The sequence below is a fragment of the Cicer arietinum genome, chromosome 1 (genome assembly GCF_000331145.2).
Source record: "Cicer arietinum cultivar CDC Frontier isolate Library 1 chromosome 1, Cicar.CDCFrontier_v2.0, whole genome shotgun sequence".
Lineage (NCBI taxonomy): Eukaryota > Viridiplantae > Streptophyta > Magnoliopsida > Fabales > Fabaceae > Cicer > Cicer arietinum.
Genome location: NC_021160.2, coordinates 143,058 through 215,146, shown reverse-complemented (window position 1 = coordinate 215,146; position 72,089 = coordinate 143,058). Strand labels below are relative to the sequence as shown.

Genomic DNA, 72,089 nt, shown 5'->3' with positions numbered 1-72,089 from the left:
AGTTAATAGCTTGCCTTGTCCAACTTGTGAAAAGAGTCGGCTCTGCGAGGTATCCAACCGGAGATGGCTTCTCCGGCAACGGCGGTGAGCCAAGAAGGCCATCCAGCAACAACAAGAGAACTCTTAATTTGAAAACCTTTACTAATAACACCCACACTCACACTACTAGTAGTAGTAGTTGTTGTTGTTGTAGAAGTAGTAGTAATTATTCTCTTACTAACTACTTTTTCGGATGCATTATTTTCATTTTCATTTTCGTTTTCGTTTTCATCGGATGAATCACGATAGGTGTTGGATATGAGGTGTGTAGTCGCATCATTATTATTATTATTATTATTATTAACAATCAAATGCTTTGATGATGATGATGATCTCTTTGCCTTCAATTCTCTTCTGTGGTTTTCGGCGACGTATTCATTTGCTGATTTTCCTTTCGAGCATATACAACCCATTACATTAACTAATTAATCAGCGCAATCAATCAATGAATAATGAATAATGAATAATCAATGCACCTAATGAATCTAATACGGTATGATTATAATAATAATTGATGTTTGGGTTTAGGGGGGAAATGAGAGGAAACCTACCTATACCTATAGACAGATCCCCAAATGAAATAACAAATTGTTGCTGGAAAGAGAGGAATTCGGATCCAGGCGTAGACCAAATGTGGCTGGATTACAAAAACAAACTTAACTAACTAACAATCCAATTATTCAATCTAAATTCCAATTCCATCTAAAAGACAAACAGATATGAAACAGAATTAATTATTATTATTATTATTATTATTATTATTATATAGTTGGCATTAGGGTGAAGCAAGTATTGCATTTGCATTCAAGATCGCAGCAATCTTTGTTACAAACCAACCGTGTGCTGTGCTGGGCTATGCTGTACCATACCACACACGAACCCAACCACGCCACCCACGTCTCAACTCAACTACTAACTTATTTTCTCTTCCAAACTGTGGGTATCGATTAAATTATTTTACTAATTGCCAATTACATAATAAATTCTAACGTCTTCATCAAAATCATTCATCCGCTAATACAGATGGATCTAAAATATTATAAAACAACGATCAAATAAATTGGTTTCTTTTTCATATATATCATTTTTTTAAATTAATCAATATATCTTACAGTGAAATTTATATATAAAATATATTATTTTTTATTTTTATCTTCAAAAAGGTCGCATCTTCCTCGTACAATTATATGACATACATATAAACTTTTAATTTTCTTTTTAATTATTCTGCATTCCTAATGCGACCTCCAAAAAAAATTTCATTTTAAGTAAAGGTTAAGAAAGTAAGCATTTTAGTATATAAATATACAAACAATTAATTTTTTTTATCTGTATGAGAATTATATTTCTATTTTTATTAAAACTAAAATTAAATAATTAACCAAATTGTATATGTTTTTATAACATACAAGAAGAAATCGTTTATATAGATTACAATCAATTATCATAATATTTTGTAATAGTGCCTAAAATTTTGTTATACACTTCCTCTAAAATTAAACATATTTTAAAAAAATAGCTGTTCACATATAACTTGTGCAATCTTAATAAAAAAAAAAAAAAAGACTATTGCTTAAATTACCTCATTGACTAATAAATTGGCTCATTGAAAATATAAAAAAAAAATAAATTAAATAAAATATATTTTGAAAAATATCTTTTAGAAAATCAGTTGTTAAATACCACATAAATAGTTGAAGTTTTCAATTTATTTTTTTCAATTGCACAATTTATTTTTGTCTTGATAAATTTTTGTTATTTTTTATTTTCGAAAACTGTTTCAAATTCAATTTATGTCACCGAAGATATTATTGAGTTGAGTTGTAGATTAAGTCGTTTTCTGTAAGACGTTTGACAACATTGTTTAAATTGTGCAAGACAAACTATCAACCACGAAGTATTTAGGATAAAACAACTCAGATACACTACACCGGAGCCAAACACATGTACAAAATATCAATGAAAAAAAAATGCATGCATTTATTAAAAAAATAATTTTTTCAGATAATAAAAAATAATACACTACTTAGCCCAAGTTGAACCGGATGAACCGACAACGACAACGCGCGTGTGGTGGTCTATTTGTGTGCGTTTTCACCCATTCATAAAATTAGGATACTCACCCCTTGGGGTACACCCCAATTGTCATATATTCACCTTATAAGCACTACTAGTGTATGTCATCTCTTTTATAGGACTTCGTTATTTTTTCAATTCACATAAACTAGCTCTCATTAATATTATCGTCATTTCTAACAATTCTTATTAATATCATCATCATTTCCAACAATTCAATCATAATTAACTCAAACAACTAGGATAATACGTCAAATCTAGCCATATCGACATTTGTAAGTTAAGTTAGAACTTAATAATTTTTCAATTGTACCATTTAATTAATAATATTTGTATCATTTTCAATATAATATCTTCTACTATACATTTATGATGATAATACATTAATATCTAATAAAGATAATCTAGTTAAAATATTATTCTCAATTTCATTTATACAAATTTCTTAATACACGAGGATAATCAAATGATTCAATTATTATGAGATTGAAGAAGTAGATTCTAAATACAAAAAATGTTACTCAAAAAAGCTTAATGAGATAATTTGTAATCATATATTGTGTTTCAATTTAACCGTCGTGATACCCCAACATTAAAACTCTTACTAATTTTATTATCTACGGTAATTCTACCAGACTAAAATAATTAGTATTGATAATTGCATTCACCGCATTAGATACTTGATTGAGACAAAAGAAAATACAAGACTACAATATTCAATTTTGTTTTCCTTTTCAAAAAATAATAAATACATATTGAAATTGAATAATATCTATGTAGAGACTATACTGCAAAACACATTTAACTCAATTGAATAACACTTATTTTCGTGAAATAAGTTTCAACAATAACGATACTGCACTTCATGAAATTGGTTTCGCCCCTTCTAACAGGTTAAACAGGTCAATTCACCTCACTAGATTGAACCTATATTCCCACCCTAACTAACATAAACATCATCATATAAGCATATATCCTAAAAATAAAAAAGAAAAGATTCATGATTTTCACCCACCCTAACTAACTAACATAAACATTCATGATTTTCTCAAAATTTATTATAACTATAAAAGATACGTTTTATGTTAAAAATCATATAAAAAAACACATACAGCAATACATTTAATTTTTTTCTTAATTAAACGTTTTTCAGGGTGTACATAGGTGCAGGTCGACCCGCCAACACGATCATCCAAATCAACCTTATTTTTATCTGTATCTGATCACTTTCGAGCCCGATCCGACTTAACCCGTTGAAACTCCCTTATATTTGGTTCGGGTAATAGGTTCAACAATTTGAACCCGTAAACCCGACTCGGTAATTAGGTATAATTTGTTTTTAAAATTTTATTTGGCAGTCTAATAGAGTTCGGGTAATTAGTTATAATTTTGTTGTTTTATATATGCGTCCACCTTCTTCTTTTGTTGTATATCTTCGTCCATTTTCTTTTTCTGTTCAAACTTTCTGAAGTCGCGCCGCTGCCCGTCTTCTTCTTTTGTTCCGCATGTGCTCATAACTAATATTTATGTAAATGTTTTATTTTATTATAGTTTTGCATAATGAAGGTATGAACTGAAAGCTTATGCTTACGATGAATTTAGTTTAAATTTTTTTACATTTGTTAAATACAAAATTTTTGAGTTAAATATTATTTATGAGTAAAAAAAGATGTTTATGCAAGAGGTTATGCTTATGATGAATTTAATTTAATTTTTTTACATTTAAATCTATTAAACACTTTTTTTTAATATTGCATTTGAAAATAGTAAGTACTTTAAAAATAAACAAATGAAGCACTAAAATTAAAAATTATGGTAGCTTAGTAAACTAAAATGGTTGGTCAGTTATGTGTAATGATAAAAGTAATGTAGTGGACCAAGTAGCAGTGTTAGTTTATTTCTCTTACTTCTCCTTATACCTTTGAAATATTTTTAACTGTATTATTATTGCATATATTTGAGACAAATGGAACAAGTACAAGAAGCTCCTAATTAATTTGTTCCACAAGCACAACAAACTTCACAACAACACACCTCTTCTAGTGCTTGATTACATTTTAAAAAGAGAAATGATGTATATGTAAGTATTGTAGGAAAGTGTATGCAACCACGATATATTTTCCCGAAAAATAAAAAACATGTTATTATTTATGTATAACCCACCAACCCAACCCAACTCGTTCTTGATCAGATCGGTTTAGTTCAGGTTAAATAAAAAAATACAGATTTATAGCTTAACCTAATCCAAAAATAATCGATCAGTCGGATATCGAATTTTGTCAAAACTAGCACAACCCAACCCGCATACATCCCTACCTTCCAAAATAAAAAATATTATTCCAAAAGGTAGAATAAAAAATTAGTTTGATTTTATACCTTTATCTTTAATATACACGAGTACGTTTAACTATTGATTCTTTTAATTAATGATTGTCCATATACCGTATGAGAGAGCATCGCTCACATCAGAATAATCAAATACAATATCATATACAAACAGAACTAGACAAGAACGAACCTGCCGATCTCATACTTCTCAAAACTCAAAAGTAAACAGGAAAAAAACTATAAAAAAGAACACAGGACACGGCAATTCCTTTCAAAATACACAAACTTCTAAGATGGAAAACCTTGAATAAGAAGATGACGCGTTAAAATAATTTTCGAACAATCCCATTATGAAACATTATATCCAACGGCATCTATCATAGATACTAAATTAATCTGTCTGCAACTATATTCCAGTGTAATAGTCCCTTTTCATTAATATAGTTCTTTGGTTTATTAAAAAAAAAATAGTCCTTTCATAATCACCGCCTAACCAACTTTTATCATAATTAAGATCAAAACCAATATTCTCAGTATAATATGAGGTTTTGAATCTTCAGTACGTTATAAGTGATTGCAACTTTGCTTTTTTCATGTCTGTCCCCGCCTGGATTCTTGCTAGACAACTCTCCACTGCTCTCATGACTTACATTCTTAGTGTCTCCATAGGTTTTCGTCTGGTGTTATAATCTCTTCTTTTTGTGATGATGTGCTTGTGGATCACTCTCTCCCTGAGACCAATCTCCATCAACCTTGTCATTTTCATTATCACAGTCTTTACGGTAATCCTGAAGGCCAGATCTTTTGTGCCTTGACTTTTTCCTAGAGTAATTGTGTTGTGTTTCCATCTCTCTATCTTTGTCAGATTCAGATTCATCGGTTACATAACTGTTGTCCCTGCTCCGGTGTCTTGCTTCTTTCATTTGGCTCCTATAGTACCTTTTTCTGTGTCTATCCTCATCTGATTCAGTCTCATAAATTTGCGAGTTCCTTCCTTTTTCGTCATGCTGATTTTCATGGTGCCTGATTGTAGTATCCCAATCCACATCAGAATATTCTTCATGGGCTCTATCTTCATCAGATTCGGATTCATCAGTTCGATTTCTGTTGTCCCTGCTCTGATGTCTCGATCCTTTCCGTTGGCTGCTGTGGTGCCTTCTTCTAACTCTATCCTCATCAGATCCAGCCTCATAAATCCAGTCCCTACTGTCCTGGTTCCACTTTCGTGAGCTCCTTCCTTTTCTGTCATGCTGCTTTTCACTGTCCCTGTTTACCCAATTCACGTCAGAATACTCTTCATGCCTTCTGCTATCGTCGTCCCTGTTCCTATTAAACGAGCTTTCCCTAGTGTGTTCATGGTACTTTTCCCGATCTACCTCTTCTGACCATTCCGTATCAGTATCAGGAGTTCCGTTCCTGCATTTTCTTTTATGGTTGGTATTCCGCTCCTCATCAGGAGTTCTTTGCTTTTTTTCATCTTCCTGTATTCTTCTACCAGAGCGACCACCATTTAACTGACCCAGTTCTCTAGATCTTGATCTTCTAGAGTGATACCTTGCAAAATATTACAATATTATAAGAACAAGTACAAATTAGACATGCAAAAGTATACAGAAGACTAACATCATCATTAAACAAATTTAGTTTAAAAAAACACCATTAAACAAAAATATGACAACTTAAATCAAGAAAGATGGAATAACTTAAATTCAAATCAGAAGAAAGCTATTCCAAGTTATATTTTCTCGACATCCACAAATTTTATAACCAGTAAAACTAGATTTTTCCTTAATGCAGCAAGTGAAAAACAAAGCTGTATAGCATAGATGTCAAATTTTTTATTTGATTGGAATCTTCAGATGGTTTTTCAAATGGAGTTTTATTTCCTTTATGGAAACACTATAAACCATGTCAGGACAGTGAAGATCTAGGCAAAACCATGGCTGCCTGCAGAGATCACATCACAACACTATGCTGACAGTCTTCACCTTGATCCTTTGAATGGTCTATAAATACTACTACCTCCATTCCAAAATATAAACCCTCTTGAGAAATTTTTCAGTTCCTTTTTATAAGACCCTCTTTCAATTATCAACTGTATTAATAATTTCTTAACCAACATACTCCTAATTATTTTACATGTTTTTCTGCAACCAACAATAAATACTATGGTGAAACATAAACTAATTCTCTTTCTTGAAGGGTGAACTTGTACTACACTAAATAGATTTCTATACATAAAATAGAAGTTCACTAAGTCCACTAAATCCATTTCTACACTAAATCGGTGATTTAGTCGATGGATTTCTATATATAGGGACAGAGGGAGTACTACACTAAATAGAAGTTGCATATACGCTGATTTTCCTCCATCATGCAAAAAATTACAACAACTTCTCTAAGCTTACATTCATTTATATAGGTTCTCAAGCCCAGTAACCAATTGAATGCTCACCTGTCAGAATCTGTTTTTGAGACATTGCTGGAGGGGTTCAGTACACACAAATTTCCATGGACCCTTGAGATCTCATAATCATCAGAATGACCAAATAAAGCAGCCATCTGCTTAACCCAAAAATTTGGGGGTGGTTTGTCAGAATCTGCCCATTCATAGTCTCCACCAGGATTACGGAAACAGTGGATAAAATTGCAAGCTGTTCCATGGGAACAAGTCTGTTGAGATGTAAACGAAAAGAACAACATCAATCTATAGGCATGATTCATCGACTGATAACATTTTGCAGCAATATATTTATTGTAAAAAATTAAGTTGAAACCCACCCAAGAGCAAAAGGTCATGTGATTTGCACAAATGACCCGGGAGCACTTGGCTGGATCCAAAAGAAAAAATAAAGATAGTCGTTATATAATTCTATACCTTGTAACCTGATTTCATATACTCCCCACAAATGGCAACCTTCCATCTTGTTAAATTAACAAACTTACAACTCACCTGCCATAAACCATAGCCAGAGAAAAATTTGAACAATGTCACGAAATTTGAAGTATTTTGTACATTAACCCTAAAATCCTAAATTATTAACTTAAACATCAAATATTTCTTCAGACTTTCCTTAGATATAATATAACATAAGTTACAAGACATGAATACAAAATCAGGAAATTGATCAGTTATTGAACACAATAGAGATGAAGTCCTAAGCAAATTTTGGAAAAGACTTAGAGCTCTAATACATAGTAATCAATCCCAGATCACAACACAGAGCAACAGGCTCCAAAAAACACTATAGCAGGATGGCGGCTATTCTGAAAATCATAAATAATAAATAATTGAAATTATATATTATATAAATGTTCAGAACAATAAAATAACTCAAAATTAAATACTTATCTAATACTAAAAAATTATAGACCAAGAACAGAGATGAAAAAATCATTCACAATATGGACTTGTAGTGCGAAAGATGACATGAAATGTAAAACATAGACCCAAAAAACCAGACTGAGCTTGACATCAGCACAGTTGGAAAGAAAAGAACAGAGACCAATCAATGCGGTGATACGTGAAGTTAAGAGAGCAATGGATTGTAGGAAACCACCGGAGTTGAAAAGAAAAGAAAAGATGCGAGCAAGCACTTGGTCTGTAGGTGGAAATCAAATAGGCAAGGGTTTGTGTAAATTGAAATTCCTTGTTTGTTTTTTCTCGGACAGAAACAACACAACAAGAAGGTAAATATGGGTTTTTGCCCATATTTAAGATAGCGGCATCAACGGCTGTAACTGCTGCTACTGAAAATCACAACATAACCTATGGAAGCTTGCAGCGATCAAAGGCCGATCCATACTGCTCCGCCACTAATAGCGAGAAACTGACAAATATGCTTTCATGAAATTTATCCATTCATTCATACCGGCAACATTCAAGATATTCATCTGGCACAAACAAGACAAAGGAATGGAATACCTGTTTCCCAGCAAAGTAGCGACCATTAACTGAGTTATAAGCACGCAAAGCAGAATCCAACAGCTTATACTGCACGTAGACATTTCCTCGCAAGTGAAATGAACCATTTTTACACACCTGACAGATATATGTAGTTAACAGGTTTAATACCCTGAGATGCAAGTAATTAAGTAGGAGAGGCAGCAAAATAAGAGAAAAGGACAACAAACTTCTATTTGCTTCACAAAAAGAAAAAAAAAAGTGATATCTCCTCTTTGGCTCACTTCTAAATGCCCACGTAAATTTATCTTGTTTTACAAAAATATTGATTCTATATGGAAAACAAAAAAAGGGGTACAAGAACAAGGTAAAACATATATATATATATATATATATAGAAATGCCTGAGTAAGATCTCCATATAGCAAGATAGAAATACAAACCACCATTTATTAACGTTTGCTATGTTGCATGTAGAACATAAAAATTCTATTCATTGATATTGATATCTAGGTTAACTTAAACTAAAGCCAAAATTATTTCACAAATATGTAAATGTATATACATAAATTTATCGTAGTTAAAATGAACCTTGAAGTTCACAAGTTCTCCAAACTTCAGGAACTCTGTGTGAACATCGTCATAGAACTCTTTAAAACAGAACTCAACCTCCTCCTCTGTATACTGAAAAGGGGGCTAACAAGTCAAACAAGATTTTAAATATTTAAATATATTACAATAACTCATAAAATGTAATAGTCCAATCATACAAAGATACTGAGAGGCCAATGCTCCAAGCCACAGTAAAGGCTTTGTGAACCTGCCCCGAACTACTTAAGGAATGATAAATATTGTGTTATACTAATAGTGCATTAATACATTGTTTTGTGTGGTATGTTTTTAAAGTAATGATTTAAATAAAAAATGAGTAAGTTATTCAGTGTCGGAATTTGTAAATATTATTTCTTATTATATTTAATCTGTAATGAAAATACTACTATGAATTGACGAAAGCTAATATTGATGGGCACTAGTTAGCATCTTAACATAACAAGAAGATTCACTGACTAAGTGTTTTGTCTACTACAACTCCGGAATTTTATGGTTCATAAAGAAATGTGTCTTTAGATTGAAATAAAATGGTGAATATTATATATTAACCCTCAAAAAGTGTCATCTGATTTGAAATGCATCAAGAGATACACTTATTCTAAATGAGAATATAGGATGCATCCATACAATCATACTAGAACCAAAAAAAAATAAAAGCAGAATGCACGACATAAAATGGTGAATATTATATATTAACCCTCAAAAAGTGTCATCTGATTTGAAATGCATCAAGAGATACACTTATTCTAAATGAGAATATAGGATGCATCCATACAATCATACTAGAACCAAAAAAAAATAAAAGCAGAATGCACGACATAAAATGGTGAATATTATATATTAACCCTCAAAAAGTGTCATCTGATTTGAAATGCATCAAGAGATAAACTTATTCTAAATGAGAATATAGGATGCATTCATACAATCATACTAGAACCAACAAAAATTGAAAGCAGAATGCACGACATAATTTGAGAAACAGACTAATAGATTTTGTTAACTAATCAATTTTGGCACAGTAGACTCAAACAAGACACACAAATGTTGGTAAAGTCATGCGTAAAAACCCGCCTTCTCTCCCACAGAAAACTAAAAGTTTCATAGAAGCAACATATTTAAAGAATCACTAACAGCATATCCATGTTTTTTAGGTTTTGCTGCTGCAATCTCAAATCCTTTGAAGGTCGTGACTATTAGTCTGCATCATAGCGCCTCATGCCATGACTGTGATGCCTGACAACTACTTACGGTTAAGGAACTAGAACATGTAATTTTTGTAAGAATTTTTTTTTAAATGACATTGAATGTATATTTAAAATATCTAGTTTAAGATATTGTGTTGACACAATATTAATATGAATCCTTCATGAAACAATACATAAAAATGTTAGAAGTGTATGATGCTAATGGTATAGCCAAAAAAGGAGTCAGACATAGAATAAAAAACAAGGAAAAGGGGGAAATTAATAAAAGAAGTGAAATGCAGAAAATAGATTGACTAAGGGAGGGAAATCAATATTTGACATCTTAATCCGAAGCTCTGGAAGTAGGATACAATAGGTAATATGTTTAAGTTGAAGCAAGCAAAGCCAAAAATGAGGACCCTCCACGAAAATGCATCTGGCGATGAATTTTCTGATGATTGAATAGTCAAAGAATATCAGAAGTATTTAGTTACAAATGAGAGGAAGCAAGTGCATGAAGAAATTAGCAGTTAAGAAAAAAGAAAGCAATAATAATTAAAATGAGAAGAGTAAGCAGATGCTGTAATGATAGAGAGAGGAGGGAAGGATACGCAGGAATGAACGGACAGACCTCAAGGCCTTCATCTTGTTCCCAAGCAAGGCCAGGACCATTGTACATGTTTTTGATGAGAAGGGTGGAGGACTTATCAGGGTAAAAATGAACCCTGCTACAACGTTCACCAAAACGACATGCTCCTGTTTTAAGATGAAAAGGACAGTGAGCTTTATCCTGCCAAAACCAAAGAGGCATAGTGAGTTGAGTGAGTATTTCTATTGCTTTTCTACTAAAACTGAAGGAGAATAAATAGATGAATGAAATTATTACCAGTTCAGTTCCGAAATTAGGTAGTTGTTGAGCAACATTCTCCAGGGTGGGTGAATTGGAGTGAGGTTGAGAGGGAGATTCCGGTGGAAAGGGATTTGATGTAGGTCTATTATTACTATCACACTCATGATGCTCCTGCGAAACAATAATGACAATAATTGATTGAATTGAATAATGAATCCAGAGAATAGGGATAGTAATTAGATACCTGGTGGCGTTGGAGGAGGCTGTTCGCCTTTTTCTTTTTCTTCTTGATGATTATTTCGTTTCCTCGCCAAATAATCTCAGGAGGACCGTCATCTTCATCTTCTTCTTTTTCAGATTCTTCTTCTTCGACACCGTTGTTATTATTATTGTTATTATTATTATTATTATTATTATTATTGTTATCAGCGTCTTCTAGTTGCTGTTGAAGAAGTAGTTGGTGTTTGATCATCCAAGCCCTCTCACTCTCCTCGAAGGCGATCCTATCCCTTTGCATCCTTTCCGCCTCTTGCTGCTCCAATAGTAGCATCTTCCTCTGCTCTTCGGGATCGTTGAGCCGCGCTTCTTCCTCCAACCTCGCCATCTCTGCATTCTCCTGCCTTCTCTTCTTCCTCCTCATTTTCTTCGCTGCCTTCCTCTTCTCCTTTCGACTCCCCACCTCCCTTTTCCTCTCTGATTCCTCTTCCATTCCCATAATAACTGTCTTTCTCGCTCGCTAGCATTCATTCATGTGCATATTTGTAGCGCCTTATTTCAATTTAACTAATTGAGTCAATTTGCTTAGGGTTTAAATTCAACCAAATTAGGGATACCGAGATTGGGTACTGTACAATAATACTCAGCAGTTTAAAAAAGTACTTTTAAGTATTAACTTTAATACCCATACTCTTACCTTCTAGGTACTTAAGTCCGTACTCTTACTCGTTACCCACACTTTAACTAAAATAGATTGATAAATAAATATTATTTTGTGATTAAATTTAAAAATTATCTAAATATCATAAATCAAATCATAAAGTATTATAAACCAAAATATTTTCTAACTCAAAACATTTCAAATCAACACTCATTACAATACACATTCAAATATCCATAATAATATTTTATGAAGTTGCAACTCTTATGACAATATTATTTGAGATCAGTAAAAACAATTTATAAGAAATTGCAAGTATAATTATAAAGACACAATTAATAAGATATAATTCTTAGTTATAAAGTCACAATTATTTAATTAATCATCATAATCAAATTCTTAAAAAGTTTGCAAACGTTTATCTTTTCATTTGATTATAAATATTGTAATGGTTTAATGATATTAATAGATATTAAAATATAAAAGAAAACAATTAATTAAACTAAACATTAATATAATAACTAAATAAATAATATATTTATATAAGTGCGGGTGCGGGGCAGGATTAGTACTATACTACCCATACCTATACCGCTTAATTTTGCGTATAATTACTCGTCTCCGTGCTCATACCCATTATGCGGATTTTTACCCTATCTATTGCATGTTTTTTTTGCAGATACCCACTGCGTCTGGGTCTAATTGTCATCCCTAAACCAAGTTCATTCAATTTGACATCTACCAATTTCAACTTTTATTTCACCTCATTCTAAATACATATATTTTTTTTTTTTATTAAGAATCAAATCTATTGTTAAGTCTAATCACACTATAGTAGTATCTTGGTTGGCACAAGTTTCCAACTTTGCTTTCCTCATCATACCCAATCGTCCAACCGGTATGAATAGATCAAGCCGATCAACAAACTACTACAATTTTCTTTAATTAAAAATTAAAAAGAGTCTTTTATCATATTGAAGTATTTAAATAAATATAAGTAATACTTTTTTTTTATCATCATAATTATTATATTTTTGTTATATTTTTAATTATTAAATAAAAATGTATTGACTTTTGATTACGAATTTGAATGGGGTGGCTATAGTATCATAAGTTTGTTCAACATATCAAAGAAAATTTTAAATATGGAGTGGCTAAACACTTTTAGTTATGATATTGTATTTTTATCCGGATTTTACGGTGAAAGACATTATGATTATATTTTAGTATCTTAAATTAAGTTGATATTTCTATTTATATATTTTAAGCTGAATTTGGTCATTTTAATTTGCTAGCTAATATTGGAAGAGCTAGTGCGTCGTAACACTTGACTGATATAAATTAAATTAAATAAGTGAAAAATTAATTGATGTGGATAGAATTATCTAAGTGATGATGTTTTTTATTCTTTTGATAAGATTGCTTTTATTCCATTTCTCCATTTTAAATTATTATTTTAGTGATGATGCTCGTGTGCCACATAAGAGATCTTAATCTACATAATCTACTCTCTGTTCTGATTTATTTCAATAACAAAATGTAATAAAATATAAGATATTTTATTGTAACTAATTTTTCTTTTACTAAGTATAAGATATTTTATCTTAAGAGGCAGGTCTCACAACTAATAACAAATAAATAAATAAAAACATACAATAAATTCAAACCAAAAATCCTAACAAAAAAAAAAGATATTGACAATGGAAAATCATGATATATATTGTAAAAAAAATTTGATGAAAATTCATATGATGTCCATGCATTTTATTAAGTAATTGGGTGGCTTAATTAGTCACACATATCTCCTATTACTAGAACTACATACAATATGAAGTAAAGATCTTGATTGGTCTCTAGTAAAAAGGGTTTCCACAAAGCTTTATTATTGGTGATTCAAATGGGGGAATAGTCCCAAGATATACTCGGGCATGAAATCATGCCTTGTCAAGATCCCAACAATTGGAGGCCTCTGCAGGACATATAGAAATAATGTATAAATATAAAAGAAAAATAAAAACAAAAAGAAGAAGAAGAATTAAGAAGAGACTTACTCCTGGTGTCTTGGGCACAACGAGCAAGTGTCTAAGGCCAACCTCTCGAAAAAGAAGAGCAGCTTTTGCAAGAGACATTGTTTCAACGACAGTATATGGAGATGTATTAGTGATTGGATGAAGATCAACAAACATTTCCATCTCCTCTTTTGAAATGTCTAAATCATCCACCCTTATTCCTCTTCCTAAACCCGGTTTTGCAAAATCGTTCGCCTTAAACTTGTTCGTAACGGTAGAAGTTGTCATCACCTTTTCCCTAGTGAATAATGTCTTGTGCTTGAGAAGTAGTACCAGTAGGTGAGACCTCAATACCAATCCACACAACTGAGGAGCATATGTCAAAGGAGGCTCATCAATCACTGGAAACCCGTGATGGCTTGTCACTTTCAATGCATGCACAATATTCCCCACTTTCTCAACCCCACAAAATGTAAAGAGAGGACCAGAAACAACATCCCCTGCAACCAAATTTCTCATGTATGGTTCTGCATGTGCCTCCATATAAGGCAATCCTTTGAGGCGCATAATCTGATCATAAACACCTTTGTTGAAAGAATCAGCCACAGACTTAGAAATGAGGAGAACCAACATGACCAATGGGAGCATGAGAAGATTATTAGTAAGTTCAAGAAGTATGACACATAGAGAAACAGTCATTCTCATGGTGCCACCAAGGAATGATGCGGCTCCAAGGAGAGCAAATAAACCAGTATCAAGAACAGTGTATGGAGCCAACATAGTCCCTATAAGACGGCCATAAGAAGCTCCAGCAAGTATGACAGGAATGAAGAGGCCAGAGGGAATGGCAACACCGTAAGTCACAATTCCCAACAAGTATATCGACACAAAGAAAATGATGAGAGTTGAAAGTTGAAATCCTGTATTTTGGCCATCAATGAATAGGTTTCGGATGGCATCGTCGTTGGTAGTAAAAAAGAGAGAGCTGAGATCATTGTAGTGGTTGGGTGGACAGTCATGAAAATTTGCAGTTGGGGGAGCGGGGCATTCCCCCGGACATGGCACACACTTGGATAGTAATGGAAGCCCAAATCGAATACAAGATGTGAGAAAGGAGATAATCATGACAAGTAGGATTTTGAATATTGGACCTTTCCTGCAATTGAATTGAATTAGTGAATTGTAAATCATATAACTCATTTATAAATGATTGGGACGACGTACGTACTCATTTATAATGGAGTAAGTGCGAAGGAGCTTATCGATAAGATAATTGTAAAGGCTGCCCATAAGACCTCCAATAACACCCAAAAAAAGAATAACTGCCAAGAGGTCTGGTGTGGTGTAGGCAGGCTTTGCAGAATTAACATCAAACATAATGAGTCCTCCTTTGCCGAAAAGACCACATTGACCTCCCCCCTCTTCACAAAATTGTATAAGAGCCCTCAACACCACAGCCACAACGGCATTTGTAAAGAATGTGCGCCATAGAAGAGCACTCCTCCACCATGAAGTTGCTTCTTCCAGTGCGAAAAGGACACCACCAACAGGGGCACGAAAGGCAGCAGCAACACCTGCAGCTGCTCCGCACGTGATCAAATCCCTTCTATCTCTATCATTTTTGAAGTATCTCAGCCATTTCCAGGTCAGTCCATATTTTGTAGAACCACCTTGTCCTAGTAGATTAGCAATGCAAGCGCCTGTATGCACCATTGGTCCTTCTTTCCCCACAACAAATCCCGCACCAACACCTAAAATTGAACCAAATATCTGCCCCATTTTAAATTAATTAATTAATTCATTATATATAATTACAACAAACCTACCTTTACAAAGAGTGTAGATGGGGCCAATATAGAATGTGCATCTATCCCATTCAGGTATGCCTTCACCTCTGGTATGCCAGACCCTGCTGCTGCAGGGGCAATGTATGCACATAGTGCTGCAGCTCCAACTGCTAATATCATGTTACACCCAACGTACATTGCAAATGCTTCTTCATACCTGTTTTTTTTCATTATCCATGCTCAGAAATACCATCATACATACATACATACATACACATTCATTAATCATTATCCAAATAATTTAAATATCATCATACTTCTGCTGTTGCATCAGATTGTTGGTCAGTAAAACCTTCAAACCAGAAATATTCTCAACTCCAATGTTATTCAAGAATCCAACAATTCCTGTAATTAAACCAATAAGAAGTGCAAGTGTCCACTTTAGAACAACGTATTGGTAAATCTCAACTTTTCTTCTTGACCTCCAATCCTGCTTCAATAGATCATTCTCAATTATCCTGCGTGCCATCAAAATTAACATATATTCACTATTTTTTACACTTTATTAAATAACTCAAAAAAGCCTCATCATAACCAAAATATTGAATACTTGAAAAGCTGCGACTGAGGAAAATATGCACAAAATTAAACATTTACCTCGTCTCACTATTTTTTCCACAACACTTTACTCTCTCTCAAAATTTTGATTATAATTTATTTAAATTATAAATGTTTTGTTTGTAAAAGGTCTACTAACTCAACCAATTAAGCTAACTATCATGTTCTTATATAAGGCCTAATTAACTTGGAAGTGTGTCTCAAATTAGTAATAACTTGGAGTTAGTTAATTATAATTGAATCTAGTTAAGACAATGTTAATTATAGTTAATTAAGAAGTTTGTCTTTAAATACTATAGCCGTAAATGCATTGTGAAGGTTGTAATGTGTTGTTGCAATCATTAATTGTTTATTGAGAGAGAGAGACATATGCAATTTGAGATTCATAGAAATTTAGATAAAAAGATTAAGGGAGAGAAGAAAGATTGAGGTAAAATGCTAGTATTGATTGTTCATAAATAGTGATAGATACTAGGAGATCAATATTGATAAGGTATTAATCTTGTAAAAGTTCAATCATTAATAGTAGATTAATCTTGTTTGCTTGCTCGTGACGTATGTCTAATCAATTGAGACTGAACACATAAAGATATGAGTGTTATTCTTCTCTTATCTTTCTTTAATTTTCGTTTACTTTGATATTGAAAATTGATTTTCAAAACTGTAAAAAGGTGAACGTTAAATAATCTTCGTTTCTGGTTTGCAGTTCTGTTCAAAAATGTTCTCCGTTTTTAGCGGAAAACCAATAACATTCTCCATTTTCGTTTTTTCTCTACAATTATTTTTTCTTCTATTTTGTAAGTTAATTGTTGTTGCATATTCCAATATTGTTTTAACAGGTATAGAGGTATAGATATATTTTGTTTTTTCGTTTGGCATAATTTATTTTACATATACCTAGAGTTGAGATAACAACGTGTAAATGGAAAGGCACAATATCTAAGATGACAAATTATTAATTTATCACATTCCTTAATAGAAAAAGAAAACATAAGGCCTTGTACCATAAAAAAACATCTGGACTTAAAAATAATGATTCTACATCAATCGGTGACAGAATTTTATTGCTCTAATGAAAGTTAAAAATCCCAAGGATAAATCTTCACATCTTTCTCCTACTTCTAATAATGAAATTATCACATTGCTTAATAAAGTAGTAGTGAATGAGTCATATTCTATTTGATAGTCAATGTGTTGACTATTGGTAAAAAAAGGTTGATAAAGTTGGGGAGAATAATGTAGTTAAGAAAAATGGGAATAATAAATTAGTTTCCGAGTAAGTTTTGGAGGTTTTTCTTTTTTATTTTTAAAATAATAAGATGCGGTGTCAAATATTGAGTGATAGAGGATGAAAATGTAAATTTATTATATCATAAAAGGGTATAATTGTACTTTCGACTAAATTATAATTAGGTGCTAGTTAATTCTTGAGTTGTGTTATGGTGTATATTTATATATATATAATATACACACATTAAGTTATTTTTAAGATTGGTTTCACATTTTAATGCCCTTTTTTAATTTTAATAAAAGTTATATATATAAAATTAATCAAATATTATTTTTTGACTAAAATTAATTTTTTTTTGCAATCTTAAATATTTTATCTTTTAATTAAATTTTTAAGATACCAAATCAATTAATATCACATAATTTATTTATAAGTTTTAAATACTTCACTCTTAAATAATTTTTCCTTTAAATTTTACTTAATTTGATGAAACACACAGTAACTCAAAGCTTTATATTTTATTGGTAAAAAAAAATAATGACATTTTGGTTCATTTTACCCGTATTAAAAAATTACTATAATCAAAAGAATTTTCAACAACTCCTAAATGATCACATTATATTGATTATTTATCAAATGGTCAAATTATATTGATTATCTATTGGTGTATTTTTTATTATCTTAAATACAAAATGATATATAATGATTTGGAATAATGACCCTAAACTCTAAACAAATTTATCTCATTAAAGTAAATTTAGTCGTCCAACATATTTTGTTGCTCTTGCACCAGTTACACAACTACGACCATTGTAGAACTCTTATATTTAAGAGATAAAAATAAAATTGTAATAATTATGTAGCGATAGTGTAAAGTAATTTTACACCGTTGTTTGATAATGATAAATCATTATATAATGTATATACACATATATTGTAACCATTTTTTTATTAAAAACAATTATCTATTACTCAATTTTAATTAAACATCAATATAAAATTAATTTACAGTGTACTTTTCCTTTTTCACTAAATAATTTGACTATTTGAAATTTTGAACTAATTGTCTAATGGCTACTTTACTTTTCATAAATAAACTATGTAATGGCTACATTATTTAGTGTAGCCATCATAAATGATTTTTTTACTAAATCCAAAAGGAAATATAATGTTAAAAAAAAAAATCATATTTTGTCCATTCACTTAAGTTTAAACATATAGATTGAAGCTTCAATCTAGTGTACAATATATTACATAATTTATTTTACTTGTGTTAGATGCTTTAAATTTTATTAGATCGACTAGATACGAGTCTCAATTGTATAGATATTAATTGATAAAAATTATAATCATGTAGTAGCGTAATTAAATAAATGGCTGTGATTAATCAAGTGAGATATGATCATTTTGCTCGTATACTTTTATACATGATTATAGAAGACGAATTTTGGACAATACCCAAAGGAAAAAAAATGAAAATAGACTGTCTCTCAAAAGCTTTTTTTAATGTTTATTACAAATGTTTTTCAAGATTAAGATATTTTAAATGAATATATTTATTTTGAAAAAGGAATATATTAGTACAGACTTGACTTGTGATATGAAAGAGAAGGGAGTGAAAAAGAGAAGGAAGAATAGTAGTAGTTAGTACTAGTAGTTAGTACTTACTCGTAATCAAGACTCTGAATGGGGCAAATATTGGATCCAACGATGGCGAGTTGAGAAGAGGTGTTGTTGATGATCTTCCTTCTACCACTCAGTAACGCCTCTGACATTCCTCTCTCAATCCTTTCCTCTATATCCCCCTTCCTCTCCATTTTCTCCAATTCTACTTTAATAAACACCATATACTTATATTTATTCTCTTCTCTTTTTTCATTCTCTTTTTAAATATATATGCTAATTAATCTAAATCTAATACTACCGTCAATTGTGAATAAATAATAAAAACGGATACTTTTTATAAAAGAGTTTCATTGTTATTCATGGAAATTATTTTTAAATCATAATTATTTATAGAAATATTTTAGAAATACATTTGATAAAAATTAAATATATTTATTAATTTAGCGATTGTGATTGACTTACAATGTAAAAACTATATTTTTATTGTCGGTGTTTAAAAATTAAATCAAAAAGTAAAATGTTCTCTATTTTTTTTATTAAAATAGTATTAGTTATAAACTTTGGTAAGATTATTTTAAAAATATGTATTATGAAATTTGCAATGAAGAATAAAATGGTAAATTGAATAATTTAAATGGAAATAAAATTGGAAGAAGACAAATATTATATCATAATTTGGTACTATTTTATATATTTAGACATACATTTTTTTAAAATCATTCTTTAATTAAATAAAAAATATACGATCATAAAGAAGAAATATCTTATATGCATTATTAAAAAAATAGCATATACATTGTAAATTAATTTTACTTAGGCAACTAATAAAAGTTTAAGTGTTTTTTATTCTCACAGTTATTTTTAAAATAAGGTATATTAAACTTATGCGGCATTGATGGCATAGTGTTAATGAATATCATTATAAAATATAGTTTTATAAAGATAGAGGAGGATGTACTTTAATTATATTCTATAAATAAATAATTTAATAAAATATAAAAGTAAAAGAAAAAAGACACTAAAGTTCAGGAGTTTTGTATGTATTAGTGAAAATAATATTTTCTATAGATATAAATATGTATTTTATATTTTTTAATAGGTCAATAGCAAATATTTATTCTATGTTTATTTTTATTTATTAATAATAAATATTTGGTTCATGTCTTTTATGTCTCAGTAAAAATATTTGTGGTGTAATTTTAATATTTATCATTAACACAAATTTGTCTTATATTTTTTATATATTAATTATAAATATTTTTTTATATTTTATTATTATTTATCAATAATAAATATTTATTCTGCATGTTTTAATAATCAATGATTGATTGAAAGTGAAGAGGATCGTTTCAATTTTTCCCAAATATTCTTTATTTTTATATTATAGACTTATTTTAGATTATTTATGTTTTTTTGTTTTTTGTATTTGACTCATAAAAGACCATGAAAAATTTGAATCAAATAAATTATTTTTTTTATCCTTCAAATTTTAGCAATGGTTAAAAATAATAAGTACAACAGGCCGGCTCAACACGTTATGAGGCATAAAACGAAATTATTAGATAAAGCCTTTTCAAAATTTAATAAATAAATTATTAATATTTTATTTAATAATTATATAAATTTTATTTAACAAAATTAATGACATTTTCAAATCTATTTTCTCTATATTTTTCAAATAATGAAATAAGACGTTTCAACGGTTATACACAAGTAACTCATGTTAACAATATATTCACTATTTATCTCATGATCTCTCCATTTATAACTAGTATTTCTCATATTAATGATGTACTCATCTTTTATCTCATGATTATTCAATTTATAATTAATATTTCTCTCATCTCTACTATTTTAATTAACCAATTTAATTGTATTAAATAATTTGTAATAAAAACAAAATATTTTATTTAATTTATATAAAATTTTATCAAAATTAGTTTAAAAAATACTAAAATGTGAGACCTGATAAAAAAAATATTTGAGGCCTTTTTTTAAGTAAAAAATTTTATTTTTTAGGGAGGCCTAAGGCGCTTGCTTTGGCCTTAGCACCGAACGACTCTGAAGTACAATATTTATATTTTTTCAATTATAAATATTTATTTTACATCTTGTAATATCTATTTTTATAAATTATTACCTTATACTTTTTTAATATTCTAATAATTGAAACTGAAGAAGACAGTTGGGATTTTTTTCAATATTCTAATATTGAAATTTTAGTAGATTATTTATACTTTTTCTCTTTATAAAACTAAAACAAACAGAATCATTACTTTTCATTGATTAAAATTATTGAATATTTTGAAAGTTTAATTGATTACCCTTTTAAAATATATTTATGACGTTCATAACAAATGAGATATATATTTTTCTTATATTTTATTTATATTTTACACAGAGATAGTAATGGACAAGAAAGAATAATAAATGAAAGAATAATAAATGAGTGGAAAATAAAGTGGTTGAATGTCTTAATTTGTGTGTCTACTAATAAAGAGTAAGTAGTATTCGTTGAGCCGCGCCTCTTCCTCTAACCTCAGCCATCGCTGCCTTCTCTTCTTCCTCCTCATTTTCTTCGCTGCCTTCCTCTTCTCCTTTCGACTCCGCACCTCCCTTTTCCTCTCTGATTCCTCTTCCATTCCCATAATAAAGGATACCAATGCATAGGGATTATTAAAAAAATAGGATATACATTGTAAATTAATTAAGTGTTTTATTCTCGCAGTTATTTTTAAAATAACGTTTAATATATTAAACTTATGCGGCATGATAGCATAGTGTTAATGAATATCGTTATAAAATATAGTTTTATAGCGATGGAGGAGGTGTACTTTAATTATATTCTATAAATAAATAATTTAATCAAATATAAAAGTAAAAGAAAAAAGACACTAAAGCTTAGTAGTTTTGTATGTATTAGTGAAAATAATATTTTTTATAGATATAACTATGTATTTTGTATTTTTTAATATGCCAATAGCAAATATTTATTCCATGTTTATTTTTATTTTTATTTACTAATAATAAATATTTGTTTCGTATCTTTTATGTCTCAGTAATAATATTTGTGGTATAATTTTAATATTTATAATTAAAAAAAATTATTTTATATTTTTTATATATTAATTATAAATATTTGTTTATATTTTATTATTATTTATCAATAATAAATATTTATTTTGTATATTTTAATAATCAATGATTGATTGAAATTGAAGAAGATAGTTTCAATTTTTCTTAGATATTCTTTATTTCTATATTATAGACTTATTGTAGATTATTTATATTTTTTTGTTTGTTGTATTTGATTCATAAAAGACCATGTAAAATTTGAATCAAATAAATTATTTTTTTTATCCTTCAAATTTTAGCAATGGTTAAAAATGATAAGTACAATATTTGTATTTTTTCAATTATAAATATTTATTCTACATTTTGTAATATCTATTTTTATAAATTATTATCTTATATTTTTTTAATATTCTAATGATTGAAACTGAAGAGGACAGATGGGATTTTTTTCAATATTCTAATATTGAAATTTTAGTAGATTATTTATACTTTTTCTCTTTATAAAACCAAAACAAACAGAATCATTACTTTTTATTGATTAAAATTATTGAATATTTTTAAAGTTTAATTGATTACTTTTCTAAAATATATTTATGACGTTTATAACAAATGAGATATATATTTTTCTTATATTTCACCGGTAACAAAACAAATACATGTATTTAGATTAAATATTGTTCTACACGTATTTTTATTTATTTATATTTTACATAGAGATAGTAATGGACAAAAAAAATAATAAATGGTGGAAAATAAAGTGGTTGAATGTCTTAATTTGTGTGTCTAATAATAAAGAGTAGTATATGAAAAGTTGTGCAAAAATAAATTTGTTGTATTTGACTCATAAAAAACTGCAAATTTTATATGTAAATTATCATATATATTTTTTCCAAACTATAACAATAATTATTAATTAAAAATAAGGAGGGTAATGTTAGTGATTTTTAATGCTGATGTTACCCAGCTTTTTTCCATAATAATTGACTTATAAAATTATTTTATATATATTAAAAAATATATAAATAAAAAATAAGAGTAATATTTTTATAAAATTATTTTTATTAGATATTAATATTATTAATATCTTAAATAGATAGTAAAAAAATATTATATTTGAAGTGATATAAATAATATTTTATTAAAATTATATTAAATATTAAAAGAGTACTTTATTTTAGGATAGATATTTTTGAAAGTAAGTTATTTATTATAAAATAGAGGGAGTAAGTTTTTATATTGATAGTTCTTTTTGGATAAGATTGATTGATAGCTGACTAGTGATATGTGTTCCATTTAAATTACTGGCACATTTTTTTGGAGGGTACCGGCCGAACAACCCAATCCGTAGCAAACCGCGAGTGCTTTAGACAATTTCAATTAAGACCGTTTTCCTGCAAGACTAAATTCGTGTCTACCAAGAAATTTGTTTTGTGGAATGGGTGATCTATTATTGTTGATATTTTATATTTGTCCTTTTCTTATTTCAAATAAAAATCTCATTTTGTTACGTTACTTCCGTATGATTTATAAATATTTCTTTTATATTAATGAATGATAGATATATTTCTCTTGTTTTTGTGTGTTCAAGTAGAAAATTAATTATATATTTTTAAAAATATTTATCAATAATAAAATTTTGTACAATTTTATATTATTTATCGTTATAAATATTTATTCCGTGTTTTTATCTAGTGATTTTTTTTATATTTGGCATTAACAAATATTTATCTCATGTTTAATTTTATACATCACTCATCAATATGAATCATGTGTTTTTTAATATTTATAAATAATAAATATATTTGTCATGTGTTTTTTAATATATTACTGAAAAATATTTATCATGTGTTTCTCTTGTATCCCTAGATATATATATGTGATGGTCAGGATAAATGTGTTGAATGGTAGGTTCCAATATTTAGAAGAGTGCCTCAATTTACTTATGAATTTTACATAAGAATACAATCAAGATCTAACAATCTTGTCGTGCATAATCCTCAAGAAACCATTACGATTTGACTCATTTAGTTGTACTTTATTAATATCGTTAGACTTGCCAGTTCCTATTTATATAATCACAAGATAATCTACAAATCAAATATATTTGACATATAGTTTATACCCTCGTGTTAGCCTATGTTATTGTTATTCACCCCATTAAAAACATCATATTTAGCACAAATTGTAATCACTATTATTTTGTCAACTACGAGTTGACATCAATATACTCATCACAATTTCCTAACACCATGGTCTTCAATCATACATCATAATTGCATAAACGCACATCACACAATGCATCTAATTTTTATCATCAGATCATATAAACTCATTAAGTTTAAACACATATACAAAATTCGTTCAACGTCTAATATCACAGTCAATCAATATCTTATGAACGTTTTTTATTTCATATTTTAATATCGCAATTTTCATATTTGTACATTAATTAGTTTATCACTCATATAACTGCAACCATACATAGCAAACCTTAAATAAAATTATGAGAAATATAATTTTGTTTTTTTTTTTCACACCGTAGTCATTTTATACTCATAATTTGAAGTTAGTCTCACCCCATATATTATTGATTGAAGATTTAGTGTAATGTACAAAAACATAAATAATTTCACAACAGTAATAAACTCAAACATCTCATTAAACATATGTATTATCTTTATCAATTATTGTATCTAATAATAACCCACAAAGATAATCAAACAAAAACATCAAACAAATAAAAATAAATTATTTACCATCCGTATTATAGTCTCGAACATATGTTTTAATATAAACATTATATACATTCATATACAATTTAAATTATTATATATTTAAAATAAATACTAAAAATTGTTATAACAGTTTAATAATAAAAATATTATACCGGAAGTAGAATCGGGAATAATCAAAATAGAATTGTTTCCCACTTAACAATACATATTCTGAATAAATTGAATGGTATACATAATTTTAACTTATAAAATTGAACAACAAGATGATATTTATAATAGAATATAAAAGTCTTAATTTAAAACTAATTAATATTAAAATTTAAACTTTAGTTAATCAAAATTATTAGATGATATTTTGCTTTTATATTTTCTTTTTATATTTTTCTGCAATCACATAAAAGATAATTTTTTTTCTCCTAGATCGCATTTCAGAATGCAACCATTTATAGTATTTTATTTATTTATTTATAACAAATAAATAATTATTAATTTATGAATAAAAAAATAAAAAAAATTAACAATATTAAATAAAATACATTTAATAGAAAAAAATACATCAAAGTCAATGATGTATTATTTTAATAACTCCCTTCTATTTTTCTTTATAATATAATAAATAAACAAAAATAAATAAAAAATTATATTAATAAAATCAAACAAAATACATTAAATTAAAAAAAAATACATCAAATTTTAATTAACGATGTCCACATAAATATCATCCAGATCCATATTTAGATTGTCGTTGAATCGTCTAGTTCTGAACGAGTTGAGATTGTTCTCGTTGATTCTCATTTTGATCATTATCCTCATCTAATTTATACGTAGATTAAAACTACTACCACTTCCATATAATTTTGAGTCTTGGTGTTATACATAGAATAAAAAATAGCATAAACTGACTCACAACATTTAGGTGGACATGATTAGTTAAAATTTGATGTATTTTGTTTGATTTTATTAATATAATTTAGTTTTATTATTATTTTTTATTTATTAAATTTGAAAGAAAAATAAGTGCAATTTGTTAACGAAATAGAACGAAGTTGCTAGCAAAATAGAAGAAAACTGTTAAAATAATATAACATGTTATTTGTTTAGACATATCTACTCAACCGCATTAATTTTAATATATTTACTTTTTATTAATATAATTTTATTTTTAAAATTAAAAAAAATATATATTTTGAAAATTTCACATTAATCTAAAATTTTGAATTTTTTGTTATTTTTTTTTCTAAAAAATATTTCGACTTTTTTAAAACTTTTTGAAAAATTTCAAAAGTTTTACATTCATCTAAAATTTTAAATTTTTTTATTTTTTTAAAAATTTACATTTAAAAAGTGTTATATTTATTCAAATTTGTTTTAAATTTTTGATGTGTTTTGAGACTAGGGATAAGAGATAAAAGTGAGATGTACATATAAAGGTATAAAAGGTAGATTTGTGGTACTAGATAGATATTGCGAGAAGTGGAGTACGCTCGTAATATACACATTGTCCATACCGTAGAATGGTATCCCAAACCCAGCATCAAAGCATATTAAATACCTTTCTTCATCCCTCCAACATCACACACACCTTAGACGCAAATCCCTTTCTTACCCTTCCTAAAAACCCTAACACAACACCATTAATAGCTTTAATAGCTCTCACATTTTCTAAGCATAAAAAGACTTCTCCATTGACTTCATCCCAAACTATTTTTTATCATACTAAAGGAATTTATTCAACTACTTCTACCTTTATTGTTGAGGTCTCCTCTCTATTACAACATTTATTATTCATTTTTTCCGAAAATAAATTTTTGTTTTTCCAATATATTGCTAATTAAATTAAATGTACAAGAAAAATATTTATTTTTCTTTATTTTAAAAAATTAGTATAAATGTTTTTAAATTTAGTTCAAATGGCAAATACCAAAAGTTGTCATTTTGTTTCGGGTTTGAAGAAGAAAAATACTTATTTGAACACAATTTTGACACAATATATATCATTTAATTATTTAAAAAATACACATATAACTCTTTTATCTTTCTATCTTTTTCATTTTTGTGAATGTGTCCAAATATTAAGTCCAAAATCTTGTGATAAAAAATTTATCGCAAAAGTTTCTCTTAATAACAGGATTTCAACTGACCGAATAAGTCCAAGCCGAAGCAACAATAATAACACCATTTCAACCGAAATATTTAGAGCTGATAAAATTTTAATCATCTGAATCCAAATAATAACATTTGTTCAGCCATGTAACCAACCTATTTACATTGACCTTCAAAAGAAAACTAAACTAAGATCTAACCCTTTTCTGAGTCCTATTAACACCTCTATAGTATACCACCCTTATGTACACCAATATATAAGGGAATGAATGACTTGATCATAAAAAGAAGGTAATGTTCCAGTAAAATCATTGAGACATCAAATCAAAGTATCTGACTAAATCATATCATGCGTTTTATTCATCAAAATCTGATATGGTGTAGGAGACTTTGGTCACTAATTAATGACTAGTCTGATTTGCCTGTTGTTGATATGGATCAATCCAACATTGGTCCTTCTTTGCTGCATCTTTCCATCTTTTACCAAAAACCTGCATTTCAATGTATGACTGCATCCTCACCTGCATGCCATGTAGTGCATTTCTTTCTTAAATAAAATGGATGCAATGCAACAGGTGTATAAATCATAAACATACTATTACTTACTTTAGCTCTATCACTATCTCTATGGGAATTTGATGAATTCTGCAAAACAAACCCTTTGTTAATAATAGTGGTTATTCCTACTACTAATAGTAGTCTACTAGGATGGTAAATCTTCACTAAGATGAAGTTTAACTTTAGATGTTTGTGATTTCATTTTATATACTGACAAAGTAAAAGTTTCTGTCAATTAACATAAAAAAATGAAATCCCTTGCCTCATTGCCATTTGATGAAGATCCCCCAAGAGTGGGAAGACCAAGATGAACTATGTACTCAGAATCCACCACACCAACATTTCTCATACGATCACCCTGAAATATTGTTGAGAGATGAACAACCACACTGGAAAAATATTTTAGCATGCATGAATTTGATGTTATGGTACAAGCAAGTTACCTGTGCACAATAACCAAGCTGTCTATCTAGTCCCCATGCGTGGATTAAGTCATTCTGTAGAAAGAAAGATTAGACAATGCAGAATCAAAAGATTGGACAAGCATGTTTGTTAGCACTTACAATATAAGAAAAAGATATGATATAGAATTTTGTAAAAGTAATTTATGATTTTTAGTGTTTTTGGTAAAGCAAAAGCTATTTTGTGTTGGTTTACAACTATGAAAAAACACTTTTTGCTTTCCCTCTCATCTGTTGGAGAAAATTATTTAGCAAAGTTACTCATAAATAACTTCTACAATAAGCTGAAAATATATGGTTTCCAAGATTCTGCTGATATTTCAAAATAAAATAAATGAGGTGCATTTTCTAAAAAGTACTTTTTGTGTAATCATCCAAAACAAACATATTAAAAATACAAGTAGCTCACCAATCATATACAGAAACAATATTCTATCCCACCCTATGGTTGAACATACAAGTAATGTGATCAATAAAAAGTTAAAAACATTCTTCTCTGTAACTAGGTAATAACTTTCCTATCAATAAGCTGATATCAAACTTCAAATTATGAATAAAAATATCAAATTCAGACCACCTCAGATGGTGATGCAGAAGAAAATACGGTTATAAAAGAAATTAGAACCTTAACAGTAACATACCAAGAATAAAAACCTTCCACTTAGAAAAAATTGTTCATTTAATTTGATCTTACCATAGACAGTGGTTTCTTCTCAAGTACATAACATAAACAACCTTACTTCAGTAACCAAAAAAGGTTGACATTTTTTCAAATACAACACACACACAAACTGTTATACCATATCATATATGTTCTCAAACAGAAATTGTTTATCTTAATTTTCACATTTTTCTTATCCATACCTGGATCATATGCCACACGCATTGCCAAGATTTTTTAGAAAACACTGGTGCCATCATTTCCACCCACCTGCAAAACAAGTTCTATACATTTTAAATGGAAAATTCTGTTTGACATCACAAATGGTTTAATGATGGAGTTAAAAGAAAATCACACTGGACAGTGCAGCTGTTTACCCTAAGCAAGGAGGAGCAGTGCTACTGTCATCACACCTTCCACTACCTTTTAACTTATAATACCTTCTGCAAAGAGACATCATAATACCAACAGTAAATTTTAGCAATTGTTTGCAAACAAGAGATTAACTACTAAAAAATCCAAAGCAACATGAAAACTACTTAAGGGAACTGTAAATGATTTGAATGACTGATAAAAAAGCTCATCGCAGAAGTACACTTCAATAAATATGGAAAATTTTGGTGAATATACATGGAGAAAATAAATAATAAGGATAAATTTGTGAGCTGACATGTTCTTCAACACTTGCACACTTTACAGAGATGCTTCTTATGCCTGTGTGAGTGTGTGCAAGGAACATTGTAATAACCTAGTTCATTAGTAGAGTACTGTGTTGGTTATATCATAATAAGGATGTAGATCTACCAAATGAACACGGTTGCTAAACAGCTAGAGGTGGGAGGAAATGAGGTTAACCTGTGCACTTTTGATCCTGCTATATGTGCTGTCAGTGGATGATGAATTTCTGATTTACCACGATCCAGTGCAGGCTGTGATATCTCTAGTCCTTCTTCTTTAATAATAGATAAATACCTAACCACATAATGAACAAATCAAAACACAGGGCATAAAATAATCACCATTTGAAAAAAGAATTAACAAAAACATATCAAATGTAGTCAACTAAAAACTTTAATTTAGTATCATCCGACTCTCCTTGCCGCAACTGATTGCAAGTGAAAATTATCATGTTTTGGACAAAATTTTAAATTTAGTAAGACATGCACAAGTGCTTTACCTTTTCGGGTTAAAATTGTCGACAAGAAGGTCCTCATCCCAAAGAAATATATAATTGTAGTCGGCAACTATATCTGGATGCAAAAACCGTTTTGCGAACCACCTATGACATCATAGAGAGCATGAATTTGTGTAATAGTAACAGATGTAGGAATAGATGATTACAGATTAGGGGAAAAAAATTAACATTTGAGTTTATTATACCATTTTGTTTGATTTATAGCAGACACATGTATGGCACGATTACTCCAAGTTAAGTTCTTCCATCCATCCACAAAACCATCATAGTGAAAAAGCATGACAACAAAATCAGTTGACGGGAACTGCCAGAAATGATATGAGTCAGCAGATATGAGTTTTAAATAAAAGTGAGACTATATAATAAGTGAATGAAGAGACACCTTTTTGACGATTTTATCAACAACTTCTTTCTGCTTAACTCCAACTGCCATAGCCAACAAATTCAATGGGCGGGTTGAAATTCTCTGAAGCAAAAAGAAAATAAGAGCTTAGATGTGGTGAATAGATTGGGAAGATAATTTGAAGATAGAGAATAAAGGAATTACTAGATTATTATTTACAGGGGAGTCCCATAAGGGGCGTGTTTCCAAGTTAGAAGTTGTAGCAAGAATTCCTTGAGGCAGTGGTTGAGTACCAGAAGGACGGCATTGTACCTAGTAGAGAGGAAATTAGTCCAAGTCAAGTCAAGTCCAAGTCAGTCACCCCACCCCTAAAACAAACAAACAAACAAACCTTGCATGCATTAGAATTTGTATCCGGCGGCATTGAATAAATGAGTCCCCATCGTGCCAATCTCTGCAAGTAGTAGTAGTAAGTGAGAGATCAAAATTGAAATGAAATTAGAGAAAATGAAATAGAATAGAATAGAATACATACTTGTTTGTACTCCAGCTTTGCAGAGAATGCATTACCAAGGAAATAAGCAGCCGAAATCAAAGAAACTATAACTAGGAATGTCCAAAGGAACAACCTATTCTTTGGACCCGGAAACACAACACCCTGCATTGGAATTCATATCATACAATTGAAAGTACAAGAACAAAATAATACACTTTAATTTGTTTATGAGCATAAGAATAATTAAATAGAGAACTTACAGTTACAGAATCAAAAGGCTTCATTATATGTTCTCAGAAGAAAAAAAGAGAAAAGTTTGTGTGCGTAGGTATAAATGAAGTAAAGTAAAGTAAAGAATAATTGGAAAGGAAAGAATAGGGGGAAGAGAAAGTTGATTGGAGAAAGAAAGAGAAGTTTAGTAAAGAGAAGCAAGGTAGAGAGAGTTGCGCTATAACAACGGAGAACAATATCAAATACTCGAGTGGAATATGGAACATCTTCGTACGCGCACAACATGCTGCGGATAATTTTACTTTTTCTTCTTTATAAGAATAAATCAGTTTACTTCATGTTAATTATATTGGATTCAGTGGGTCGATAATTAAAATAAACATATTCATTTTCAGATGGTTTATATAATATATATATATATATTAAAACTATTTTACTTAAATTTAATCAATTCTATAATAAAACTCTAAAAGTTTATTCAACCGTAGCAAGAAAATTATTTATTGGTTCTAGAAAAATAATTGAATTAATAAATAAATTATTTCTTTCATCACACAATAAATAATTTTTGTATTATTACCTATAGGTGTATTTATAATTTATAATTAGTTCAAATTGAAAACTGGTAAATTATATGTGGTGTATGTAGTATTAATTATATATGCAATTGAAAAAATAATTAAATTAATATTAAAATTTGAAATGATCATCATGTCAAAACAAATTAAGTGTTTTTAGAATATTTGTTAAGAATCTAATATAAAATAAATTTTTGAAAGTTGTATAATTTAAACTTTAGAATTATAAGAATCAACGTATTCAACTCAAATTTGATTTTTTATATTTCTAACAAGTTCTCTTACAGCACTTCTTAGCATGCTCCATAATTAATTACTTATGAGATAATTTTAATTAAAATGAAGAAAATTTTACAATTTATTTGATGAGTCAACTTGTGCGGTCCTGTCACAAAGAAGACCAACCAACTTAATTTGTAATTTCCAATACCTTCCTTACCTTTCGCAGCTTAAAATAATAAGATACAATGGTTGGCCTAACAAACACGTTTTTGCCAAAAAAATATTTACAATAGTTAATCATTTGATAAAAGAAGAGGAATAAATTTCATAAAAAATAAAAAGAAGAAGATTAAAATGAAGTTTGTTGAAGCACTTTATTTTTTTCATAACAGAAGAGAGGACTAACCCCAAGACAAAACAAAACAGATTAAGTGCATCTTTACTATAGAGTGAGTTTGTTAGAATTAAGGGGAGTCGCTACAAAACAGTTTTATGGGATATAAAACATTTAACAACAACAATTTGGAACCACATCAAAAATTTGTATACTAACATCTGATCAAAACAGGAATACAAGATACAGATATTAAATGATTTTTAATAATTTTTTATTTTTCGCCGAAAAAAGGTCTACAAAAAAAGTACCAATTATTATATATATAAATAAAAATATAAACAATCTTTGTACACAAACCATGTTTGCTTGCTGTCTTGAGCGAGTCACGCGGCGGAGCTCGTGTTCACTTCCAGATCGTGGCATGTGTTTTGTGACTTTGTGTGCAACTCATTCTAGTCTTAAATATAAAGGTCTAAGATGTACTCTAAAGACTCGTCGTTGTCAATTATTCCACAAGTAGTTAGTAATTATATTTTTAAAAAATAAAATGTATAATTTTTAAAAAATAAAATGCACAATTTTTAATATAATATTTTCAAATATTTTGAAAATCATTTTTATTACTTTAAAAGATAGATATCTAATAAAAACAAATATAAAAAAAATCAAAAATTCAAATTATTTTATTGAAATTGTAATATCTCAATACAACATAAAGTTAATATTAACATTTTAGTTACTTCAAAAAAAATTATTTTTTCTAACATTTTTTATATAGAAATTTTTTTTGAATGTGATTAAAAAAGTTGGAGCCCATCAAAATTTGAGGCTATGTGCAGTTAGACCGAAAGTTAGAGTATTTATGTGCAGTTGAACCACATTAAAAGCTTGTTTCAATTATTGAAAGTCATTCTCAAATAAAGTTTACCGTAGTTTTGATTTGATTTAAAACTAGTTTAATATTTTGAACAAATTTTTAGTTAAAATCAATTTCAAAATAGTTATTATAAAAAAGAATTTTGATAAAAAAAATATCAATTTATTTTTTAAAAAATAAATGTAAAATATTTCTTTTATTTTTTTCGAAAGAAAAAATTTCGATGTTTCCTATATTTTTTTTAGAAAAATAAATTTAAAAAATTTTATAAGAAAAGAATCTGAATTGAAGTTAAAAAAAATTAAAATTGTTAAACTAATTTTTTAATTAAGTTTGGTTAAGTGAATTGTTTTGAACATGTGGTTCAATTCATTAAACATTCAAATGGTTTTGTTTTTTGTTGTATAGCGCAATTCAATTTATCGTTATGATTCAATAAACCATATTTTTACACACCTTAACTGAGGGTCTAATTCATGATCAACCATTAATATTTATATATTTAATATACTAACAAGTATATTAAGGATATATATTAATATTTTTTTAAAATATAAATAAGAATAAAGATGTATTTTAGTGTCAGAAAAAATGATAAAACCAATTTAGTTTGTGATAAAAATAAAGATAATTTTTAATATTTGAAAAAATTAATCTGGACAATTTGAATTCTACCTTTATTATATTTGTTTGCTTGATAAAGGAAAGACGGAGAAAAAAAGTGAAAAGACAATAAAATAAATAAAATAAATAAATTGATTATTAAATAGCTTGGTATAAGATAAAATGAAAACTAATTACGGTAGAAAAATAACATGTCTTTATAAAATAACATAATTTTTCTTTAAAAAAATTAGACACGGTAAAAAATTTAAATTTTTTATTATAATCAATAAAAATTATAAAATAAAAAATAGAGGAAATAAATATATAAAATAGATTTTATAACAATCAAATAAAATATTTCAATTTAATATACTATAATATTATATTATTATTTCTTCATATTTCAAATTATTTGTTAATTTTTTAATCATGTCTTAATTTTTTACTTAAGTACATACATGTTATTATATAAATATTATTATTTGTATTTTTCTAAATTTAATTCCATCAACATATTAGAATAAAAATGACATATATTCTATAAGAAAAAAAAGAAGTAGATAAGATTAAAATAAAAATTAATGAAAATATAAAGAGAACAAAAAAAACATTTTATTGAAATGTTTTCTATTATAGTTATATATATTTTGCAATATATTTAATCCCTTTATTTTTTATCGTAGTAAAATATTTATTTTTATTTTTTTTACCGTATCTATTTTTTTTAATAAGATTTTTGTTATTTATAAAGTTATATATTTTTATCATAATATATTTTTTTATAATTTTTTTATTTCATCCGTTTACCAAACAAAATATGAAGAAGAAAATGACTCAATTGTTCTGATTTAATTTTCTCATGAATTAAAAGTTATCTTTATTTATTTGACAAATTAAATTGAATTTAACAATTTTTTTCATGGACTAAAATAGATACCTACTTTTATAAATAAAAGCATTCACATAAAGTTAATGTATTTATTCTATACTTTAAATTTAATATATCAATTTTATTCGACTTTATTTATATTTATATTTGAGACAAAAATAAATATATGTATTTTTATCAATTAACAAAGTATATCTTTTCTGTTCTAGTATATTTTTGAAAATATATGTGTAAAGCGAAAAAAAAAGTTACTAATTGTTATAACAAATTTATTAATTTATTATGATATTAGGGAGATATACACATTTGATTTATTTATTTTTTGGTTATAAAAATATTTGATTATTAATAAATAACTAAAAAAAATGTTAACAGGTGTCTCAAGAAAAATTCAATTAAACTTACTTATTTTATAATAGAAAAAAAGTTATATACTATATATTATATATTCTAAAGTTAATTATTTATTTTGGGGAAGTTGGATTCTATGTTTATATATATTTAATCTCAATTATTAACTCTACACATGGAGCTATAATTAGGGATAAAATAGGTTAAAAGTATAAGGTATAAGCTACTTATGGTCAGACTTGTTTAATAAAAAGAATGAGCTCATATTATTTATAAAATATATTTATTTAAATAGATTATACTCAGATTTATAAAAAAACCTGTAGGTACGACGAACACATATATATATATATATATATATATATATATATATATTTAATATTTATTAATATTATTATTTATTAATAATATTATTTTATATTTTAAAGCCTATTAATTAGGCTATCATTCAAGATTTTTTTTATTTGTAGGTTTATATTCTCTCCGTTCTTTTTATTTTTCCGTTCTTTTCATGTTGAATCGTTTTATTATATAATTATTACTTCAATATTTACTACTTTAATTTTTTTTTCTTTTATCTTTGTATTCTCTTAGTAAAGTTAACCTTTATAAAATCTATTAAAAATTTTCTAAAAACTCAATTAAAGTTGTTACAATTTTATGTTTTATGAATAAAAATAAATCTTAAATCAAAACAACGAATTTGTAAAAAATAAAAAAATAAAAAAAATAAGTACAGTCCATTTAAAAGTATTTCAAAATTGATAATAATATTAATTATATGATTACCGAATATGTCCGACTTTGTTTGAGAGATAATAATGGTTGCGATTGTTTGAGGAAAATAATATATTATTTGAAACCAAAAATCATTTTTTATAGTTTAAAAGGTGTTTATTTCATATTTTTTAAATATATTATATTTGATTATAATTTTATTAGTTTTTATTGTATATAAAGACATGCTTTAGCCTATTTATAAAAAAATGTAAAATATAACATTTAAATATTTTAATGGGAATAAAACTTTTAAATATACATTCAGATAATTTTTTTAAAAAGGTCAAGTAAGACCGGAAAAAAAAAAACCTAATAGACCGTATGCCGAATTTAGACCTAAAAAATTAATTATATACGAGATTTATACCTTTCAAAATCTTGCGTGACCTATATCCACTTCTATTTATAATGTCGGAACATTGCAAATATTTTTTTTTTGAGAAAACCCTTCTATCTTTTAAGTGAAAAACCACTATTTTAGAAATAAAAAATATAGGTAAGATTGTAACATATATGATAGTCGAAGGGTAAAAAATTTGATTCAAAGGAATGAAATTAATTTTACGAATATGATAAAATAAAAGGAGGTATATTTTTATTAATTAACATTTAATCTTATAGAATAGTTCAGTTGATACCATGAAAGTAAAATAAAAGTACTTAATAACAATTTAGATAGAAAATGTAAAAGAGAGAAGATCGAAATTGGCACCATTTTTAGTTTATGATGATTGGCGAGGAAGAAGTTGGAATGTTAGGAGGAAAAACAAAAGTGGATGGAAACAAAACGGTGCGTTTAAGGTGGATGAATGGAAAAGCAAAACTAAAACCGAATACAATGTTATACTCGTGCGAATAGATTGATTGGTATCTCGTGCGAATAGGTTAGGGTTTCCCTCCATTTCCTCAAATTTTCACAGTGTCGTGCGATACGGTACAATATTTTCTTCCTTCATTTTCTACTTAATCAATCTTCACATATCACCATATTATTAATTATAATATTTGTTGCTGGATCGTTGATTGCCTTACCTCTAGTTACACTACTTGTTTTTGTTGTTTGGAGCTGTTTTTAATAATGATAAATAAATTTAGACAATTGCGATTAGGCCTGTACATGCTAATTGTCCAGTGAATGATCAATTTATTATTCCATGGTTGTTGCATCACATTTATCTCTTGTGTGTTACTTATACTTTACTTCTTGTTTTGCTTTGTGACTGCTGATCAACTTAGATGTTGATTTATTTTGTGGCAGCCAATTGTTCTTCACTCTGCTTTCCTCCTTCAATATTGGGCATATGATACCTTAAGCTGGTCACTTGAATAAAATATATATGATGTCTGAAGAGGCTGGATCCATGTTGGTAGTCTACGATGATCCCTCTGACCAACACTCGCTGTCTTTGGGCGAAACAAGCAGCACAGAGGAGTCCCCTGGTGAAACCAGACACTCCATGGAATCAACTAACGATGCCATTCCGTACACTGGTCAAAGGTTTGCCACTCATGATGCAGCTTATGAATTCTATAGTGATTTTGCCAAGAGGTGTGGCTTCTCAATTAGACGTCACCGTACAGAGGGAAAAGATGGTGTTGGAAAAGGACTTACTAGGCGCTACTTTGTTTGTCACCGAGCTGGCAACACTCCTGTCAAATCATCAACTGAAAGTAAACCTCAAAGAAATAGAAAATCTTCTCGGTGCGGTTGTCAGGCCTACATGCGGATAAGCAAAACAACAGAATTTGGAGCTCCAGAATGGCGTGTGACTGGTTTTGCTAACCACCATAATCATGAACTTTTGGAACCAAACCAAGTTCGATTCCTTCCAGCATACAGAACTATCTCAGATGCTGACAAAAACCGAATCCTTATGTTTGCCAAAACAGGGATATCTGTTCATCAAATGATGAGGCTCATGGAGCTTGAGAAGTGTGTGGAACCAGGATATTTGCCTTTTACAGAAAAGGACGTAAGGAATTTACTCCAGTCGTTTAGAAAATTAGATCCAGAAGAAGAAAGCCTAGATTTGTTAAGAATGTGCAGAAATATTAAGGAGAAAGATTCTAATTTTAAATTTGAGCACACACTTGATGCAAACAACCATTTAGAAAATATTGCCTGGTCATATGCCTCATCGATCCAATTGTATGATATCTTTGGTGATGCCGTGGTATTTGATACAACACACCGTTTGACTGCGTTTGACATGCCGCTGGGGATATGGGTTGGAATAAATAATTATGGAATGCCCTGCTTCTTTGGCTGTGTGCTACTGCGAGATGAAACCGTCAGGTCATTTTCCTGGGCAATAAAGGTAGTTAATGAAAAAGTTATTAGTGTTTGTATCATTTGGTCTTTGATTCCCAATGTGTTATGGCCCCTTGGATTCTTTTCTAAAATAAAGCTGATGTGCCTTAATTGTGATGTCACGACAAAATTTTATATCGAAGATTGAGTAGCTATAAAATATTATGCACTGTCTAGGATGTACTAAATGGAAGCTAATATAAACTGCCACTGCAAAGTGTTTTTTGTTGAGTAACCTTAAATTTGGAAATGCATGAAAGCCCCTTGTGCTAGTTTTGCCTTTTCTTTTTATTCCATTCTTATAAAATGGACAAGGTTCAACGGTGGATGATTTTATCTTTCTTTCACTTTCACTTCCTTGTAGAATATGTATTAATATTTGAGAAGTTTCACCATTCTTTAATTTACACAGGTTTTGTTTTGTTTTATTTTTATTTTTTATTCACCTTCTTGGAAGGCTTTCTTAGGTTTTATGAATGGGAAGGCTCCACAGACTATACTAACTGACCAAAATATTTGTCTAAAAGAAGCGCTATCTGCAGAAATGCCAACAACAAAACACGCTTTTTGCATATGGATGATAGTAGCCAAATTTCCATCTTGGTTCAATGCTGTTTTAGGAGAACGTTACAATGAGTGGAAGGCTGAATTTTATAGACTTTATAATCTTGAATCAGTTGAGGATTTTGAACTAGGCTGGAGGGAAATGGTCTGTTCTTTTGCGCTGCATTCCAATCGGCACATGGTTAATTTATACAGCTCTCGCTCACTTTGGGCATTGCCATATTTGAGAAGCCATTTTCTTGCGGGAATGACTACAACTGGTCAGTCGAAGTCAATTAATGCCTTCATTCAACGGTTTCTAAGTGCACAGACACGACTTGCTCACTTTGTTGAACAGGTACTATATCCTTCTGTCTCATGTTTTGATATTGTTAAATTGGACTTTCAATGACTATTCATATTTCATAGAGTGAATTTTATCCTACTCTTTGGAGATATACAATCCTTATATTTTTAAAACTTGGGTTTGCTTTGCACAACCAGGTAGCTGTTGCTGTGGATTTTAAAGATCAAACTGGAGAACAACAAACCATGCAGCAGAATCTCCAAAATGTTAGCCTCAAAACAGGAGCCCCCATGGAATCGCATGCTGCTACAGTCCTCACTCCTTTTGCCTTTTCAAAGCTTCAAGAGCAACTAGTGTTGGCTGCACATTATGCATCTTTTTCAATTGAAGAAGGTTTTCTTGTGAGACATCACACGAAAGCTGAAGGAGGTCGCAAAGTTTATTGGTCCCCTCAGGAAGGAATTATAAGCTGCAGCTGTCACCAGTTTGAATTTTCTGGAATTTTGTGTAGGCACTCTCTAAGAGTTCTTTCAACAGGAAATTGCTTTCAGATCCCAGATAGATATCTACCCATCCGATGGCGTCGTATCAGCATACCCTCTTCTAAGCTTCTTCAAAATGCAACTAACGATCATGCCGAAAGACTTAAGTTATTACAAAATATGGTTTCTTCTCTAATTACAGAATCTTCTAAGTCTAAAGAACGATTAGATATTGCAACAGAACAAGTTTCTATTCTTCTGTCTCGCATAAGAGAGCAACCAATTTCATTACAATGTGCCAGAGATATTTCTACTATTAATAGGAATCTATGATGATTGAATTGACATGATTGAATTGACAGTGTTTGGTTCGATGAATGGGAGGCATTGTAAAATGTGTTAGAAAGTGTGGTAATTGGAGGATTTTGTGTTATATCAACACTCATTCCCCAAGGTGGGGTGGGGAAATTTATTTAAAATGATAAACGCCAAATTTCTCTGTATTACAAGGATTGTGTTCTGTACAAATGTATAGGAAATTTGTTCATTGTCATTCATATCCATCCTTGTATTATTTGCTGTCTATCTGTCATGGTTGATAACTAGAAGAGACAGTCGTTATAATTGGGATTTTGAGATTATTAACCTGCGGAATACAAATATCCCATTCGATACAATGTTGGATGTATTTCTGGTGTGGCAGTAAATTTATACCTTATCATACAAGGCAATGATAGTGCTTCATTTTTAAATATTTTGTTAATTGGTTCTTTATTTGAAGTGCATTAATTATTTCTTTGCTAATATACTTTTATTTAATTTGCATCTTTTTCTATAATCAACAATAAATATTATAATAAAAATATTAACTAATTCTATCTCTTTAAAGGTAAATATGTAAAAATAAATAAAAATTAAATTTCAAGAAATTTAATATGACTATTCACTTTCTTAATTCTCATGATGTAATCAATGAGATCCTATATATAGGAATGAAGGTGATAGTAGTTATAATATCCCACCGACATAAGTCATGCAAGTGATACTCATATGTATAGAGGAATTAGAGGGTCTGCTGGCATGATTTGATTCAACCCTTTAATTAGAAAAATTGGCAATACTGAAGACACCATTCCTAAAAGGAAAAGACAGTAAAACTTTGACAAAGCTATATATTTGTGTCCTACTGAAAGTTGTATAGAATCCTATATATTTGTCTATGATATCTAAATGAGGCCTGGACCTCCTACTTGATTTATGACCTTGATCTAATAGTGATCCAATGATTCCCTGATGCACGATCTTCCAGTTGCCATATTGTTGTTCCTAGTTGTGAGCAAAGAAACTGATTTGTGATGTGGAAATGATTCAACCTTGTAGGACTTTGTTGTAATATTTTATCATCTGAATCAACATCAACATCAAAATCATCATAAGTATGTTCAAATTTATGAACCTCCAAAACAGCTGCGGGTGAGGAAGCAGAGCAGTGTTTGTGATGAGTTGAAAGATTAATAAACGGATGGGAAAGTAAGTCATGAGCAGTGGACCTCTTATTGGGATCTCTCTCCAAACACCTGCTCAAGAAATCAATACCCTCCTTAGAGAAATGAAGTGGAAATTGAGGTATGGCATTACCACGGGCAATCTTAAACAAAGCAGCCATTGGATTTGAAGTAGAAGAGTCATGAAGATGATCAATCCAAGGAGGTCTACCAGTAGCCATTTCAATAACAGTACATCCCAAAGACCATATATCTGCTGCTGCAAGATCCAAATCCAGCTTCTCATTAGTATTGTTGTGCAATAATAACACCTCGGGAGCCATCCATAGAGGAGTGCCACAACATGATGATGACGACGACGACGACGATGATTTAATCCTTCTAGCACAACCAAAATCTGCCAGTTTGACGTTCCCAGATGAGGCCAAAAGAACATTTTTGCACTTAAGATCACAATGAACAATTCCATGTTGATGAAGATGATTTAATCCAAGGAGGATATGCTTAGTATACAAACGTACAAGTTGTTCATCTAATGAACCGCCAAAGTTGTGTGCCACGTCAGCCAAACTACCACCTGACATATACTCCATGAAAACGTTGTTGATAGCACCTTGGTGTTGGTACTCTGTCCCTAAACATTGGACAATATAGGGAGAATAATTTAAAGTATTAAGGATATTGAACTCGTTATGAAGAGCATGACGTCCTGCCTCTGAATTTGCTGATTTCACAACGAAAAGTCCACCGTTGGATTTGTTTATTGCTAAATGGACACTGCCAAAAGATCCACTTCCAACCACTTTACCCTTCACCCATCCACCCATTTTCATTATCTTCAATCTTCAATCTTCACACCCACAGCCGCCGCCACCACCACCACCGTAGAGGAGGATTTATTTATTTATTATTGATCAGTAGAGCGGTTTCGGATAATCCAAAACCGCTCTACGGATTCAACAAACAAAATTAACCGTAACTATAAAACAAACTACTTATAAAGGGAATCGTTGTTGGTTGTCCTAAATTATCGGCATTGGGATAATATTAGAATAAGATACATTTTATACACCCAATAATAGAATAGATTTAGATGAGATCATACACGCATCCTTCAACTTCCAATCTATCTTGGTGCAACCGCCCGACTCTTCTTCTGGATTTAAATTTGATAGTAGGAAACTGCTAAAGATATGTTGTGTTAATTATCATGTACCATTTCACTTTAACTTCTCACCCTCCATTTTTAATAGAAATACAATTTTACACTTTTAACTAAACAAAATTTTAAAATATTTGAAAATTTTGAAAAATTCGAAACGACAACTTTCATAATTTTTGAAACTTTCAAAAATTTTAAAACTTCCGAAATAGAAAACTCTAAATTTTTTGATCTTTTTCGGAAGTTTCAAATTTTCGAAATAATGATTACATTTCGAAAATTTAGAAAATTCCGAATATTTCTAAATCTAAAAAATTTCGAAAGTTTTCAAATCTGTAAATTTAAAAAAAATTTCTATTTCGAAAGTTTCTAAATCTGGAAATTTTCGAAATTTTCCTATTTCGATGGTTTTGAATTGTTCGAAAGTTTCGAAAATTCTTAAATTTTCTCTATTTCAGAAGTTTCGAAACTTTTAAATTAATCAAAAGTTTCGAAATTTTTGATCAGTTCTGAAAAAATACATTTCGAAAGTTTTAGATTTATCAAAAGTTTCGAAAATACCAAAATACTCTGAAAAGTTAGGTTTCCAAAAATGTCAAAACAGTTCACTTTTTTATATTTCGAAACTTTGAAAATTTTAGAAGTTTAAAAAAATAGAGTGGTGAATTTTTTTAATTGACAAAATAGTATTTTTATTTAAAATGGGGGGTGGGAAGTTAAAGTAAAGGAGTACATGATACATTTCTCGTTTTTCAATCAAAAGTCTTATTCAACATTTTTAAATTTGATTTTAACCTCAACAAATTTTTTTAAATATTTTCTTTTATTTCAAATTTTACTCTTTAAACTACCAACCTACTTTTCAAGCATATATACAAACAAAAATATTTCCAATTTCTATATATACATAGGACCTAATTTCATACACTCAAGTTTAATCCCAATTATCCACACGTCTAATTTCATACAAAATTATATGTCTAATTTCATACAAAATTATATATCATCCGTTTTTTTTTATAAGTATCGTATTTTAAAAAAATTTTTTTTTTTCTTTTTATTTGTTAGTTTCCAAATTCAAACTAATATAAATTATTGTTTTATCAAAATTATTTTTAATTATTTATTGCAAAAAAAGAAATAGTGAATTGATATAATAAATAGTTAAATATATTATAGAAAAAGATAAATAATTTCATCAAATTTTAATAGGTGTAAATAATTTTAAGACAATAATTAAAAAGCAACAAATATACAATATAAAAAAGACAAAATCTTACGCAAATTTATTTTATATAAAACAAAATTATTTTTACACAAGTAAAAAAAAAACTCTTAAGTTTTAATCTTCATATAACTTTTATTGGTAAATTTTTCTACCAATGTTGACGGGAACAATTTCCTATCAAATCACTCGAAATATTTGTAGAAGTTTTCGGTGCTAAACTTTTTTAAACAAAAAGACAACAACTGTTGATGTCTTCAAACAACTCCTTGCAAGATGGATGACGAAGATAGTTAGTATACAAACAAATAAAGAAAAACATAATAATATAATCAATAAAATAAAACCGCCAAACGCTATGTAAACTACAAAGAAATTGGAAAAACCAGAGTAGATCTCAAAGATGCTGCAGCTATCAGAAGAAAAAGATTTAATTAAATAAATGAGTTGAACTTAAGCTATGCATAATTCGACTTGTTTAATTTTTTGATTTATGAACTAACTCCATATATATATATATATTCAATTTTATTTTTGTATGAATAAATTTTACTTGGAAGTTGTAAAAAAAATTAATTTAAATGTAAGTAGTAAAATGCTTGAAAATGAAATTGAATACATTGTAAATATCATTTTAAAAGAAAATAAAAATAATTTGAATTAAGCTACTAAAAAAACATACAACTAAATAATTTACAGAAAAATAAAATTCGATCTTTAATATTGTAAAAAAATTATCAAGAAATCTAAAGTGAGATTTGCATTAGTTTGTTCAAATCAACTTTTTCGGTAATAATATTAAGTCATAAATATTCTTTATGAGATGAAAGTTGTATAAATTAAAAGTTAGAAACAAAGTTGGTTATTTAATTATGTTCAACACTTAATCTCACATCAATGATTTCTTTTTAACTTCACTATGAAGTCCCACATTAAAAAATATATTGTCTTCCGCTATTCTCTTCTTCTATATAAAGAATGCACCACCAAATGAGACAATAAAGAGTAATAAGAAAATTGATGTAAAAAAATTAATTATTAAGTCTAATTTAATTTTAGATTATATGAGCTTTATTTTTTTTATTAATATTTTAATGTAAAGTTAAGGAAATAGATTTGGCGGCATGATTATTGTGTTTGCATCAGCTCATTTCCAGAACACACCAAGTCGATGCATAGGAAAATGACAAGAAAAACACATAATAAATAGGAAATCGACGGATTTAAATATCAATTTTGAGTTGATTTTTTTGGTAAACTCGGACGAATTTATCCACTTAAATTTTCAATGAACACCGTGAACTTGAGGATAAACTCACTTTTTTACAATTTTTATTTTATTTTATAATTAACTTGATAAACTCAGATAAATTCAAATAAACTTGGAAAAATTCATACAAAATTTTTAACAAAGTATTTTATTTGTTTTTCATCTCAGTTTTCATATTTGGTTTCTTTTCAAATCTAAATTCACAAATTTACCAGTAAACTTTCGATTTTGACAACCTTGCTTTCAAGCCATGGTGTGTTATTCTGGTATTTTTATTTTTATTCTCTGCTTGTTCATGTGGTTCGGAATAATGATTGATGGCAGAGATGGATTTGGGTAGTGTTATTTGTTTTGTTTTCACCCGCGCAGTTTAGTGTATGTTAATTGGTGAGGGAAGATTTTGGTCAATGCAACAAGTTATTGATCCTTGATAGTATTCTGTTTATCCTTTGATTATTCATCGGCCAGGTCATGTGGTGTTTCTTTCTTAATAAGGTGGTTTGGCTTTGGATGGATTATAGGGAGAAGTTGACATGCTCAACAATGGCTTCAGTTTAACGAGAAGGCAGAGGCTAGAGTTGAATTGGTTGTGCTTGCTCATGATACAACTCCGTGCAAGTTTCTTTTGAAAATTCTGCACTATGTAGAGGTCATTGGACTAATTTTCCCAGTTCCCTTCTTGTTTTCAATTCTTCAACTTTTTTTGTCCAATAAATGGGTGTATGGTGGATAATGCAATGCATACAACATTGCTACTCTTTACCACTACTGGTGCGAATGAAAAGCTTTCATCAATAAATTCATTTTAGCTCTGTCAAAACAAGTTCTTAAGGCTGCCTAACAAATATTAATTAGTCAGTTGAATTTTATGACTAGGAGAATAAAGAAGTTTTTATATCAGTATTAATTCACTCCATTTCAATGTTTTATGTAAAATTAGTATTTTACCGGGTCCACTCTGAGCAATGATCAGTTTTATTTAATATAGGAGAAAACCAAGTGCATTGATCTACAGTTTTATTCAATGTTTTCTGTGCATGCATTTCTAGTACTATCAGTTTTAATCTCTATGCAAAATTTAGACAAGACAGTGGAGCAAACTAATCTGACACATAACCCCGGCCAGTTGCTAAATTGTGTTTAGTCAGAGTAAGGATAAGTAGTACCCTAGTAATTATACCAGAAAGAGCCAACCAACAATTACCAAGGAGAACATATGACCAGTAAACGTATTCCAACATTTAAAGTACAAAAGTAAAATCCAGTAGAAAAATGTTATCGAGATAGCGCAGCAAAAAAAAAGACAACAAAGAGCTACTCAATAAATTCTAGGGCAAAAACATTATACCTAGAATTAGCAAACAGAACCCAAAAGAAAAAAGCCTTATTGAAGCTAAACCCTTTACAATCAGTTTTCCTTTTCCAAAAATTGACATTCACCCAACATATTCAGCTACTAGCTCTGCCACTAAGGTCCAATAACATGGGTTGGGGATCGCATAGGCCAACCTGGAAGAGGTGGCGATCCTGGAGGGGTTGCACTGTGGCTGGGAGAGAAAAGGCTTAGTTCCACAAATGTTCCAGTTGAAGCAACACTCTTTTCCAATGTTCGAAATGAAATTGATCCACGCTTTGTTGATTCATCAGAACACCTACCAGGACTAGGCCTAACATTTTCCCCAACATTATCTTCCATATGACTCTGGTTAGCAATAAGGGACACAGAATCATTACGATCATCATTAAACCTTCTAGTCCTAGCTTCCAAGTCTTGTAGATTTCCCAGCGCTAGACAATCTGCAACTGGACGGTACACAAGTGTGCACATGCACAACCCAGAACAACATACAAGTGCAAGAAAAGCCAAGAAAACAAAGGCTTCAAACATAAAATGCTCAGGTCCAGATAAAACAGATAAACCAAGAAAAACAACCCTTAATGGAAGGCAACACAAAACGGAGAACAACAATGTGTAAACCCTTTTCTGCAAACCCTTGTTGATAACTAATTTCAAAATCCGACTACCAAGCCAGAAAAGGTAGGAAGTCAGGATAATGGCAAAAAGGCCAAGGAGAAGAGTACTAAGTAAAGGGTAAGTACAAAGGGCGACATCATTCTCCCCTGGCATTGATGAGGCGCCGGCTGTACTTGTAAAATAATGAGGCAGCTTTTTACCAGAACTCTTACTCTTGTCTAACTGAGGTCCAACCAAAATAACAAAAATCTGAAGCACAAACATGGGAAGGCAGTAAAGAATAATATATCCAGATGTTCTCACATTCCATTTTCTGCTCATAATTCCAGTTTCCAATCTTTGTAAGGGTGCACGAAGGAGAAACACAAGTGTGAGGAAGAGGCACGGTTCTGCAAATCCCATGTTTGATACAATGTAACACTTGCAAACAGTTTCCTTCCATTTTAAGTGAAGGGCACGTCTTAACAAAGTTAACCGAATTATCTCACCTAGACCCCACCAGATTACAAATAAAATGAATGCAATTCTAATTATCCAAGGACCGCTAAAATAATTGAGTTGAACAAAACCTTGATTACGAATACGAGAGCGGAAGTAGAACGAGTAAGCAACACATACCAATCCAAGAAGAGTCAAGATAGCTACTAGACAAATTGTCACCACACCGAATGCTTCGGCAGCAAATCTCGACAGGGGCATTACCCGAAGTACAGATTCCACGCATGCTCTCTGACAGCATGGATACCACAAATTCTCCGGGGCTTGAGTCTTCTTTCCAGAACTAAAGTATGGCTGATTAACTTCCCAATGCTCACCAAGGGTAGATTACTTCATAACATCGCATATTAACCAGGATGCTCTAAGATTTATTTCCCAATTCAAGCATCTACAATCAACAACAAAAAAAAACAGAAACATAAAAATCTGAAACAAAATTTTGTTTAGTCTCTAGTCTTAGATTAATGCTTTAAAGGTATTCTAACGAAACCCAAGGGATAGACTTGTGAATCATAAAAACATAAAATGTTAATGAATGACTATACACATGCCAACACAATGGTGATGCAGAAATCAAATTAAAAAGGAAACTAATTTATAAAAGCGAACAGTATCATCAACATGAGACTAGAGCATTAGATTTAAATGGATCGTGGGTGAAAACAAGAGATTAAATAATCATTCAATCATTAAAATTAAGTAATATTGAAATTTCATGTCATGCAACCAGTTGTGTATAAATATATTTTCCACGGCCAGTATATATCGTTTCATCAGAGACATTCAAATTGTAGGAGATATAAGGTTGGGTGGGTAGTTGGGGATAAGGGAGTTAAGGAGTAGAGTGATAAGAAAGGAAGAAAATATGGAAGAACAGTGAAGAATTATTATAATCAGATTGGTAGTCGGCAAAAGAAACGTCAACTTCAAAAACAGTATAGAGGCTCACTTCAATTACATACAACCAAAAAAAAATTAAATAATTTCTGATAACCAATCAAAGGCAGAGGAATTGAATTGAATAGAATTGAATAGGTGATGTTGTGCAAGTTGAACATGATAACATAGATTTGGAAGCGACGGCAATAAATGAAGACTAGCTAGCAAACAAAATTAACAGATATAGGGTGTGCAGAAAACATATATGGATGAATTAACGCACATTGAACATAAAGACAGTGAACAAAAAATCTAAAGTCCGGTTTGTTTTCGTTCCTGCAGTTTCTGGAAAGGAGAATATAGGGTTAATTAACGTTTAGTCGGAGTTCAAATCTAAATAATAGACGACAAAATGACGCAGGGGAAATCTGATGAGTGAACGTGATGAGAAAAAGAGGAAACATAACGCATAAAAGATGAAGAGAGAAAGCTTACGGTGCAGAAAATGTTGATCCAGTGATGAAGCGGTATGGGGATGGGAGGGACGAGGAAACCCTAATTGATTTGAGAGATTGGGTGAGAGAGAGAGAGAGAGAGAGAAAGAGAGAAAGAGAGAGAAGAACAAAGAGAAGAAGGGAAAGAAGAAAGAGAAGAAAGAGAAAGAGGTGAGTGGGACTTTGTTGGTGACAGCCTGTCTCCAGCTGTGTCGTCCGAACCTTCCGCTTCGTCGACAAACCACTTGCTTCGGCTTTATACCTACGTGTCACTCCTATGACGGCGTCTCTCTTCTTTCTTTTTCCTTTCTTTCTCTGCCCGTATTTTTCTCCTCCCAACTCTTAACTTCATATTTTACAAATTTAAATCCTAATTTTTTCCCCCTTTCATCTGCGCAATTTTAACTACGTCTAAACCTGCCTATTTTTTATAAAATTATTTTTTTATTTCAATTATTTTTAAGATGATGAGAAGTTAAAGTTGAATCTATACAAAATAAATAAATCTATATATTAAATGCAATATTTAATTTTCAAACGTATAATAAAACTATTACAAAATGAATTAATAAGAGCATACATACAATAATCAAATTTATTAATTAAATAACATTAGACATGTACAACGTCAAAAAAAAGTAAAAAATAGTCCACCATGGGTTGTATGGGTCCGACTCCCGACCCTGTAATCCAACTTGTCACGGATAACCTTAAGTTTGACACAATTTTATAATTTTTATTTTATAAAATAAATTTAGGGTGAATGGTGGTGTTAAGATTATGTTAGAAAAACAACTTATTTACTGAATACGGGCAAAATTTTATAATATAGTCTTTTTATTTACTAAATTTTTAATTCAAATCAAATTATGATTAGTTTTGATTTGATTTATTTAGATGGAACTGTGTGTGTGTGTGTGTGTGTGTTTTTGATAAGCTCAGTACACTGGTTTATAGCAGGGGCCTATAAGCATGATTAAAATTGAGATTTTTAATGATGGTCATTCGTTCACAAGTTTATAATTTTTTATTTTATTTTAAATACCGTGTTAACTTATAGTTTACAATGTTTTATATATTTTTTCGTTTATAATATAATTGTTTTAATTTTAAAAAAATAAATATTAATTAAAATATTTGTTTATATTTATCAATTAATTCAACTATTGATTTTATTTAAAATTTAAAATTCAATCAATTAATTTTATCATTGTCTCAACTAACTTATCCGCTTATGTTATTTTTCAACAAAACAGAGTCAAAATGTTTAAATTTGCTTTAAAATTTCAATTAGGAATTAGATGAAATTTAATTCGAATTTGAAAAATTATAATTAAATTTAATTATTTTGATTAAATAAATAATGATAAAAATATAAATAAAATAATTTAAATAAATACTAATTTATTTTTAAAGTTATCCTAAATTTTTATATCGCCTCTTTGTATATAGTACGTAAAGATTGAAAAAAACATAATATTAGATAAAACTTGCTAATATTTTAAAAAAAATATCAATCTTCTTTACTTTGAAAATTATGTATCATTTTATTCATGGCGGACAAAGTTTGGTTATGAATTAGAACTGTTTAAAAAAAACTGAATCGAATTAATTTTTAGTTTGAAAAAATTAAATCGAATTGATTTTTTAGTTCAAAAAATCAAACCAAACTGTTTTATAAATTGATGAATCAGTTTATTACTCTGAATCGAACCGAACTAGTTTTTACATTTTTGTGTGTTCATATAGGTCAAATTTTACACAATTACCTTTTATTACTTCTATAACAAATTTCGATTTTAGTTTTTTCGAACTAAAAATTGGTCCAGTTTAATTTTTTCGAACTAAAAATTGGTCCAGTTCAATTTTTTCGAATTGAAAACTGGTTTAGTTCAATTTTTCGACCTGAAAATCGGTTTGGTTCGACTCTAGTTTTAAAAAATAAGTTTGAAAACAGTTTGATTCTCAATTTTTATAAATCAATTCAGTTCAAAAATAGTTCGATTCAGTTCAATTCTACAGTTTGGTTCAATTTTTTGTTTTTTTTAATACCCCTAATTTTATCCTACTTTTTGAGTACGCATTAGGTCTTATCCTTAAAATGTCACTAGGTATGAAGTAACTAAATTTATTTTGGTTTAAATGCGCTTTTGATCTTTTTATTTTACTTAAATTTAACTCTAGTCCCCTTATTTTAAAAATTGAGTTTTTGCTCCTTCTATTTTACAAATTTTTAGATTTTGTCGATCCCTCTAAATTTTCATGAAGTGGCACTTCTGAAATGCTAACGAGGCCACATTAGCATTTTAACTCCATATCATTACTAATAATCTATAATTATGTTTTAATATGTAAGTAATATTTAAGACAAGTTAGTCCATTCTCTTTGAAAGTTTTCTCCACTTCACTACTTTTTCTCCAAATCAATTTAGAGTTTATCAAAATTCAATATTTCTCAAAAAAGTTTGTTGCTTCCGCAAAAATAGGTGAACATTTGGTGTTTTTCTTCACAATCTTGTGAATTTGGAAATTTATTTCAACCAATGAGTTGTATATAACCCTTGAAAGTTTTCCTTAATTCACTTATTTTTAGATTTTGTCGATCCCTCTAAATTTTCATGAAGTGGCACTTCTGAAATGCTAACGAGGCCACATTAGCATTTTAACTCCATATCATTTTTATGATAAGCTATTGTGATGAAGTAGTAATATTATTTGCTAACTTGCTAACTCTCTATTCATGAAATAAGAAGGGGATATACTTGATTTGGATGTCGAGGTGAAGAAGTTAGCGGTTGAATTAACAAAGAAGTCACGGTTTGATTCTCACACTCAACAAAATTCTAACAATTGAGCATTATGTGATTGAATTAATAAAGAAATCAAGATTTGATTCTCACACTCAACAAAATTCTAACAATTGAGCATTTTATGAGTAAACATGCAAATTGGTCAATGAAATTTCGATCAAATTAGTTCTCTGAATTTTGTGAATTAACAAATATATCATTGAAATTATAAATTATTAATCAAAATAGTTCTTTCGTAAACTTTTGATGTGATATTGTAATTGAAAATATGACTTATTAGCATTGATCGTAAAGTTATTTTCCAATGAATGAATTTGTCAATAAAATTTTATTATCTCAAAGATAAATCAGTAAATAATTGTATTTGTGTATATACATATTAATCTGTAAAAAATTTAAATTTTATAAGAAAACTAATCCACATTATAATGACATTGATATAAAATAAAGGTAATGACGTCAACTATTTAATTAAAATGTGATATCATAATTTTTAATTATAAAAATTTACATAAAGATAATTTTAATTATTATTTTACAATTTGAATTAATTTGTAAAATTCAGAAACAATTCACTTGGAGCTAGACTGTGACACCACGCTCATGACAATCCCAAATTTAGTAAAATTAAGCGGACAAAGTTTAGAATCAAGCTTTATAAAACAATTAATACAATAATGAGTGGAATGAAACCAACCCACTTGCATTTGTTTGTTGACAAGCATATAAAAAAAAAAATTGTTACAAACTGTATAAAGCAAAGAGAGGAGGATGGGTGAAACAATGAAAACAAGAAATGGGGAAAGGGGAGATAGAGGAGGATGAAAGCAATTAAAACTTGCATAAGCTAGTGTCGAATGTGAAAACATGGACATAAGCAGCGAAACAAATAATGATAAAAACTAACAACACATCCAAATTGACCTGTTGATCTCTCTGTAATAGTTGTCTGAACTGGAATGCCATAAACAGGTTCTGAAACGGAAACTAGATCTTGGGTTTGACTTGAATAAGCCATTTGGGGTGGCAAGAATGTCCCATAGTTATAGTTGTTGTTGTGTTGTTCAGCTTCAAGCCACGAAAATGGAGGTAAGGGTGGAGCTGATGGATGGGTGGTAGTGGAGCAAGAGCAGCAGCAGTGGTGGTGACAGGTTAGAGGTGGAGGAGGAGTATGCTCGTACTTCTCTTGCTCATCTTTTTTCTTCCTTTTCTTTTTGGACCACAGCTTGAGTTTCTTCACACCTTTGATTAAATTTTTCATTAAGTTTCAAATCAAATAATAGATGAGCGTGAATGTCATGTCAGTCAAATAATACGCAATTACACCGTTTATTTTATAGGAGAGGAGCGTGCTTAGTGGCAGTGCTAGTGATTAGTAGTACCTTCCTTATTTGCTTTTTCCAATATTTGACCGTTGTATATCCATTTCATCAAGCAAAAATATTCTCACTTTAAAAACCTAGAGCTTTTACCTCAAGTACTATATGTGGGTGAGCAAAAAGAACTGCCCTAAAAACTTTTCCTAATTTTAAAGCTGTCTAAAAGTGGTTTCTAGCATATAATATCATTGATTCTATTATTAATATTTCGTAAAGTTCGATTTGTTCCAACAAAAAAATTATTTATCTTTATTCCTAACAAAATACAATAGTTTTTGTTAATATGTTCTTTAATTATTTTTTTATTTCTGAATTTAATATGGACAATTCTTTTATATTTTGTTCAGATTGAGTTATAAAATTTTCAGATTGTTTTTGTTCGAATTTTGTTTATATTGAGTTTGTAAATTATTTATATTGATATTGTTCATATTTTGTTAAGATTAATTACGCTATTTTGTTAAGATTGATTTTGCAAATTCTTCAGATGAATCTTCCTTCCTATTACATGCTTTGATTTTGGAGAGGAACATAGTGTTGAATCGGTTCTTGAACTTTCACAAGTAAAAATATGACTACGTCCAATTCAATATTTTGTACTATATCAAGATCTAAATTATATATTTGCAAATAATAAATGTATCTTCTTGTGAGTATTTCTTTTTGTAAACAATTCTTGATCATATCTTCTTGTAGATCAAAACGCCTTGTAAATAGTTCATATTTTCTTGCGATAAATTTTGATCAAATTTTCTTGTAATTAATTCATATCTTTTTATAGATAAATCTTGATCAATTCTTTTTCAAATCTTGACCATATTTTCTTTTCAATTTGGTCAAAAAACTTCTTCAACTATAAATTTGAATCAAATCTTATTTTATATTGTCTTAAAAAACATAAATCTTATTTCATACTCAATGAAGTCAAATATATTGTTATCGTGTTAGACTTGTTGGAATAATTTTCCACAAGTATTATGACCAGTTATGATTTATTTTTTGACGATAAAATATCATGAGTTTTGATTTTAGAAGTTTCTTTTATTTTACACAATAAATTTACTTTTTATAATTGTAAATACTTTGATTCATCCCCTTTTGAAAATAAAATAAAATAAATTATTAATTGATCTTAAAGTAAATATATATTTAAGATAATCTTAAAAAAAAAAAATCTATCTTTTTATGTTTACGACCTGCTTTTAATTTGTAACGAGAGACTAAAAACAAACTATTTTAAGGAATATAATTAAATAAATTTTTTATAGGGACTGAAATTAAATTATTAATGTAAAAGAAAACTTCAGGCCAGATAGCGCACAACAGCTGCTAGGAAAAAACTGGCTTGATATACATACATTAAATAGTACTCAAAGATTATATGAAGTTATATACATAAATGAGATGCATCACATCAAGGGAATTACAAAAGAACCAAAAATCAAATTCATACATAGTACGATACTTGACCAAAGACGTTTTGTTTCTTCACGCTCGCAGCCCACTCAAAACCGAACAAGCAAAGGGCTGTGAGACTCTTGGCAAAAATCAGAAAAACCACAACACCCGAAGCCTTCTTTCAAGGTAGATCATCAAACAGCATTATATTCAACCAGACCTCTATGTTGGTGCTGTCACTCTGCTCCAGCATAGGTGTAGAATAAACCAGTGATATGCTCCTATAGACCATTATGCAATGTTTCCCAGGTTCACTCTCGCACATTCTACTTCCTAATTTCATGCCAATTTTTATTGTATATAACAACTAGTGTGTTGTAGACCTAGGAGTATTAGCAACCAGGACCCACAATAGATGACTGGTCCTCAGGATTGACAATTGCTTCTGAATCCTGTTTGCTTGGTTTACCTTCTTCATTGATCAGAATGCCTATTTTGGGTGAAAGCTTCTTCACCTCCTCTGCTGTATAGATGAAAATTTTCCTCACAACGCTACAAAATTCACTGCAGTAAAATAGCCAGACAGAACTTAATATACACATGTATATAAAACTGCAAAAAGTTATGCCACAGACAAGTGTCCAAGAGAATATATGTTAGTATCAAATAATCTTACAGCCATGGATCATCCCCAACCATCATCATATCATCTTCATTGTCAGTGTAAACAACCTGCCATTTTTTCGTTGCTCCACAGAGCTCACCCTCAATGTCAAACATCTCTTCAAATTTCCTGAGCAAATCCTCATATCCATCAAAACGTGTTAAATCCACAGCCCTTCCAACAGCCATACCTTGCATGTGAACCTGGAGCCATATTAAACTTAATTCATAAACAATCTTATTAATGCCAACATTGTGTGATTAATGACTCATTATACAATGCAGATACTGCCCTCTGGCAAAATAGAGGAGGCCAAACCACTTTCCAGTCCAAGAAAAACAAGGTGAAGAATAAAAATTAAATTTGAATTATGAACAAAAGCATTTAACCCAGTTACCAACTACAAGCCTTTATGTCTACCTAGGAGAATAGTCCAACCAATGAAGGGCTTATTTGAAAAATTGTTTTTTGTTTTCATTTTCTGTTCGCTTTCACTAATAATTACAAAAATGTAACTGTATTTAACTTCTTTTCTGGTTTGCAGATGTTTGTACAGGAAATGGTGAAAACAAAGTGAAACAGAAAACAAGTATTGAAACTTACATTGTGTATCACTATTGGGAAATAATATATAAGAAATTCCTAACCATTTTTATCTTATATTTTTACTGAATGTGTCATAAATGCTGTCAATAACGAAGATACATTCTAAAAATGCATATCACAAGCTAAAAAGAAGCCCACAATTTTGTAAAGTGAAGATGCATAATATAGCTGTCTTACATTAAAATTAGTGCACAGGAATATTGTGCCAAGAATGTTGCAGGGTTGGGTTGTAAAGGAAAATAGGGAAAGTGTAGTGTGTAACACCAACATGAAAAGCAGTTATGTACCTTTGTGCAGCTTCTTATTTGCCTGCTTTGTGACTCCTGAGGAGACCGTAGGCATGATTTGTCAGCATCACAACTTACTGAAGGAATATCAGACCGATTAACATTTGATGGTTCAGAATGTTGGTCAGACTCAGCATCCAAAGACGGAACAGACCGATCATCACCCACCATTCCTGACAAAGGAACTGTTTGCAGACTTTCTTCTGCATTAGAATTCTCAAGTAGCTGAATCCCGAAGAGCCTACAGCCATTTCCAGTGCCTTGTCTCTTCTCTCCAGATTCTTTAAGTGCTACAGGTGAAAAAGATTCTGTAGAGTTTTCCATTCTACTAGACCAATATATTGACTTGTTAGAAGCAGGGCCGTTCCCACCAAAACCAAGAAAGCTAGTTGCAGTAGAGCTGAATCTTGGTGATGGATAGAGGTCTCGTCCATGTTGAAGGTCACGATAAGGGAAAGGTGGTGATTCAACTGGAGATTTCCATATGCCTGATGTACAGAGAAATAGAAATTACGTAGAAAAGCCACATGGATAATGGAATTATATAGAAAATTACAAATCATCAAGTCACCTTGAGGAGAAGAATCAGGCATTGTTGAAGGTAAAACAGGAGGTCGTGATCTCTTGTTTCTTTGGGTTGGCTGGGAGTTTGCAGGAGGGGTAGACACAAGTGGCTCCAATTCCCATGGAGAAACTCTATCTGGACGCAAAATTGATGACGGTTCATCCCATTGAACCTGAGATACCTTACATATATAAGATTAACGAACCAAAAGCTGCTGTGTAAATTTCAAATCCTACTAACTAGAGGTGTCAGCATGCTGCATTTTGTACTTACATATTTTCAGTCATTTTCTGGCAGCTAAATAATTTTTTTTTTGACATCTTTCTCATGTAGGCCAGTTAACAAGTACATTGCTGAATTTTCAACCATTATAATATCACTAACTAGATTGTTCCATAAACAAAGATTGACCTTTCTAGATCAATTTAAAGAGATGCAAGAATAAACTCTACTTTTTGGTAGCTTTTAGTCTCTTACTAAGACTAAAATGAATATATTTGGAAGTTACTGATCACAAACTATTAAAGTGAACACTGGATGCCCATCTAAAACCATGAATACTAACCTTTAATGATCGCCACTCAGAATCAGCCCAGACAGGCGATTTATTATCTTCAACACCCACAATTGTACCACTGAACCTGTATTCAGCGTGGGAGGAGCATTGATTATATTGAACAGTGTGCTAAAATTAAAATCAAAATATTAATTTTCAATCAAACAGCTCCCACACCTTCTCTCAGGTACTTCATCACCTTCAAACCTCATTTTGAATCGCATCCCAACAGAAAGTTTATGATTTCGAGCTTCAAGATACTTGTTAACACTCACAATAAACTCTGACCGGCTTGTTCTAAGACAAATATTGATAAGTCAGCAGAAAATTTCAACTACGTAAAGCAAAGCAAACCCAAATACCATCCAAATCAAACCATTTCACCAAGAAATAATGCAAGAAAGCGGTAAGGCATATGTACAATTACAAGTAAACAGTTACAAATGTGTTAAAGGTACTAATCAATGCCAAAAATTTAAGGCAAGTTAGCAACACCAACATTATGAACTAAAAAATCCCAAGAATGTCAATGTTAAACACAAGACCTTGGCTTGTAAAACACAGAAAACAACGTTCCGGTGGAAATGGCATGAGATGCAGTGGCAAGAACACCAAGATGCATGCTGTGGCTAGATATAACAGAAGATGGCATATTGCTTTGCTGTCTCATGAGCCTCCTGACTCCGACTCTGAGCTCTCCATTTTCACCCCTAGAATATTAAATACAATTAAATGTAATAATAAAACAACCACAACCGCCAACAACATTAAGAAACAAAAACTACAGAAGAAATGCAAAGTACTTTTTCTTGCCCCTGAAGGAGGCATAATACTTTTACTGAACAACTTGCCTTAAGAATATAAATGCATCACCAGCCACTAATTTTTTGGAACTGACAAAGACACTCCACCCAGTGGTCAGTAAGTGGCGCCTGGGTTGCCCTGTAAATTACCGACAGTCAGGAACGTACTGACAGTATGAACATCAAAATCTTGTATTAAACAAGTCAACAGCATAAAGACAGACTGCATGTGCGAACCTAGAAATTTATGAATCTATCAGAATTTACTTAACAGGACCTTTACTGAAGAAGTAACATAAAAGTAAAACTCACTGAACTAAAAAAAACCTGAACAGGCCATGTACTGAAAAGATATGGCCAAGTAGACCACACCCAAAAATTAAAACTGAGGTAGTCCTGTTCTGTTAGTAAGACAGCTTTAAGTTAAATAGCAATAGGTTGACTCCTGGTATGGAAATGAGGTGCATATGTATATCATACCATGTGTTCCACAAGAAGTTTTGTGAATAAAATTTTGAAAACACTTCACAGAAATAAAATTTGGCACTCTTTATTACTATGCATAACATGATAAAACAAAGTTGAATGGAATCCTTGAAGCAATGGTTGGAGTTTTGCTATGTGACTAGGTGGTCACAAGTTTAAGTCAATGAAACCTACCTCTTGCAAATGCAAACCTGCAAGGTATGGCAACCAGACCCAAAATGGATCTGACTCTTATCTGGATCCCACCATAGTGAGGGTTTTATAACACCAGGTTGCCCTTTGCATTATAAAAGAAGGTTCAAAGATAAAGCAAAAAAAATAGCCAAGCTACTTACCGCGAAAGATATGTCGAAAATGCCATTCATGCCCATGCAAATCAGTTGCAATCAATTCTTGCCATGGTGGCTGCTGAGTCATGTCCTGAATAAAAAAAAGGGAATTAAGGACTTACAGTTTGCAAATAACAACTAAAGATGAGCATTATCAAGTGTCCTTAATGACTTTTGAGAAGATAAAGAAGTTGCTAACCAGTGGTGGCAGACAATCATCTGCATGTCTTCGGAGAACAGAGAAACCTCCATGAGTGCTAGTGTCAGAAGCAGTAAGTGTCTTGCAAAATGAATGAACTGTACACCTTGGAGGTTCAGGCAGAGGATCATCTGGGCTTGTAACCTCACTTTGCTAAACCAACAAGACACGGAAAATAAAACATACATACGATGAGATAAATAGAGGCCAAATAGGCAAGAAACAAAATGACTGGAAAATGAGTTGCGACATAAATCAAAAGAACAGAACCATTTTAAATATAACAAACATGTCAAACAAAGAATATCATACTCACGTCAGTTTCAGGAAGCAAAGTTATCTGTGCATATACTTCATCTGTTTCAGGTTCAGCCTACACAACCAAGATGAATTTAACAATAGAATGATGATCGTAGTAAAGCAAAATAAATTTCCTAATAAGTGATTGACGGGGAAGAAAATATCTAATAAGATTGTGGAGAAGGATTATGTCTAACCTGAAGATGAATATTGACCACTTTACATAATATTTTAGAAGGCAGATTAAAGGAAGGCATTTGCTGCTCTAAAGCCTGATTCATAGATGCCTCTAGCTATAAAATAAATAAGCACAGGTAAAATAAAAAAAAAAATTAAAAACTTCACAATACAATAGAACAAAAACCATTTATGCTCAACATAAGATTTGTCAGGTACTATGAATCATAGTTGCATATAATTTAAAATGATATGTGATAGAACTTGATACAAGTCATTACACCACAGTGTAATAATCGAAAGCACAAGCATAAACAGTTCATGAGAATGCAAAGTTTAGATGCAAAGTGAATTCAACCAGACACAGCTTGAACAGTTTCAAAAACACCAACAATAAAGTTATAGAATCCAAAACATGGGATGAAGCAAGATTAAAAAATAGAAGGACGGGCATCTCCCTGCAACTTGAGTTAGAAATTAAGAATCCACACCTATTCAAGTCTTACCTGTTCCATGTGACCTTGTGGGAAGTAATAAACTCTCTCCCCTTCGCGAGGAAGAGTGACAAGGGGTCCAGCACAGGCATGCCACAATTCCTTGTATATAGCATCATTAGTTGCCCCTATAAAAGGAATATTAGAAGACATGAATGAAATATCACAATAACTGATGAGGTTAATTTTATTTTAGAAACAGGTGACGGAGCACGAAGACATAACAGAATTAGAAATAATTAAAATTGTGAAGTGAAAGGATAAAGTGAAACCTGCACGGCTTGTAGCTGAGATGTGATGCGAAGCCATATGAGATGAGTAATAAGTGTGAAAGAGAATGTAGGATTGTTTATGCCCGCTACATACGAAATCAATATCATTAAGTAGGTTACCAACAGGAGCTCATCCATTAACTACAAGTCTACAACACAATTACTACTTCTTAACTAGCAGAAAACGGCTTATTATGATTGCGTACACTTACTAAAGAAAGATGAGGTAGATGAATACAAATCCAGCGCGCGCGTGAAGAGCGACGATGGATCCGGCAAACAGAAGGAGAATCGCAGCTCAACAAAAATGAAATCAGAATCAGAATCTGAATTCAGAACGAAAAAGAAGAAGCTCCAAGTTGAAATTGATGGTGACGCGGGTGGCTAGGGTTTCGGAAAGGGGAAAGAAAAAACTCAGAATAGATCGAAGTATGATCTTCTGATAAGGTCGTGTTTGGTTGAAGCCGACACGACCCCCCTGTTCCCCCTGATCCCTCCTTTTCTTTCTCTCTTTCCACATTAACACATTTATTCTTTTCATTTAATTACACCATTAATTATTACCATTCATATGAATAGTTTGGTAAATGTTATATTAAAAATAACAGCTAATTATTTTGTTAAGAATTATTTACAATTTCATGAAATAAGTATTATGGAATGAAAATTGATATTCATGGACACAAATCTCCGAGATAATAACAAATATTCCACATATATGTATATATATAGTAATTATATGTTATTCATTCCTATGTCCATGATATCATATTTTAATATAATATGGTTATGCTAATACATGTTCTTTTTAAGGTATATAAGGCATTTTAACAAATTATTAATTGGTCTTGATATCTTTGATTATAGATCCACACCAAAATTTAAATCATTAACCTATACTATTCTTTTTATGAACAAAATTATAATGTATATATTGGGTGGTCTCATACTCTAATGTGTAGTGATACACATTATAGTGCCACATAAGGACAAAAATATGGTTCCTCCAAATATTTAAAGATATTTTATATTTTTGGAGTAAGAAGTCCTGTGTTTTTTGTTGATGGATAAGTGTTGGGCCTAAAGAGGGGATCCTTTTCACCACAACAACCATATAAAGGACCTATAGATTCTCTAAGACTTGGTTCTACACGAAAATCGCTCTCTCTCCCTCTACTCGGTTTTCATCTTGGTCATCTTATTCTTTCCTCCAACTCATTACCTTCACCGCTTATGGATCATTTTACAACCTGATAATGTTACAACACTAGAAGAATATAAATCAATTTATGATGAGTTGTTGGGATTTTCTTCTTTTTGTTTTGTATTTATTTTCTGTTCTCTGTACTTTTAGCATTGAAATATACTTTATTACTGTTTTATATTTGTTATTTTTATGTTCACTGTGAGTTAAATCATTTAAACTAATATGCAATGATTTGTAATGAATTTCCTAAGCTTGTAGGTGATGTGTTGCCATATGTTAAGAATTTTTATTCAAAGTGTGTGTATTCTAATATTGAGATTGGCCACTTGGTTCAATATAACAACCTACTAAATATTGAAAAGTTTGATAAGTGGAAATCTTTGGGAAATGAGCACATTATCTAAGCTTGATAAAGCTAGAAATAGTACATCAAGGTCATGGGTTGATTGAATCATATGGTTATTTTTCAGGAATGTAATTAATGAAAGCATAAATATAGGATAATATTAATGAAACTTTAAAGGAATTGGCTAAAAAGCACAAATATTTATTATGCGCCCTAACTGTTTTTGTCCATGTGTTTGCCACATATTTTTAAGCTAATTTTACTTTCATTTTCCTTTTGATGTATTGTTTTCATTGTCTTTGTTTAATGTGTTACTTGTTTCTTTTTTTTATTTGACTTATTGCTTTATTATCTCATTAATTAGATTAATCACTTTGAGATCTTAAAATATAATATTTATAATTCAGGTCTTTATTTTAATTTTATAAGAACTAAAAATATTATATTTTAATAAATAACAAAAATAAAAATAAAATAAAATAAAAAAAATTTAGAAATTAAAAAGTTGAGAACCTTTTTATACGGACTAAAAATAAAATTATAAAATTTTATTAAGACTAAAAATTTATTTAGCCCAATCAATTACCACAAAAATAATCTTTGCTTTCACTTTATTATTATGTATGAAGATGGTTTAGACTTTTATATTGTACAATTTAATGAAACAAATTTTTAGCTCAGTTTTCGGGAATCAAAACTGTTGGTTTATACAAATTTTCAAGGAGGTTAGTGTTGTTTAATTGAGATTCTTACATATTGTTGGTAATTACGTGTTTAGGAACTAGTTCTATGTTTGTAGTGTGTTGTCTTTGTTGTTATTGGCATTACTAATTGTGTTTGTTAAGTCATGGGACATTGATATTTTGTTTTTATGCAGACGATGGCTACTCAGTAAAAAAGGTGAAGTATTTAGTAGTAATAGTAGAAAATGAGTAGTAGAATTATAGTGATATAGAAGAGAAGCCATTTAGAGATTGTTACGAGAAACATCAAACATATATGAAAGCAAACATTATTGATTATGGCATGAAAAATTTCATTTGGCAACAAGATTTGTATCCTCAAGCTCAATTGTGAAATCTTATATCAGAATATAGAGGCTCTCATTAAAACAATTATGAAATATTTTAAAGAACATAAATATATTGAAGAAGTAGTTGAGCAAAAAGAAGAGAGTAGAGAGTTGTAAAAGAAACAAGGTTTTGGTTAAATAGTAGAAGAAAAAGAAAAAAGAGCAGTATAGTTGAAGTAGTGGAAGAAAAAAAATTGTAATAGTAGAAAACAAGAAAAAGAAAAATAGTGATATAGAAGAGAAGAAAAGGGTGAGGAGATTTGTGTCACAATTGATACTCAACCCTTGGTGTTTGAAGATATGAGGGGTGAAATATCAAAAGTATTTGAAATCTTAACTTATTTTGATTGTGAAAGTTTTGTTGCATAAAAGTTTCTAGTAAAATAAATGACTAGAAAAGTAAATATGAAGATAATAATTAGATTAAAGTGTTAAGATTAGAATTCATTAATCATGTCCTCAAGTATTTCAACGATTAAAGATACATGTTCCATGCCAACATCAATCACATCATCTTCAGTGGCAAACAACAATACTACCTTAATGAGATGATAAATCAAACATTTTTCTCTAATATTGATTCCTTGCATGTTTAATGAAGAAGTTTGCATTATGCACTGATAATTTTGTGACTACTGAATTTCAACTTATTCATAGTTGATTAAAACCAATAGATAATTTATCTTGGATCTAGATTCAAAGAGTATTTTTCAATTAAACTTAAAATCAATAATCAAGGTAAGTGACCAAACTATAGCGACAATGAACAAAGACAAACTATTGAAATTGATAAATAAATAGAACATGTATATAAAAATCAGAAGAGACACGTGAGAGTATAATTAATTACATTCAATATTCCCAATAAAGAGAAGATAAGTTACTGATTTTCATGGTAGTTAACAAAATCAAGATGAGAGAAATGGCTTCTGTGATTTTCACTTAATTCTCTTTCTAACCTCTCCCTGTTTCTCTTCCTCAAAATCTGGATATAAAAGACTGTCATCTTTTTTCTCCAAGTTTTCCTTTTATATCACAAGCAATGAGACGAATAAGTAACAAGTTCACGTAGTGAGTTATGACTGGCTTAACTAGTCCAATGCTTCTTCATGTGGAAAGAATTTGAGCTTGTTAGAACCGCTTCAATTGACTTAGCGAATTATGTCTGACTTTGTCCCTTTGTTATGCCAAAAACTTTTGTTATTCTGTCTTGAATTCACTTAGCTAGATTATGTTGGCTAGGAGAATTTTGTCCTATTTTTGCTTTCAAACTTTTTTCACTTAATTTTTTTTCTACATGCATAAAACAAGTGATTAGATGGAGTCTCCAATACTTTATCATGACACAATTACAACTAAACAACCACTGTAAATTTGAAAAAATGTTAACATATTTGTTACCAGACTAAATCAATAAGTGAAATTAACACTCAATAATAAATCACCTAAAACAATGATTAATATATGTTTCACGAGTGAGAGAACACGCATCTCAAATACTTTATTGTGGGAACATGAAAACACTTGTTTCTATATATCAAATACATATATTTGATTGCTATTAAAAAAATATGGTAGAAGAATAAAATATATTTTTAATCATATTATTGGCCCTAACTTGATTGTTAAAGGACCAAGTCTATCATAAAAAACTATAAATTAAACACTATTGAGAGGTAATCTAACTTTAATTTCAGTTATCTCTATTTCTGTTATATTTATCCATTTAAAAAAAATGAAAAATGGTGTAAAAATTGAAAATTGTGCAATTTGGTGATGTTATGAGGAGAAGGTGAAGTGTGAACCTTGCATGGAAGCATTGAAAGTTTTACATATCCAATTTACTTATTAAAAAACTGAAAGAAAAAAAAATAAAAAAGGGATAAAATTTTAGAATTTAACAGATCCGTTGTTTTACTACCTCTAACAGAATGCAATGTTTTTTGAATAAAAACTTAATCTGGAAGGCCAAAACCCAAATTTTCCTCCTTCAGTGTTTCATCTATACGGAATCCAAATTTGTTGGTCTGTCTCAGCAAAAACAACCACTATGCTACCCATGTTGGCTATGAAGTCCATATACTCCAAAATTACTGACATATCCATATATGACGTGTATTCACATATTTTACGAATATTTACGAATATGTATCTTATAAGTATCAAAATTATTATTTTATTTTAAAAAAATTAATTTATCTGATACTTTATGGATACTCGTAGATACATATCATGTGAAAGTTAAGAGAATAAAAAAAATGATGAAACACGTTTTGTGGGACATCAGTGAACATGATCCCCTTTAATATGATGTTGGAATTTTTGAATTGGAAAAATCGTCTCTTGATGAACCAAAATTAGAAATCATGTTTTTATGGACGATGGCGTTGGGTGAAGAGATAGTAAAAAGTGCTTTTGAATTGTTGACTATTGCATAAAGCCAATACTTATTTTAAATTCTTGTAATGATACTTTAGCTGGTATCTTAACACACGAATTAAAGCTTATTATGAAAAATATTATCATTATATTATATATTTATGAAGAATGGTCAATACTTCTTTCTTTACAAGTATTGTACATGTAAATAAATTTTTTGTTAACGTATGTAAGTATTGTATCATAAGTTTTAAAAAATTCACATATATGTATGGTATCACACTCGTGTATCTGTATCATATCACACTTGTCTCTGTACTATGTATCTATGCGTCATAGCATTTAGGTCATAACTATAAGAAGTGGAATAATGGTTCATTATATGTCCATTTGTACTATTTTTATTTGTTGAAACCATGTCACTCTGTTGTTATAACCATATTAGTTTGAAAAAAATGTTCTTTATAGTTTTGATGTTAACAAAAAATATGAATAATGACAATTTATATTATAACATGTGTTCGAGTATGCATAAAATGAAAGACAAAAATATTCAAAATAAAATCACAATCTTCCTACCATTTCATCTAAAATGCAAGCAATGCATGAGAAGACTCGATCATTAGTTTGACAGAATCAACAGACACTTCAAATAAACAAAAAGTCAATTATGGTAAGAGAGGTAAAATGAATCATATGAGTAAAGAGTCCGCCTCTTCTTATTACACGTCTCTTAGAAATTCATTGTTATGGATCGTCTGATAATGTCACATCATTGTATGGGATTAAGTCTTTAGAAATCGAGGTGCAACAAATAATAAAGTAAATCAGCAAAAGGCATCATTGCACTTTATTGCCAATCTATGCTCTTGACATATTTCAAGAATACAAGCAGTATCCAACAAATAAATGACAATGGTTTGTCAACTCTTGACAAGCAACAACAATAATTATTCTCAATGGATCTATTCTGATCGACTATAAAAGACGTCATTGACAGTTGGAGCAAGAAAGTTTTTCGAAATGAAAAATTTGAAAATATAATATGTTGTCCACAAGAATGAATGGAATAACAACACAATTCATATCTATTGCAAGTTAAGAGATAAAGAGAGAAGAAGTCAAAAGCATCAACGAACATGTGAAAAGTTCAAACTCGTATTTTGTTTCTAAAGCCTTTTTCACATTGTATTTTGAGTTTAAATCAATTATTATCTCTCTAAAGAGAGTTATATATATGTTTCTTGTGTTGTTATACACCTATTGTAACTTCGTCCGCGAGTAACATTTTTCAAAATCATATTTTATATCAAAAGGTCTTTTGCATTGTATTTTGAGCTTAAATCAATTATTATCCTTTTAAAGAGAGTTATATGTTTTTTATGTTTGTTGTATGTCCATTATAATTTTATCCATCAATAACGTTTTCATTAAATGATTTTAATAGAACAATATAATTCTAAACTTAAAAGATTAATACTTACAATATTATCCCTTTTCCTCCTTAATTCAACTTTTTACATTGTCACATGAGTTGATATTTTTCTAAATAATAATAATTTATTTAAAACAAATTGGTAGATGAACTATCATCAATGGTCAATCATCGCTTTAAGTTTAACCAAAGATATCAAACATATGTTGTTATTTTGTTTCATGGTCTTAGTGACATTTATTTTTATTTCACGTTGTATCAACGTCAATGTTCAAGTATATTATTGGACATTGTCGTTAAGAGTGTGTTTGATTGAAAGTAATTAGAGGGGAGGAGGGGAAAGATATAATATTTTAAATAAAATGCTTTTGACTTAATTTTTAGAAGAGAAATCAAAAAAATTCTTAGAGTTCATTTTGTTATCCCTTTATTTTGAGATATCGTAAAGAGATGGAAGAAAATACGTTTAATACAACTAAAAAAATAATTTAAAATTCATCTTATTTTTTAACCAAACACAAAAACATAAAAATTAATCTATCATCTTCTTTAAATTAAACATATTTTTATTTTTATTCTCTCGTTTCCCTTCTCCTCTATTAAAATATATTATATTTTATCCGTTGAACCAAATACATACTAAATCTAAACAAAATCATCACTTAGTAACAAAAAATATCTATAAAATTGATGGCAAAATTTAATCAGGCAAGACAGGTTTTTAATCAGTTAATTGAATTGATTTTTTTTTTTGACGAAATTAGTTTATTGTAATTGGTGAGTGGAAGTAATAAATTTTAGAAGCAACGGAAAGTAGAAGCGGGATCGGGGCGAAATATGGAAGCAGGAATCCTAAAAAGGAAGAGTCGTATCCATATGGAGTGCTCCAACCACCAACTCAAATTGGTGACCCTTTTTGACTTTACATCAATTATGCTCCAAGAGTTTATTCTCACTTATTACTCTTTTTTAAAATCAAAACCATTTATTAAGAAATACAACGAATAAGAAAAATAAAAAATTTATTTCACTAAATTATACTTATTACTTATTGATAATTATTAATGTATTTTACTATTATAATATAAAATAAATTTAATATTTTAAAAGTAGTATATATAACATTAATTAGAAGGCACAAATAAAAATTAAAAATGATATTCATTTTAAAATAATTTTTTTAAAGTTACACACATTTTATTAAAGTTGACTTGATGTATTAAGAAGGAACCAAAGGTGGGTATCTTAAGTTGGGTTTAAGCAATTAACTCCACATTGCTATCAAAAGCTAGAGATGTCAAATGGGTAGGGTTAGTCATATCCGCTATGACATAAAGGACTCGCATAGTCCATAATAGGTCAGTTCGGCCCAACATACTTTGTTGTGGGGTCATGTTTTATCAAGAGTGATCCACCTATTATGGACTATGTGGACCAACAGTCCGACCTTGATCAATTTTTTATTTTAATTAATAAAATCAAAACACTAAAATACTTTCAATCATTTACCACCTTAGAGACAATAAAATAAAATTATAATACATAACACCACTGCCACATAGAATTTGACTGTGTTCACTCATTAATGCAAAAGAATGGAGTTGAAATCGATATTGGTCAGCAGACGATAGTCATGAACCGACCAAGGTGTTGGACTGACAGTTCTAGTCTTAGTCGGCGACGAAAGCACCACAACAATGCTATGTTGTTATTGCCTTTTGGCATAATACATTTTCTTTGTGTTTTTAGTAAATTAAGTTTTCTTTTATTTTTTAATTATAGTCGATCTAATACTATTTTTTCCTCAAAATCAGCTCAAAAAGACTATTTGTTAATATCATTCCAAAAATAGCAACAAAAAAACTATTATTTGAGTCATCCCAAATTTGCTCATAAATTTTTTTAGTTGAAGTGGGCCACCCTGTAGCCCGTTGGGCCAATCCAGACCCATTTTAATGTAGGCTAAATGGCTCAAACTTGAAAGATTTGTTCATTTCTTAGTCTCATTTCTTAAGGCATAACCTATACTAATATGTGGGTCAAACAGTCCGACCTATTTTGACATCTCTACCAAAAATATTTTACTCCATTTTAAACACACATATAGAATTTGAATTTAGTTTTGTCGACACTCATTGATTGTGTTGTAGTCAACACATTTAGATTGTTCAATTAAGATGATGGTCCAAATTTTAAACTCAAAATTTAGATTTAAAAAAAAATAAATCCAAAATTGAAATATTAATCGTTCAATTAAAATCAAACAATCCAAATGTGCTTATTGTTGTGGAGTCGCCTACGCTAAATCCAAATTCATATATGTAGGTTGGTTTTCAATGGTTTTGTTGTTGTTGACCACAACGTAGGGCTAAGTAAAACAATTGATCGAGTTGAACTCTCAGCCACCAGAATAGTTCAATTTGATATACAAGCGGGTTATAACGGGTCACGGGGCACACAAACTCACAAATGTAGGTATATATGAGTTTGAGTAATCGGATGCGCATGAGAAAAAATAAATTATGGTTATATGAACACAACCGCTTCACTCAAAATTCGATATAAAAACACAAATTTTAGGATGACTTTCTCTATGTCACTTAGTCATTACACCACCAATTTGACAAAAACCTACTCGATCATTGGCAAAAATAGTGAAAGCCTAATATATTTTTTCTTAAAAAGATGAATTTGAAAGTAAAATGAACAAGTTAAAGAAACTAATCATTCCAATAAGAAATAGAAAATCAATCACCCGAACCAACCCACACGATGCAAAAATCGGTCAGAATTGGACCTATAAATTGCAAACCCAATCTTAGATGATTTGATAAATTAGGTCCGCATTCATCCAAATCCAACCAATGCTCAACCCTACCATAACATAACCATATGTCATCGATAATGACAAATAGCAAATGACATAGAAAAGTATAGACTTATGTTTTTTTTTAACACTCGAATACTTTGGCATATTGTTAAAGATGGTACCTAACATTCAATCATTTATTCATATTTAATTTTTAAATAAATATAATTTTAGATTGCTTTTACCTTAGAAATAAAATGGGTTGTTATAATTTAAATTCTAACCTCCATTTATCTAACCTAGTTGTTTCTCTCTTTCTTTTTACCTTTCTTATTTTCATATTAAAATGAGTAATTTGGGACTTACCATAACATAATCATATGTCATTGGTAATGACATATAGCAAATGACATAGAAAAGTATAGATTTATGTCTTTTTTTTAATACTCGGATACTTGACATTTTATTAAAGATGATACCTAACATTCAATCATTTATTCATATTTAATTTTTAAATAAATATAATTTTAGATTGCTTTTACCTTAGAAATAAAATGGGTTATTAGAATTTAAATTCTAACCTCCCTTTTCTAACCTAGTTGTTTCTCTCTTTCTTTTTAGCTTTCATTCTTCTTTTTCATCTTAAAATGAGTGATTTGGAACCAACTTTTAGTTTAGAATTATCCTTCTCCATCGTTTATATATCTTTTTGTATCTAAATAAACTATTTTCATATAAATCTAGTTTAGGTGTTTTTTTCTTCTTCTTGATGGGACGTTGTATTGTTCTTGTCTTATTGCATCAATGATTAGGTTTTCTATTTTGTTGTTGTATTCGTTGGTTCCGAATTATAGATTTGCTTTGTTTGATGTCTATTACCAATTCAAGCAATAAGTTTCGTGTCATTAATGTTACAGATTCATATATACTTTTCTTTTTGTCATATTTGTAAGTATTATTTTACTGTTTGTACTTTGGTGTTGTGAGTTTCTTCATAAATTATCTTTTTTGATTTTAGCAACTTTAAATTATATAATTGTTAATTGATATAATTTTTATCAATTTGAATAAATAAATATTATTTTTTTATTCATATTGATTTTACCTTGTAGGTGTCGATACCCATTTTATTTGTTTATTTATTTAATTTTTGATTATCTCAATCAAAATCTCCATCAATCATATCTATTTATTTTTATTTTTATTTTCTCAATTATTTTTCATTGAATTGAAAGTTTATATCTTATAAATAGTGTATGTAAAACTTTATATAAATATAAAATAATTTAATATGTTAGTGAAATATATCAAAATTAATGTTTTATTTATTTTTATTGAACACCGTTAATTTTTATAAGTCTCAATCATATATCAAATGATTTTAGATTTGTGTAAAATTTTATATACATGAATTATATGATATAAACTTTTAATTCAATAAAAAAATAATTAAAAAAATATTATAATTAAATGAAACAAACATGAGTAATAGAGATTGAATGATAATTCAAAACAAGAGGATCCAAACTTCTTTTTTCTTGGATATCAATTTTTGTCAACTAGTCTAAAGGCTCGTTTGGTATTATATTCATTTTAGTGGATGGGTGCGTGAGAAATAGAACGTGGGTAATAATAATCAGTGATACACAAGTGCACAACCAATGGCGTTGCTAGCGCCGACATACACGAACAGAAGTCAAATGGTTTATTCTTGAGATCGATCTTGGGTCTATATAAATGTAAAATGATAGGGTAAACTGAAGCGGTTGTTTAATTTAATTTTAATTAATATTTTATTTTTATTTTTTTTTAATTTTAATCATTTATTTTAATTTTAAGAAATAATTTGATATTTTATGTTTTAAAATGTCAATAATGTTATCTTTTTTTTATAAAAATTTTAAAAAATTATTAAAATTTTCAAACAAAACCCATAAAATTAATAATCATATTCAATATAATATAAATTTTATCAAATGTATAATTCAAATATTCAAATAAACTCATATTTTCATCTCCAACAACATCAAATAAAGAATGAAAATATTAATTTATTTAAAGATTTAAGTTATGATTTTGAATAAATTTACATTTTATTGAAGATGATAATGAATTTTATGAATTTTGTTTAAAAATTTTCATGATTTTTTTGAATTTTTGTAAAAAAAAGGACAATATTGTTGATATTTTAAAACATAAAATATCGAATTGTCACTTAAAATTAAAATAATGATCAACTCAGAAAAAAAAATAAAGGACTAAAACATTAACTGAAATTAAATTAAGAGACTGTGGGTGCAATTTAACCTAAAAAATATAATAATTAAAATAAAAAATAATTTTATCAAATTATTTATTTTAATTATTATTATATTTTTATTATTATCAATACAAAATATAATAATATTTTAGAAATTGTATATATAATAATAATTGAAGGATAATATAAACAAATATATATAAAGTTGAATTGAAAATAAAAAATAAAATTTATTTTAGATAATTTTTTTAATAAAATGACATTAATTATTAAACGTATAAAATGTCAAATAAGATACATATATTATATCAAAACTAAAAAAATATGTACATGCAACTATTTATTTAGAAGAAAAAACATTTTTGGGATGACTACGTTTGAGCCGTGCCACTACTCAAGAGCCAACCAACACAAATTGAAGTTTCAAACTCTATTTTTTTTTTTTATGAAAAGAACTTAAAAATTCAATTCAACTATCAACATTTAATATAACAGATTAGTTATAGGTGTTCACTTAACTTACTTGTACAAGATTAAAATCTTACATACGTTATTACCTAAGTTTGAACTTAGATGCAAAAAAGTTTACTATTTTTTTAATACAAATTTTGTGTTATTTTTTATATTTATTTTAAAAGGTTTTGTTACAAAAATAACTTTAAGCCTCTAATTTATATGTTTGATCAATAATATACATGTTTAATTCAATGGTTTAATTGATAAACATTGAATTTTAACGTTTGAAAGATATGACAATTTGTTTAAAATAATTTATTTTTTATGCATTTTATTGTTTTACAAACCAAAACAAAAGAATCCATTTAGAGGTACTTTTTGCCTTCTATAAGAGTATGTTTGGTTGTGAAAAAAAAGTGAGTAAAGAAAATGAGGTGATAAAGAGTGTGAAGAGAGAGAAATATAGTTGATTTGATATGTTGGTTGAGAGAAGAGAAAGATAGAAGAAAG

The 72,089-nt window shown here is 29.4% G+C and overlaps 7 protein-coding genes across 13 annotated transcripts in view; 1 reads left to right on the top strand and 6 right to left on the bottom strand.

Moving 5' to 3' along the window:
* LOC101495256 (uncharacterized) overlaps nt 1-11,826 on the bottom strand; it is a 16,574-nt gene extending 4,748 nt beyond the window's left edge. The window contains 11 exon segments of the mRNA XM_073369100.1: nt 15-463; nt 591-676; nt 4,634-4,680; nt 4,977-5,997; nt 6,899-7,116; nt 7,322-7,396; nt 8,369-8,485; nt 8,939-9,031; nt 10,775-10,933; nt 11,030-11,164; nt 11,238-11,826. Of these exon segments, the coding sequence (XP_073225201.1) occupies nt 15-463; nt 591-676; nt 4,634-4,680; nt 4,977-5,997; nt 6,899-7,116; nt 7,322-7,396; nt 8,369-8,485; nt 8,939-9,031; nt 10,775-10,933; nt 11,030-11,164; nt 11,238-11,708 (2,871 nt within the window). The 5' untranslated portion in view covers nt 11,709-11,826.
* Nucleotides 11,827-13,578: 1,752 nt separating this feature from the next.
* LOC101497982 (chloride channel protein CLC-c-like) lies at nt 13,579-19,351 on the bottom strand. Its single transcript, XM_004486174.3, has 6 exons — nt 19,184-19,351; nt 15,984-16,184; nt 15,706-15,883; nt 15,108-15,649; nt 13,922-15,035; nt 13,579-13,839 (listed from the first exon to the last, which is right to left on the bottom strand). The coding sequence occupies exons 1-6, from the start codon at nt 19,330-19,332 to the stop codon at nt 13,753-13,755; spliced, it is 2,271 nt and encodes a 756-aa protein (XP_004486231.2). The 5' UTR covers nt 19,333-19,351; the 3' UTR covers nt 13,579-13,752.
* Nucleotides 19,352-27,134: 7,783 nt separating this feature from the next.
* Nucleotides 27,135-32,613, bottom strand: LOC101494203 (uncharacterized). 3 transcript variants are annotated; one of them, XM_027332245.2, is made up of 14 exons: nt 32,494-32,613; nt 30,808-30,930; nt 30,664-30,726; nt 30,477-30,584; nt 30,312-30,395; nt 30,115-30,233; nt 29,912-30,013; nt 29,590-29,706; nt 29,112-29,177; nt 28,938-29,004; nt 28,056-28,109; nt 27,875-27,970; nt 27,661-27,699; nt 27,135-27,575 (listed from the first exon to the last, which is right to left on the bottom strand). In XM_027332245.2, the coding sequence occupies exons 1-14, from the start codon at nt 32,557-32,559 to the stop codon at nt 27,456-27,458; spliced, it is 1,224 nt and encodes a 407-aa protein (XP_027188046.1). In that variant the 5' UTR covers nt 32,560-32,613; the 3' UTR covers nt 27,135-27,455. The 3 variants fall into 3 exon arrangements, with proteins under 3 accessions (XP_027188046.1, XP_027188048.1, XP_004485423.1); XM_027332247.2 differs by having other exon boundaries at nt 30,492-30,584; XM_004485366.4 differs by lacking the exon at nt 32,494-32,613 and adding an exon at nt 31,029-31,203.
* A 3,704-nt stretch (nt 32,614-36,317) lies between these two features.
* LOC101493663 (protein FAR1-RELATED SEQUENCE 11) lies at nt 36,318-40,036 on the top strand. Of its 3 annotated transcripts, none has more exons than XM_004485365.4 (4): nt 36,318-36,523; nt 36,898-37,957; nt 38,408-38,851; nt 38,998-40,036. In XM_004485365.4, the coding sequence occupies exons 2-4, from the start codon at nt 36,977-36,979 to the stop codon at nt 39,613-39,615; spliced, it is 2,043 nt and encodes a 680-aa protein (XP_004485422.1). In that variant the 5' UTR covers nt 36,318-36,523; nt 36,898-36,976; the 3' UTR covers nt 39,616-40,036. The 3 variants fall into 3 exon arrangements, with proteins under 3 accessions (XP_004485422.1, XP_073220583.1, XP_004485421.1); XM_073364482.1 differs by having other exon boundaries at nt 36,318-36,573; nt 36,876-37,957; XM_004485364.4 differs by having other exon boundaries at nt 36,319-36,573.
* Nucleotides 40,037-40,180: 144 nt separating this feature from the next.
* LOC101493341 (mitogen-activated protein kinase kinase kinase 20-like) lies at nt 40,181-41,993 on the bottom strand. Its single transcript, XM_073368317.1, has one exon. The coding sequence runs from the start codon at nt 41,618-41,620 to the stop codon at nt 40,538-40,540; it is 1,083 nt and encodes a 360-aa protein (XP_073224418.1). The 5' UTR covers nt 41,621-41,993; the 3' UTR covers nt 40,181-40,537.
* Nucleotides 41,994-45,644: 3,651 nt separating this feature from the next.
* On the bottom strand, nt 45,645-48,567 carry LOC101493009 (uncharacterized). Of its 2 annotated transcripts, XM_027337356.2 has the most exons (3): nt 48,292-48,567; nt 48,080-48,141; nt 45,645-47,305 (listed from the first exon to the last, which is right to left on the bottom strand). In XM_027337356.2, the coding sequence occupies exon 3, from the start codon at nt 47,116-47,118 to the stop codon at nt 45,913-45,915; it is 1,206 nt and encodes a 401-aa protein (XP_027193157.1). In that variant the 5' UTR covers nt 47,119-47,305; nt 48,080-48,141; nt 48,292-48,567; the 3' UTR covers nt 45,645-45,912. The 2 variants fall into 2 exon arrangements, with proteins under 2 accessions (XP_027193157.1, XP_004485419.1); XM_004485362.3 differs by lacking the exon at nt 48,080-48,141.
* Nucleotides 48,568-53,806: 5,239 nt separating this feature from the next.
* Nucleotides 53,807-60,130, bottom strand: ARF1 (auxin response factor 1). Of its 2 annotated transcripts, none has more exons than XM_004485360.4 (15): nt 59,822-60,130; nt 59,616-59,701; nt 59,356-59,471; nt 58,870-58,965; nt 58,689-58,745; nt 58,373-58,525; nt 58,180-58,264; nt 57,407-57,497; nt 57,101-57,265; nt 56,733-56,852; nt 56,565-56,640; nt 56,006-56,171; nt 55,435-55,922; nt 54,554-54,744; nt 53,807-54,441 (listed from the first exon to the last, which is right to left on the bottom strand). In XM_004485360.4, the coding sequence occupies exons 2-15, from the start codon at nt 59,650-59,652 to the stop codon at nt 54,270-54,272; spliced, it is 2,013 nt and encodes a 670-aa protein (XP_004485417.1). In that variant the 5' UTR covers nt 59,653-59,701; nt 59,822-60,130; the 3' UTR covers nt 53,807-54,269. The 2 variants fall into 2 exon arrangements, with proteins under 2 accessions (XP_004485417.1, XP_004485416.1); XM_004485359.4 differs by having other exon boundaries at nt 59,828-60,130.
* Between the last annotated feature and the right edge of the window lie 11,959 nt (nt 60,131-72,089).

Excerpts from the sequence above, each read along its gene's own strand:
- LOC101494203 (XM_027332245.2), bottom strand. The coding sequence starts at position 32,559 with ATGCCACGATCTGGAAGTGAACACGAGCTCCGCCGCGTGACTCGCTCA. Across the intron at positions 30,931-32,493 it reads CAAGACAGCAAGCAAACATG|GGTGTTGTGTTTCCGGGTCC; the intron begins GTTTGTGTACAA and ends ATTCCAATGCAG. Across the intron at positions 29,005-29,111 it reads ACTGCTCCTCCTTGCTTAGG|GTGGGTGGAAATGATGGCAC; the intron begins GTAAACAGCTGC and ends CTTGTTTTGCAG.
- ARF1 (XM_004485360.4), bottom strand. The coding sequence starts at position 59,652 with ATGGCTTCGCATCACATCTCAGCTACAAGCCGTGCAG. Across the intron at positions 58,265-58,372 it reads ATGATTGTCTGCCACCACTG|GACATGACTCAGCAGCCACC; the intron begins GTTAGCAACTTC and ends TTTTTTATTCAG. Across the intron at positions 56,172-56,564 it reads CTGAGTGGCGATCATTAAAG|GTTCAATGGGATGAACCGTC; the intron begins GTTAGTATTCAT and ends AAGGTATCTCAG.
- LOC101497982 (XM_004486174.3), bottom strand. The coding sequence starts at position 19,332 with ATGGAGAGGAAGGGGGATATAGAGGAAAGGATTGAGAGAGGAATGTCA. Across the intron at positions 16,185-19,183 it reads ATTCAGAGTCTTGATTACGA|GATAATTGAGAATGATCTAT; the intron begins GTAAGTACTAAC and ends GATGGCACGCAG. Across the intron at positions 15,036-15,107 it reads ACTTACTCCATTATAAATGA|GAAAGGTCCAATATTCAAAA; the intron begins GTACGTACGTCG and ends ATTCAATTGCAG.
- LOC101493009 (XM_027337356.2), bottom strand. The coding sequence starts at position 47,118 with ATGCCCCTGTCGAGATTTGCTGCCGAAGCATTCGGTGTGGTGACAATT.
- LOC101493663 (XM_004485365.4), top strand. The coding sequence starts at position 36,977 with ATGATGTCTGAAGAGGCTGGATCCATGTTGGTAGTCTACGATGATCCC. Across the intron at positions 37,958-38,407 it reads CATTTTCCTGGGCAATAAAG|GCTTTCTTAGGTTTTATGAA; the intron begins GTAGTTAATGAA and ends CCTTCTTGGAAG. Across the intron at positions 38,852-38,997 it reads TTGCTCACTTTGTTGAACAG|GTAGCTGTTGCTGTGGATTT; the intron begins GTACTATATCCT and ends TTGCACAACCAG.
- LOC101493341 (XM_073368317.1), bottom strand. The coding sequence starts at position 41,620 with ATGAAAATGGGTGGATGGGTGAAGGGTAAAGTGGTTGGAAGTGGATCT.